The following is a 72089-nucleotide window of genomic DNA, read 5'->3' as shown; positions in this document are numbered from 1 at the left end:
TATTTTGCATTTTGGGTTCTGAGTGAATAAACTACAACCCTGCAAAAAATATTCAATGTAGGTCCACGTTTAGGTATAGCCGCCATATAAATGTACCCTCAGATTTTCGGTATTTTGACAATTTTAGCGAAATTTTCCAACTGATTTGGCTGTAATTTGGCATTTTGACCTATAAGTGAACCAAATACCTCTATGCAAAAAATGGTCAATATCGGTCTACGTTTAGGTATAGCCCCCATATAAACGTACCTCCCGATTTTCGGAATTTTGACGATTTTACCCACATTTTCCAACCGATTTGGCTGTAATTTTGCATTTTGAGTTCTGAGTGAACAAAATACCTCCTTGCCAAAAATGTTCAGTATAGGTCCAAGTTTAAGAATAGCTCCCATATAAACTTACCTCCCGATTTTCGGAATTTTGACGATTTTACGGGCGTGGTATAAGAGGTTTAACATAGCGGGTGGCAGATGGGGGCAGCTGGACTTTTTTTAGTCGTAAACTAGAGACTTTTCCCTGCATTCTAAAAAAAAGTTCGAAACTCACAAATGCTCACAACATTAGTAAAACTCAACCTAAATTAATAGTAATTATATTAAAAATAGCAGAAAAAGTCATTTATTAAGAATTTGTTTTTAATGAAGTTAGAAAACGAATTATGAATTTGTTTTTTCGCAAAAATATTGCCAATGCCTTCGCCTATAAGTTTAATTTTGAAAATTGCACATTTACCTCTCCAATTTTTTATAATTTTACTCATAATCTACGAATGCTTTGCGGATGTATTTTTCGTTTTTAAGGGCTCACATACAAATCACAACTTCTTCGACTTAAGTTGGCGTATAACCGCTGTTAATTTACAAAAATAAGGCTAGATGTTAAAAATTTGATATGTTTAGAGAATATTTATTTCAATCGCAATAAAATTTGTCGCCATCACTTTTTCGATTTTTGTCCACGGGCGGAACCACTGTGCGTTGGTGGTATAAAACATGCTTGCCGAGAATTGTCGTTATAGTCCATGTTTTCATATAGCTCTCATAAAGAGATATAACTTGTCCTCAGTCTTTGGGTATTTTGCAGGTTTTAGATACATTATTCAACAAAAATGACGGAATTTTTGTTTTTGTTCTTCGCTATGAGCGCAAAACATTTCTTCCGATCATTTTCGGTGTTTTCGGCCACCGTTGTAATATAGCCTCTGTAGAACGATACCAACCGATTTAAGGCATTTGAAAAGATTTTTTATCACATATCGAACCGAAATGGCTAAAATTTGGTATATAGCCTTCCCTAGGGAGAATTCGATACAGAGAACAGTACCGTTCGCTTCATGTAATGAAATTTGGAATATGTGACGGAATTTCGTATAGAAATTAGTTTGCCAAATTAAAATGAGCTTCCATAGCTTCCATATATAAATTTTCGGCCGAAGTCTAGAAATGAATTTTCCAAATTATATCAAAATCGGTTCAGATGTGATTATAGCTCCGGAACATATTTTCGGCCGATTTCATGTATTTGATACATTAATAGCCTCTGTTAATACATTAAGAGCCTCTGTAAATACATTAAAAACCTCTGTTAATACATTAACTGCCGCTGTAATTACATAAACAGCCTCTGTAATTACATTAACAGCCTTTGCTAATACATTAGCGGCGTTTTCTGTTAATATATTAATAGCTTAAGTTAAACAACCACTTTTAACAGTATTTGTTGATACATTGATAGTATCTGTTAATACAATAACAGTACCAATTAATACAATATTGTATAATAATATATATTAGCCTCCGTTAGTACTGTAACAGTCTCTGTTAATACATCAACATTTCAGCCTCTGATAACAGTCACTGTTAATGCATTCACAGCTTCTGTAAAGTATTCATAGCTTCTGTTCATATATTATCAGACTCTTTAACATTTTCCGTTAGAAACTTAATAGTAGATATTAAAATTTTTAAAATACCTTAACATACATCATAAAATATAATTAAGATTATCTATTAATTACATTTTATATTTTTTCAACCTTAATTAGTTATATTGCAGCCGATAGCCTGTGTTGCTAGTTCTTTATTACTATAATTTTATTATAATTTGTTATTATAATAAATATTTTAAATAAATAAATAAATAAAAATAGATATTAAATATCAAAACATCCTCTGTTAATACATCGCATAATAGAAGAGTCTTCCCTGTAAATACGTTCATCTTTAATCTACCTTCCATTTTAGTTGAAAATGTCAGTATTCGTCTCCATATTTAGAAAAAATGTCATTCAACGCCCATTCACACATTCACTGAAACGTTTATTTTTCATAAAAAAAAAAAACAAAAACAGCAAAAACATTCCAAAATAAAGAAAATATTATTTCTTTTCTATTCAAATCTTCCAATTTGTAATTAGAATAATAAAAGTCATTAGCATCTCCACATCATCATCGTCTCCATGCCATGTCATTATTTATTTAGATTGGAAGTCAATGCGCTTATGAAGACGTTCATGTATTTGATGCATCAAACACGCTATGTACATATGTCCAATTTCAGTGAAATTTAGAATGTGTGACGGAATTTGGTTTAGAAATAATTATGCCAAATTACATTGAAATCGGTTAAGATTTGGATATAGCTCCCAAATATTTTCGGCCGATTTTATGTATTTGATGCACCAAACACGCTATTTATCTCCAATTTCATTGAAAGTGTGTATGTGTGAGAATCTGCAAAATGTTAGATTCTTGCAGTTGTGGAACAGACCATATTTTTCGCATCTCTTGTTTTGTGCCGACCAGTACAAAGAAGTTTAACGCCACTGTAACACAATCTACCTCAGAGAGATAATGCTGTGCAAATACGATTTTCGAGTCGAAATTATCGACAAGACATAACACAGAAGGGAAAATTGCCAACAATCAATGGCTGCTAGTCGAGTGTTGTGAAGGGGAAACTCTGTCTCGTTCCTCTAATAGGGAAGGAAAAATTTCCAACAATCAATGGCTGCTAGTCGAGTGTAGTGAAGGGAAACTCTGTCTCGTTCCTCTAAAAGAGCGTCTGGCGTTTTAACTGTCATAACCACATCATTACGGGGAAAAGGTCATAGAGGCACAAAACGTGACCGGCCAAACTTTACTGCCGTTCTGGCAGATATTTATAAAAATAAGGTGATTTAAAAATTTCGTGTATTACTAGCTTTGTTCCTTTACTTTTTTAATGGTAAGGGTGGTATAAGAGAAAAGTGTCAAAATTGCTCAAAATTGCTCTCTCATCAACATTTTTACCAGAAAAGTAAAGGAACGGAAAAATGGTAGATCTGGCAGCGATGTCAAAAAGAAACATAAAAAATCAATTTTCGTCTTTTATTTCACAGTTTTTAGTTTAGTTTTGTCAGCGTTCGACTTTTTCTTTTGTTTTACGTCCATTTTAGTTTTCATTGTGAAATAATCGTCAAACAAAAGTCGAAAAATCAATTCTGCCATTTTTTACCTGCAGAAATTTTGCTGGTAGCCTGTGGTAGAAGAGAAAGCCATTTTAGCTCTCTCTCTCCACTCTCACTCTCTTAAAAATTGCTTCCAGTTTTGCCACTTTTCGGGGTTAAGCAACGCTTTGCAAGTTAAAAATAGTAACAAATGATAAAAATGGTAACCTCAGGTAAGTAAATTAACACAGCTTTTATTGTGAAATATTAACAAACTTCTTTAAAATAATATAATTTTAATACATTTTAAAGATCAATTATTTAAAATTTTATTTGGGCATTATATTTCTTTATGTACATTTATTAAGGTTAGGAATAATAAGTTATGGAATTTAGTTTGTTAAAATATAATAATTCACGCAATTAAAATAGATATGAAGAAAAAATATAGATTTTATAAGTCATTTCTTATTTCAACATAAGCTTTAACATTTGCTTTCCAATCATTGTATGCACCAACATTTAAATCAAATAGATATTCTCCTCTCGGCAAGGGTAACAATTTAAAGTTGTTTTCATTTACAGTTAAATCTTTTATAATTATATCATGCTAATAATATAATGAAATTATTAGCTAATGTTAGAATTATAAGTGCTTTGAAATATTTCGAGTAATACTTACATCATAGGGACACGTATGATTAAGATTCGAGTTATTTGCTATAATGTTATAGAAAATATTCACAAAAGGATACTTCTTGCGATTAGCCATGAAATTGCAAAAATTAAAGCTGACATTGTAAAGAAATGGTTTATAGCCATTGGCCTTTTTGAATAAACCTAAATTTACCTAAAAAAATGGGTATGACACAAAAACATTTTGAAATAAAATTTCAGATTGGAAAACTTACCGATACATTATTAACCGGTACTTGATACAGTTTTACATGAACAGTTAATGCAATTATACCCCGACGTATTACTCGAAGGTTACACTTTTCGAATGTTGAAAATTTAGGGCGAAATGTTTGACATTTTAAATTTGTAAAACGTAATCCGCTAATTACACAAATAGAAATTGCAAGCAAAAACATATGTTGCCAAGGTAATTTCATTTTTGCTTCTGAGCGCAAGGAGTGACAGTATTTGTATGAAATTGATATTTTTAATTATTGCTTTGCAAAATGGTATGAACATTTTGTATTAATGGAACACAATAAAATTTCACACGTTTTAAATTGATATTTGCAAAATTTAAAAATTAATTTTTATCTAAGATATTTCAAATTGTTTGAGTGCTGTGTTGTTTTTTTAATATTTTTTAATATGTCGAATTTGTTTATCCGCACACACCGAAAGTGTTTAGTTTTGTTAGATTTTAAGATTGCCAAAGTTTGAGCACAATCGGAATATGTTAACACGTGCCACTGGGGCTTGCAAGTTTCCATAGTAATGTGTATGGGACGAAAGGTGAATTTTCACGGAATTCCTCTAAAGGTCTTAATTATGGTCCAATCGATGAAAAGACAATATCCACAAAAATTGATGACGATCGGGTAACGAAAAACCGTGCCCCTGACCGATCTTTATTTCCATAGTACTTTGTCTTTGGGCCAAAGTCGAATTTTCAGTCCAAAATTATCTTCCAATCGACGAAAGAAATTTACCAGTTTATTGTTGTGGGTAAAACAACGAATTTTACAGAAATTCGTCAAAAATCGTCAATATAGCCCAAAACTAGGCTTGGTTACCGCTTAATGTGAATTTTTCGCTTATTGTTATAACAATGAGACTAACTATATAAGATATACAACCTACAGCAGTAAAGCTAACTTAATCTCACTTAAATACCGCCCATGGCACAATTACCCAGGTAGTGGAATCGTAAAATTTTGAATACGTTATGTCAAAACTTTCTTTATGTTGTTGGGGAAATTACAACAAAAATAATTTTTTTATAAAGGGATTTGACTTTTCATATCCGATCAGCTTGTGTGATACCACTACCTGGTAGTTCTGCCATGATACCGCCATAAAAAGCTTTCACCAGATGAGAGTTTCCCCTATGGCTATCGAATTTGCAACAATGCAGCAAGGTAAATACACTGCCAGTTTTGTAGAGTTGTCTAATCTAGTTCCTGAGCTGATCGATCTTTCTAGTTCCTTTTCCCAAACGAAACTAGTTCCTTAATATAGTTCCAAATAGTTCCGGGATCGACGTAGTTCAATAAATCTTTCTCTTTCGTCGTTCTTTTATTTCCTTCGTTCTAAATAGTTCCGAAACCGCAATAGTTCAGAGAATCTTTCTCTTCCATCGTTCTTTTTGTTTTCATCATTTGGTGGAATAATCGACACAAACAAATTGACATAAAAATAAATAAATTGCAACGATTGTGATTTATAGTTATTCTGTTTTATGTCATGCAATTTTGGCTAACGTAAAAAATCGTCATTTCAGCGCATAAAATCGTCAAATCGTCATTTTCCAATCTTGGGCCAAAAAATCGTCAAAATGACGATAAATCATCAAATTCGCCAACACTGGGCTAAAACCTTATAATTCAGATCTTCTCTTGTCCCATTTCGATAAAACACCGTTTTCAAGCAAATCGTGAAAACAACAAAAGAGCTAAAAATGTGACATGAAGATGTTCATATGTTCATATATCTCAAAAATGGTAAAACCTAGGAACACATCATAACAGTCAATCCTCCAGAGAATTTTCACAGCTACAATATTTTACTTAGCCCCTTTTCAATAGGACTTGCGGTTCCAAAGCAAAATCGCGAAAATCTAAAATAAACCTAAAAATGTGAATTGTGACCGAGATTTATTTAAAAATCCCTCCATCGATTTTATCTTGTATTTGGATTTTTCTCGCATATAAACATTGCTGTTTCAAAATCCGCCAAAAACTTCCCAGGTGTATGCAGTTTTCACTTAAATTTAGTTAAGGCGCACCATGTATGGCATTGTTTTGTAAGATAGCGATACAGTAACTGCATTGTCCCAATTTGAAATTGTATATCTCAACAAAGGTAAAACCTACGAAATTATCATAAAGGCCAATCTTGTAGAGAATTTTCATAGCTACAACATTTTCTTCAGTCCCATTTCGATAGGACTTGCAGTTTCCAAGCAAAATCGTGAAAACATAAAAATGTGAACTTGAATCGCGATTTATTTAAAAAGCGCTCCGGCGATTTCTTTTTTTTTTTTATTCTTCTCATCTATGAACATTGTAGTTTCAGAATCTGCAACAACTTCCCAGGTGTAAGCACCATCCATTTAAAGTTGCTTCAAGAGCACCGTGGTACATAAATTACTATTCTTAAAAAACATATGCTACTTCTTTGTAAGTTTTGACACTTGCTTTCCAATCACTGTATGTGACAAATTTTATGTCAATTAGATATTCTCCTCTTGGCAAGGGTAAATATTTCATTTTGTTTTAATTTTAAACTAAATTTTTTTTCAATTATATCGTGCTGAAAAAGAATAGAATTAGTAGCAAAATGTAGACCCAGCAAAAGTACTCATTACAAAAACACCTACTAACCCATTATTTTTACAAAGGCATGTCGCGCGAAATAAGTAGTTATTCTTTGACCACTTAAATCAGTAGTTAAATAAATGGTTACTAAAATTCTTGACTACTTATTTAACTACTTTTTTAAGTGGTCAAAAAATAACTACTTATTTCGGGCGACATGCCATGTAAAAATAATGGTTTAGTAGGAGGTTTTATAATGGGTACTTTTGCTGGGGAGTTATAGATGTTTAGAAATCTTTCGACAAAATACTTACATTATAGGGACACGTATGATTAATGTTCGAGTCATTTAAGATAATGTACGTAAGTATTCCTACCATTTATATTTGGTGGGAATATGCAAAGGCGCACAATTTGTGAGAAAATTAACTCAAAGGGAACGTCATTATGTGTAAGTATTAAGGATTATTATATGTTCCAAAAGGGAAATGGTCCTAAAAGTATGGGTTTCATTCAAGAAATTCCCGTTTTTATACCCTCAGCCTTTAGGCTAAAGAGGGTTTATGGCGAAAACCAAAAATGTTTTACAATCGATGAATCCGAGTTTTACCCATACAGAATTCGCGAACTGTGAACATATTCTATATAGTATGATTGAAATTCTTTAAAATGAAGTGTTTCAGGAGGAATCCGATAAGGTCGACCATTAAAATTAATTTACATGGAAGCTGTTTTTGCATCAATGTAGAAAAATAAGTAAAAATGGGTTGAAGCCAACAAGTTTTTTTTATGCTCCGTTCCGATTTCTGGTTTAACCTTACATTTTATAGACATATGCCCAAAGAAAGAACCAAAGAATACATCATAGGCAATATGATACTAGTGTATCATTTTTCGATATATATACTGCATCCATCTAAAATTGATTCTGACATTTTGAAGCTGGAATTTCGGAGTTTTTTGAATTTATTTATACCCTCCACCATAGTATAGAGGGTATATTAAGTTTGTTTTTCCGTTTGTAACGCATTGAAATACTCATTTGCGACCCTATAAAGTATATATATTCTTGATCAGGATAGAACGCTGAAATTTTGGGAAAAGGCTTCTTTTGTTTGCAGGCAGGTCAAGTTCGATGATGGGCTATATCGGTCCAAGTTTTGGTATAGCCCCCATATAACGATATCCCCCGATTTACGGTATTTTGACGTTTTTAGCTACATTTTCAGACCGATTTAGCTATAATTTGACATTTAGGATTCTTAAGTGTCAATAAACTTATATAACAAAACTTGTGGACATAGGTCCAAGTTTTGGTATAGCCCCCATATAACGGTACCCCCCGATTTACGGTATTTTGACGTTTTAACTACATTTTCAGACTGATTTAGCTATAAATTGGCATTTAGGGTTCTTAAGTGTCAATAAACTTATATAACAAAACTAGTGGACATAGGTCCAATTTTTTGTAATAGCCCCCATATAACGTTAACGCCCGATTTCAGGTATTTTGACGTTTTAAGTCACATTTCTAGACCGAATTAGCTATAATTTGATATTTAGGGTTCTTAGTGACCAAAAAACTTATATTCGAAAAAATTATGAACATAGGTCCATGTTTTGGTATAGCCTCATATAACGGTACCTTCCCGATTTTCGGTATTTTGAGAATTGTTCCTACAAGTTTTAACCGAATTAGCAGTAATTTGAAGATTTGACATTTGAAGTTCTTAGTGGTCACCACACCTCTCCACCAAAAATTGTCAAGAAAGGTCCATGTTTGGATATAGCTCCCATACCTCCCGATTTTCAGTAATTTGGCAATTTTAGCTACAAGTTTTAACCGAACTAACTGTAATTTGACATTCGAAGGTTGTAGTGGTCACCACACATCTGCATCAACAATTTTCAACATAGCCCCAATATAACGATACCTCCCGATTTTCGGCAGTTTGAGGATTTTACTTAAAATGTTTAACCGAACGTAGATCCAAGTTTTGGTATATCCCCAAAACAAACCTCCCGATTTTCCGTACCTTAGCTTTATTTTTTGGATGAACTTTCTGTAATTTGAAATTTAAGAGCCAACAAAAATTCTGCAACAAAAATTGTTCATTTAAGTTCATATTTTCGTATAGCCCACATACAGGGGTACCTCCGAACTAGCTGTTAATGACATTTGAAGTTCCCACGTTATGTACCGATTTTAGGTATTTTGAGGATTTTAGCTACAATTTTTAACCGAATTAGGAGTTATTTGACATTAAAGACTCCCATCAAAAACTGTCAACATAGGTCCATGTTTTATTAGAACCCCTATATAACGGTACCTCCCAATTTCTAGCCCACCAAAAATTGTCAACATACATAGTTAGATATAGGCACCATAAAAAAGGGCCTCCCGAATGAAGAATTTTATGTACCTTATCTGACATTTTAACGTACCCACGTAAAGTTGGGGACTGGAATGAAAACTACTTATTCCATTTTAGTTCAGAATATTTTATGGTGGAGGGTATGAAAAGTTCGGCCCGGCCGAACTTAACGCTTTTTTACTTGTTAATAATTCGGAAGCGCAACAAGATAATATTCAAAACTCATATAGACCTTCCGCGATCGAATCCATCCACTAAAACCGCGGATATAGATACCTTGGAAATACGAAAATCGACAAAAATGTATTTTGACAAATCGGCGTATTAAACCGCGATTTTCTTAAACATTTTTTACATAAATGGAATCCTTTACACGCGATTATAATATATGCGAAAACGCGTGTCATAAATTAGAGAGATTTGCGAGTAATATAGGTTTTTACCAAAAATAGAATGTGGAGGCACATCCGCGGTTCTTGATGAATCTATTCGAAATATGTGTATATAGACGTATTTTTGATGGGTGCTACCGAAACCGGATGCGCATCAAAATCGTATGCAAATTGCGAGATTTTTACCCACATTAAGGTTTTTTGCATTGTGTGATGCAACTGGCGGCACACGTTGACCACTGAGTGAAACATCGAAATATGCATAAATATTGAAAGATATTGATTCGCTGTATCCAAAAAACGGATGCGCATTAACTAATTCGCGAATAATAGGCTTTTTAATTTCCAATTTTTTTTAATGATTGTAATTTCAATATTACTCTTAATTTTCTATCCTTATAAGTTATCACAGTAAGCAAATAAGCTTTCACGGTGGTAAACCATATCTCTTGATGAAGTTTTAGCAGAATACATTCATTATTGTATTGGATTTTAGCAAAATAGTTCGAGAACTCCCAAATATTTTTTTCTAATTTTTCTAAACAATCCAACAAATTTATTTGTAACAATATTTTTTAACAATAAGGTTTTTTCTTTTGGTTTTGCTATAATATGTATACTATTTACATATGTATCCAATCTCTATAAATTTGTTTTCATATGTATTTTTCTACGCATTGTCTAGATTCCGCATATATTTTTTAATTTATTTTTTGAGAGTTTGTACGGACTCTGGGACAGGATAATTTGGATTTACTTCAAAATTTTTTTGTTATTTGTTGATTTTCCACGAAAATAGTAATAAATTTAATAACTATTTAAACATCTACGAATTGATATGGAATGCTGTTAACGATTTATGCATACCTTTTCTCATAACAACAAATAAGACATTTTTAAATATTTTTTCTTTATATGAGAATAAAAACCGCTATAACTTTTACGCGCATCGTCCAATTTTGTGAACGCGAACAGATTTGAAACCAGAATTTTTTTCTTAACCTCTAAGCCAAAAATTGTAGATGTGCTCGCAAAAAAATTTTTTAATATTTTTCAAATTCCAAAGGATTTTTGTTTTTTGCCATATACACTTTGATACGACTAAAAATGTGCCTCATCGAAATAATGGTTTTAGACCCGAAGTATGTTTGTACGATATCCGTTTCAGAAAATTGTGAGTCGATCTAGCAATGTCCGTCCGTCTGTCTGTCTGTCTGGCTGGCTGGTGCGCACGATAACTCTCGAACGGATCAATCGATTCGGTTCAAATTTTGGGTATCGAAATATTTTGTCCAGGTTTGATTTAAGTTCGAAGATGGGCCATATCGGTCCACTCCTTCAGGTATCTCCCCCACAAAAGTTCGAAAATGTTCGGAAAAATTGTCCGCACTATAACTCTTGAAGGGAGTATCCGAATTAGTCCATACTTTGCACATCGTGACATTTCTACCAGACATAGATGAGGTTCCAATATGGACACTATTTGTCCACTCTTTCGGGTAGCTCCCACACAAAATTTTGCTTAAGTGCAGTTTAAGGCCTGCTCTCGAATCGCTTTGATTTTTGTTGCAGCCACTTGTATTCACTACCCCCATTACGACGATATAATTTTTTTCAGGAGCAAGTCCATACCTCCTCAGAAATCAGTACGAAAACTGCAAACAACCCATGCGTCGTAGTTGGAGCGCACGATAACGCTCGAACGGATCAACATATTTGGTTCAAATTTTTGGTCTTTCAATATTTTGTCCAAACTTAGTTCAAGTTCGAAGATAGACCATATCGGTTCACTCCTTCCGGTACCTCCCCCACAAAAGTTCAACATTTTTCGCCAAGATTGTGGGCATGAGGAGGGAGTAACCGAATTGTGGCGAACCTTGCTATTGGTAATATTACTTTCAGGCATAGATCGGGTTCTAATATGGACTATATCGGTCCACTCATTTGGGTACCCACACAAAATTTGGAAAAAGTATAGTTTAACAACTCCTCTCTGATCTTATTAATTTATGATGCAGCAGGTTGCACTTGCGGCCCCTGTTACGACGTTGTAATTTTTTATTCGTGGGCAAGTCCATACTTCCTGAGATAATGACCCAAAAATGTCCAGAAAATCCTACCGGCACCACCTAAACTGGTTATTGTGTAAAAAAATCGATTTAGCTCAAACTTTGTAAATTGAAAAGTAAAATTGTAATATATTTTAATTCAGAAAATTAAGTACAACATTTTTAATTATATTGTCTGTAAGGAAAATATCCATAGACTAATAAAGAAAAAAATTATTTCCTACAGATTTGTATTAGGTCCGAATATGTTCTACAGCGGATCACTCCTACGGGTACACCCTACCCAAAGTTTGGAAAAAAATGCACTCGTCTTGGATCATTCTGAATTTTGTTGCAACATGTAGTTTTTTGCTGCCCTTTCCATCCTGGAAAATTTTCCCAACAGCTGAAAAACCTACAGAAGTATTGTGTTAACTTTTTTCTTCGGCTACGTGGCTGAGGGTATATCTCTGTCGGCTCAGCTGACTGATACTTTCTTATTTGTTTTTAAACAGGACAACTTGAAACTCGACCAAGATCACCGCATATTGACACTTTAGAGCTTTTCTGAGCATTTCATGCCTTTAGAAGTCATAAACAGGACATTACATTCGGAATTTTGTAGCTACGGTAGTTGTATTTATAGATGACCAATTATTCTGGATTTTACCATCCAGTGTACGGTGGATTTGTCACAATATGTACTATAACTGCCATTAAATAAATGGGCACATAAGACCGGTAACAAGTTTTGAAAATAAAAACAACAACACAAAAAAAATAAAAATAAATAAAATAATTAATATCGACGTAAGAATCTTCAATACAAATTAAGTTTTATTTTGTTCAAAAATATCAAGAATTTATTACACAGTTCCACTTTTGCGATATTTTCTAATGTATGCAAATATTGCCCACTTTTCATTGTTATCACTGAAGACTACCTTCCTGTTTATCAAATAAAACTAATTGTTTGTTGTTTTCAATGATCTATAGTACTTTTTATCCCCAATAAATTTTGATTTCAATGTTGCATACTAACTTTTGCGACAGACTGTATATTTGTAAAACGTAACCCGCTGATTACACAAATATAAGTAACAACCAACAAGTAAGAACGGCGTTAAGCTCGACCGGGCCGAACTTGTTATACCCTCCACCACGAGTTATATTGAAGAAAATTAAACAATTAGTTTCCTTTCGTTTATGACGAAGGCTAATTACCAAATTTCAGCAAATTTCGTCCATCTATACCAGCCAAGATCACTCATATACGTTAATGTGACTGCAACAACAACATATGTTCTCTTTATTCACATCAGTCGTGGTTTAGCAAAGGAAAGGCTCGCTCAGAGAGACTAATGCACAAAATATTTTGACCACCATCGATCTATACCGGAACGTTTTTAGACTCAAAGAAGACTAGTTACCAAATTTTCCGATATTTCGGTAAGATAATGTGGCTAAAACCAAAAAAAAAATAACAAGCATTAAGAGGTATGCTTCTATGCGGGATATTAGGAATATGGGGGATTTAGGAATAGTTTATAACCCCCTGGAAGGCTAAACAACAAAATTCAGTCATTTCTGTGGAATATTGACGTCACAACCATTAAATTACGAAAATCGGGAGGTACCGTTCTATGGGGCTATATAAAGGCGTGGACAAATTTCATATGGAAAGTTTTATACCCCAAATGAAGACTAAAAACAATTCAGCAATTCGCAGGAATATTGAGGGCACACCCTTCTATGGGGGCTATATGAAAGCGTGGACCTATACCAACAAAATTCTGGGGGAAAGTTTAATACTCCAAATGAAGAACTAGTACCAAATTTGGGTCACAACCTTCAAAACACCGAAAACCTTCTATGGGGGCTATATGAAGGCGTGGACCTATACCAACAAAAGTTGTATACCCCCCGAGAAGACTAAATACCAAACTTTAGTTATTTCGGAGGAATGTTGAGGCCACAACCTTCAAAATACCGAAAATCGGGAGTTACCGTTCTATGGAGGCTATATGAAGGCGTTGACCTTTACCGACAAAACTCTTTGGGAAAGTTGTATGCCCTTAACGAAGACTAAGTACCAACTTTCAGTCATTTCAGTGTGATAATAAAGCTAAAACCTTAAAAATACCGAAAATCGGGTGGTACCGTTATATGGGTGCTATATCAAAATATGGACCGATATAGCCCATTTGCAATACCAAACATCCTAGGAGTAATAGAAACTTCTGTACCAAATTACAAAGCTCTATCTTAAAAATTGCGAGCTGAATCTTGATTTTAACAGACGTACGGACAGACGGACTTGGTTATATCGACTTAGAATTTTACCCTGATCAAGAATATATATACTTTATAGGGTCTCCGATGAATATTTCGATGTTTTACAAACGGAATGACTAATTTAATTATACCCTCCATATTATGGTGTAAAAATAGATGTAGCCAAGTTAATTTCATGTTTCCTTCTCAGCGCAATGAGCTACTGCATTTGTCTAAAATTCATATTAATTTTTAATAATTTTAAACTATTTTTGTGCTAAAACTTTTTGTTTTAATGCAATACGGTCACAGTTCATACAATTCACATTAAATTCATATTAAGTTAAATTGAAAATCAATTTAGATCAAAGATATTTCAACGTACCTGAGTTAATGTTACTGGAAGTACATTATATGCCAGGGGGTAAGATAGGGGTTATAGTTTCGGTACTCGCCACACGTCGTAATTAGTTCCCTTTTTTCATGCAGTGATCTGATTGAATCACTTTATAATTAAGATTTTATGCAATCTTAGGTAAAAACTCATCAAAATATGATAAAGGGACACGAGCTTGTAAAAAATCATAACCCTAATGCACATATCACCGCGCCACATCTGAGGTAGTTTACATGGCGCGATGATTTTTACACTTATTTCGAAAACGGTTGATTCAATACAAAAGTGACTAAAGTAAAAGTTATAGGCTTTAGGATTCTTCACAGGAGTTATCATTACGATTTCCTGAAATAAGAATCGGACAATACATGATATCTACTTAACTCATTCTTTAAGCTGGGTACACATTGTCAGTTTTGAATGGCAGCTTTGTTGTTGATTGCTAGTGTGGCCGTTCATTTTTGTCATTCATCATGCAACCACAAAATATTTTGTGGTTGCTGGACGGTTGGACAGTAATCGATAATTGCAAAAAATTGTCATTTAAAATTGACAATGTGTACTGTACTTTACATAAATGTAGATAACAATCAAACATATATATATGGCGAATAACAAAATTGCTTTACAATTCCATTTGAAAAAAATTAAAAATTTTTTTTACGAGCACATCTACGATTTTTGGTACAGAGGTAAAGGAAAAAAATCCGGTTTCAAATCTGCTCGCGTTCACGAAATTGGCCAATGCGCGCAAAAGTTATAGCGGTTTTTATTCTCATATAAAGAAAAAATATTTAAAAATATCTTTTTTGTTGTTATGAGAAAATGTATGCATAAATCCTTAACAGCAGTCCATATCTATTCGTAGATGTTTAAATAGTTATTAAATTTATTATTATTTTCGCGGAAAGTCAACAAATAATAAAAAAATTTTGAAGTAAATCCAAATTATCCTGTCCCAGAATCCGTACAAACCCTCAAAAACAAATTAAAGAATATATGCGGAATCTAGACAATGCGTAGAAAAATATGATACCAAATTTATAGAGATTGGGTACATAAATTGCATATTATAGCAACAACAAAAGAGAAAAACTTATTGTTGGAAAATATTGTTGCAAATATTTTTTTGGTTTGATTCTAAAAATTAGAAAAAAATATTTGGGAGTTCTCCAAATATTTTGCTAAAATCCCATAGAATAATGAATGTATACAGTTAAAACTTCATCAAAACATATGGTTTACCATCGCGAGAGTTTAACTGATTACTGTGATAACTTATAAGGGTAGGAAATTAAGAGTAATATTGAAATTACAATCATTCAATTAATATTATAATTAAAAAGCCTGTTATTCGCGAATTAGTTAAAGTCGGTTGATGCGCATCCGTTTTTGGATACAGCGAATCAATTTCTGTCAAAATTTATGCATATTTCGATGTTTCACTCAGGGGCCATTGTGTGCCACCAGTTGCATCATACACTGCAAAAAACCTTAAAGTTGGTGAAAGTCGCGCAATGTGCATACGATTTTGATGCGCATCCGGTTTCGTCAGCGCCTATCAAAAATACGTCCAAATATACCAATTTTAATTAGATTCTTCAAGAACCGCGGATATGTCTCCACATTCTATTTTTGGTGAAAAACCCATATTACACGCGAATCTCAGTAATTTATGACACGCGTTTTCGCAAATATTATAATCGCGTATAAAGGATTCCATTTACGTAAAAAAATTTCAAGAAAATCGCGGTTTAGTACGCGGATTTTTCGAAATAATTTTTTGCTGCTTTTCCTATTTTCAGGGTATTTATATCCGCGGTTTTAGTGGATGGATTCGCTCGCGGAAGGTCTCATTAGATCCGTCGCGTAAAAAAACTAAATTCACGCGGGGTACAAAGGAAATTGAATGGCACTTGTAAATTTTAAACGCAAAAAATAGGTTTTTTAAAAAAAATCACACATCAAATATTGGCCTTTAGACTCCAATTACTAGGATGCTGTAAGGAGCACACTCATGAGATCTGCATTAAACGACGTAGAATCAAGAGTTTTATAATCCTAATGTGAGTTTTGAATATTATCTTGTTGCGCGTCCGAATTATTAAAACAATTCAAAAAACCCCGAAATTCCGGCTTCAAAATGTTAGCATCAATTTTAGGTGGATGCAGTGGATATATCGAAAAATGATACACTAGTATCATATTGCCCATGAAGTATTCTTTGAGTCTTTCTTTGGGCATATGTCTATAAAATGTAAGGTTAAGCCTAAAATCGGAAGGGAGCATAAAAAAACTTGTTGGCTTCAACCCATTTTTACCTATTTTTCTACATTGATGCCAACACAGCTTCCACGTAAATTAATTTTAATGGTCGACCTTATGGGATTCCTCCTAAAACACTTCAGTTTAAAGAATGTATATCATACTATATAGAATATGTTAACAGTTCGCGAATTCTGAAAGGGTGAAACTCGGATTCATCGATTGTAAAAAATTTTTGTTTTTCGCCATATGCAGGTAGCCAGGTTAATTTCAGTTTTGCTTCTAAGCACAACGATCGGCAGTATTAGGTTTTTATTGATTGATATTCATTGTTTAATTATTTTAAACTGTTGTTTTGCTTAAAAATTAAATTAAAATAAACTAAATTAAATACATCCACAGTTCAGGGGATACCAATTAAATTCGTATTTAGAAAATTTGCCACAACAGCAAATTAATCCATTTTATTTGCTATACACTTTATGAAAGGCTATTTGGCGACAACGATGTAGAAACTGTTTCATATAAGGGTGCAAAAAACATGATTTCCACGAAGTACATTCAAATTTAATGTGCATCCGAATTCAATGATTTTACGCAGGTTTCCACGGATATTGAAAGTTGTAAATTTTGAGTCCAAAAACAGTTTTTTTTAGAAAAAATTATGCACAAAAATGTTGATTTTGAACGAAGACTGCTGCGATCTTATAAAGACTATATGCTCGACTTATACATTAAAAAATTCAGTAAACAGTTCATTTTATCGAAATGCGTTTAGTTAACTGTTGTTTTTCAACCAACAGTTCCCGCGTTATAACACGAGCTTCAGGATATGTTAAATTCCTAGGTAATTGTTCATATGTCAATGATTTGGTATAGCGCCACATTACGGTATTAACATTTTACATTATTGAAACATGATCACAGTTCAGATAATTCAAATTAAAAACGAATTAAGAAAATTTGAATATTAATTGAGATCTAAGATATGTATTTCAAATTACATTAGTTAATACCAGTGTTGAGGTTTTAATAGTTTATTGACTTTAGTACACTAACTGCTGGAAAGGGAACAAAGTGAGGGAAAGCGTGCTAAGCACATAACCAAAAGCTTTTAATAACTGCTGACTGAGTTACTATGACTGTGGTCATGTTATAAATCGACTTCACATGTAGTGTTCGCTACGTCTGGTTCTTGATAACTTCGGTGACGAAGTCTGAAATGTCCACACGCAGAAAAATATACCCTGCAAAATTTTATGGAAGTGATTCCATGAGATGCCATGATTTCACTGGATGTTTTGCGTTGGTTTAAATTAAGTCGTGAAAGATCCGATCTTTTCATCAGCATTTGATCCCATTCAAATGAAGTCGTGAAAGATCCGATATTTTCATCAGCATTTAAACCCATTTTATCGATCCAATAGAGTTGCAGTTTGTGTTTTTTTGTAAAGACATGTAAATTTTCTTTTATTTATCTAAATAAGTTTAAAGCTATGTATATAAGATTAATTATGCTAGGAAATTCCAATCATTGAACTAAAAATATAGTCGGACTGAACTCTTTGGTATTATAAAAGTTTCCTTACCTGGTCTAGAGAACCCTGCTCTAAAAAACCTTATAAGCAAATCGATTTGTAGATCCCTACAAAACAAAAAAGAGTATTCATTTACAAGTGTTGTAAAATAAAATTCACGAAATAGTAATTTGCACTTGGAGTCCATGTCGAAATCTGCACTGGTGATGGAAAGTAAAAAACCTTTTGTAAGATGAATCAAAATCAGTTGCGGATGAGGTTAACTCTGTTGCGAGCAGTGGCGGTGCTAAAACTCCAACAGCTGGACGACCGGAAGTCGAGTATCTCACTAAAGATCTCAACATGTCGCTAGCAACCACATCGTTCCCGAAGTCTGCAAATTTCCCAGCTAATGAACCCTGGCAAGGATGCCAGCAAATGTGAATTGTACTGACCGATTTCGCTTTTGTCGCCCGCAGCAAAGACTTTTGGGGCTTTAATCCTCTCCAGCATCAGAAATAACTGTCCAGTTGCCGATCAATAGCATGGGATCCGTAAGCAGCACAACAACTGCGCTGTACGCCATCTCCACACATATTAGTCGAGGACTTAATCAGAGCCAGCCGTGCGATAGAACTGTGATGATGGCGCTTTTCTTATCAAAACCCTTTGATACTGTCAAGCACTCCACGCTGTTTGAGGTCATCGAGCAGACTACGCCGCTCCGGCAAAGTTTGAAACGTTGGATTATATTATAAAATTATGTGTGTGTTATATGTGTGGATGCCAGTCGTACGTAGAATTTAGGATCAAGAAGTCCAAGATCCATAGAGTGAAACAGGGAGTTGTACAAGGTGGGGGTGATATTTCCGGAACTGTCTAACCTATACCTCTCCTGAATTCCAACCGCTGCAGTTGGCATTGAGATCGTAAATTCCTATAGGGCAAGGATTGATGACACCGTGCATAACATCTGCCTATCATGCAGCACAGACACGCTGCACCTTTTCAACTTCTCTAACAAACCTACTAACAAATTTAAGTATGTAGCTTTGTGGTTACAAACCATCGAAATTCTTACAACTGACATACAAACATTACAACAACAAACTGCAAATATGGATGTAATCTTTTTGATGATAGTTAAATAATAGTTATTTCACAAATTCCTATGAATTAATAAAAAATCATGAAAATCATATTTCAATACAGCATTTTCCATTTTCCGAACAAGACGTGAAAATTTCATGACAAAGGGTTGGTCAAAATGACATGCTAAACATTAGTGAAAATGCTATTCTAGACAATCGGTTAAGATGACATGCCAATGGATTGGTATAGATAGATGCCATGCCAAAGAATTGTTGATGATGTCATTCCACCGAGTGAGCAAAGATGACATGCTTAGGATCTAAAAATGAATTGCATCTTTTGGGGGTCACGCTCTTGTAAAAAGAATGAGTGAATATGCTAAAAAAAATGGCATTCCATTTCACTTGCACCCATTCTTGAATAGCATATTTGGCATCGAACATTTTGCTGGGTAGGTTAGAAATATGTTTGGATCCAAACAAATATTTCGCTACGATGTCGGTACGATTGGTTTGCTGGGCTGTTATTCCCTATATTTTCATCGGACTCATCGTCTCACCATCACATCGACAATTTATTAACAAACCACAACACAACCCCCGCCATCGTCTCACGATACATATGTCTCAATATTGAGACTTTATCAACAAACCAAACTGACAAACCGACAAACCAAACAACTACAATGCGTTTGGTGTCGAAAAAACAAAGTTCGTATAGTCAAATACTTCGCAACTACAAATTTGTAAATTCGTTAATATAAAGGCGACATCTAATATCTCAACCTAGCGCTGATAGACTCAACATGTATGTACATATGATTCATATTGTTCTGCTATGCTTACAAGACGATAACAACTACAGTGAAAATCTTTAGAAGAAACGGTACCCAGCAAAATTTGGTAAGCACATGTTATTACTTCTTGCATTACAGGGTAATGAGTGCTCATTACACACCGCATTACATGGCAGTATCTATATATATAAAAAAGGAAGATGTTAGTTACTACGCTTATAACTCAAGAACGGCTGAACAGATTTTGACAATTCGTACCAATTCGGAATCGACTCATGACAGAAAAGGATAAAACCTAAAAAAAACCGCGAAAATCTGCGAAAAATGTGCAAAAATATTTTTTGAAAAAAGTCAAATTTTCTACACATTTTTATCGAACTTTTGCGTTTGGAGCATACCGTGACACATTTTTGGACATATTTTGGCGAAAATTTTACATGCACCAACAGCGAATGACATTTTTGTGTTTCTATTATGTCAATTTTTGAAAGTTCTGGATATACTTTTATTTACAATCTTTTTGAATACAATCTTTTTGAATAAATTAAATAAAAAAAAATAATTTAAAAAAATTAAGTTTCAGTGTTTTATTTAGAAATGCACTTAAAACTAAAAAATAATTTGTCGCTTAGCCTCAATAAATATATTCTTTCTCATGCTAGAATCTCTCAAATAAAACGCTTGCCGTTTAATTTTGCCACCATTCATAATTTAAATGCAAGCGTTTTATTTGAGAGATTCTAGCATGAGAAAGAATATATTTATTGAGGCTAAGCGACAAATTATTTTTTAGTTTTAAGTGCATTTCTAAATAAAACACTGAAACTTAATTTTTTTAAATTATTTTTTTATTTTTAACTTTTTAGTAAATACATTTTTTGTCCACTGAAAACCCCAAATGCCGAATTACAGTCCATTTGAAAATGTAGATTAAAATGCTTGAAATTGGGTGGTACCGTTATATGGAGGCTATATTAAACCTTGACCTACGTCCACAATTTTTAGTGGGGAAGTTCCTGGACTATTGAGAACTCCAAATGCCAAGTTACAGCAAATTCGGGCTAAAAATTAAGACAAATCCTCAAAATACCAGAAGTCGGGTGGTACCGTTATATGGGGGCTAGAGGAAAAAATGGACCCATATTGGTTTTGGTTTCATATTCACGTATTGTCATCTAAATCTGAAAAACGTGCAAGGTTTAAGTTTGACTGGTCAACTGCAACCGTGCTAAAAATCACTTACCAGATTTTAAAAGGGGGTCAAGTTAGACACCGTAAAAACACAGTAAGAATGGACCAATATTAGTTTTGATTTCATATTCATGTATTGTCATCCAAATCTGAAAAGTGTGTAAAGTTTAAGTATGATTGGTCAACTGCAACTGCGTGAAAAATGAGTTACCAGATTTGAAAAGCAAAATACCGGAAATCTGGTGGTACCGTTATATGGTGGCTATAGGAAACAATGGACCCATATTGGTTTTGGTTTCATATTCATGTATTGTCATCTAAATCTGAAAAGTGTGCAAAGTTTTAGTGCGATTGGTCAACTGCAACCGTGTTAAAAATCAGTTACCAAATTTGAAAAGGGGGTCAAGTTAGACACCGTAAAAACACTGTAAGAATGGACCAATATTAGTGTTGATTTCATTTTCATGTATTGTCATCCAAATCTAAAAAGTGTGCAAATTTTAAGTTCGAAATGAGTTACCAGATTTGAAAACCAAATTAGATAAAACGCTGTTAAACAGTGTAAAAATGGACCAATATTGGTTTTAATTTCATATTCATGTATTGTCATTCACATCTGAAAAGTGTGCAAAGTTTTAGTTCGATTGGTCAACTGCAACCGTGTTAAAAATGAGTTACCAGATTTGAACTAAACACACACCAAAGCAAGTTAAATAAAACACTGTAAAAAACAATTTGCTTTCCGCTGTATCCAAACTATTCTTTATGCAAGTTAACAGCGAAAATAAAAGGTGACTTTAGTCCAAAAAGGATATTAGTTGTTTCAGCGGTGTAAAGATTATCTAATCGATTCCAAAAAGCAAAGAGATTTCTCTGCTTATTGTTTTGTCGTGAAATAGTTTTTATCCGTACGCAATGAAAATTAGGCAGGATCTCATGTGTTTGTAAAATGAATGTCTTGGCAGAACGCAGAGCGGGAAGGCCGAGACTCCATTGGAATGAGTAAGTTATCAACGATATCGAAAAGCGTAATTTTTAAAATTGGAATGAATGAAATCAAGAAACAGAAGGGGTTGGAATTCTATTCTTAGTGCAGCTTATGCGAAATGTTTTGTACCACAAGTAAGTAACCACGAAGATTTTTATTCACATAAATATTTAACTATAATTTACTTATGTATGTCGTTAACTTTCCTGTCGCAATCACAATGCCGGGAGTCAGAACTTCAACGTTCAAATCTACACCAATGCTCTGGAAGAAATGCTCCAAATGGCGGTTTGAATGGAGATTTATTACGTTTGCATAACTGACTACTTACTGCTCACACTCTTCTGTTTGAATTCTGCCAGTTTATTGGGACAACTACTGGATTATACTGCTTCAGTGGACAATTTAATTATGACATTTGCCTATACCAATAAAAAATAAGAGTCATAACATTCCCTATCATAGACATAAACAGGCATAAGTTTGACTTTAAATTCTCATGTTCCATTATACAAAATCTTTGATTCTAAACGGCACTTGGTGACATACGTCCAAAATAGAAATGACCGTAGAAGTTGCTTCATCTAAAATAGCGACCACCCATCTTGAATATTACCAATTCACTCACGCGTTATTAAAATTAAAACACATGTTCGATATAAAATTAAACCATACAAAATCTCAGTGTTTATTTATTTCGATATTGCAAATGGATTCACTAAGTTTCCGAAAAATATTCATAATTTAATCTTAACGAAAAGGGACCATCCTTTTATGAAATCCCGGACCCAATAGCTACCCATATTAGCAACAACTGCTTGAGTTTGCTTTAAGCGGATAAATGAACTCTATCGAACGGGAATATTAATTTGCATCAACTGTGCAACTATTTTTAACAAATTTAAATCGTACATGCAAATAAATAGCAAGGCTGTCCGTATAAATATGAGTTTCCGAATGTAGAAAATTGTCTAACCACATCTATGATGAGATAAACCTAACCAGTTACCAAAACGATCGTCTCTTAGAGACTGATGTGTGATACACATCTCTTAGCTAGATACCATTTTTTTAATAAAAACTATTTAGTTCATATGGCTCAATTAAGTACATTAATTAAAATCTGATGAATAATAACTTCGCATAATTGGGCAAAAATTAAATACAAGTTCAACGTAAAAGATTCTAAATCGTCTTTCAACCCAGCGTGATAGTAATCTTAATAATGTTTGATTTTACATCACCAATTGCATGTAGAATTCGGCAGATCGCATATAACAGGGAATTTGTACACCACAAAGTCAGGAAGAAATTTAGACGAATAATGAATGTGGTCGCCACAAAACGATCGGACTTATCTCTTCAAATCGGACTTACTTTTCTGAAAAAATTTCCAAACTGAGCACTTGAATCACGTCATTACCTGCATTTAATAATCGCTCATATTCAATAATCGCTCATACCGCGTTGAAATTCAGTTAATTATTATATTATAGCATTGAAAACGCTAAAAGTTGTCACAATTTTATCTCAACGAAAAAGGATCCCATCTTCCGAACCTTTCTGAAAACCATCGATTGTGAAACGAACATGCCCGTGATGATATAACTTTGCTTCAACATTTTTAATTTACACCTGGAAATGCATTATTTACTCAAAAAATGAATCTTAACCTTAATTTACATTAGGCACCTTCCGTAGAGGTAATTGTAAGTTTACAAGAGAGAGTGGAGGAAAACGGAAACACTTTACCTCTTAATACCCTTTCTCTCACAAGTAAAATTGCTCAGTGTAAAGATTCTAAATCAACCTAAATTGTTCAAAGCAAAAAATTATTTGCACTTGGTCTCGGATACCCTACAACGGGATAGCAATAACTGTATGTCTGAACAAAAGTCATCAAGTTCAATACCTAACAGACTGCGAGACGAAGTTCGCCGGGTTCTCTAGTATATATATACATATATATAACAGTTTACACAAAAGTAGTTATTTCCTTACTTACTAAGTAATGAGTATGGTGGCACAGAGCTAGTGTGTCCGACTACAAACTCTAGAATCTAGAGATGTGTGTTCAAAGGTCAGCGTCGGCATTGGTGTTTTTTGTTTACAAATTAACAAAAACATGTTGATGTACATGGATGAGTTAAACCAACCCGTGTTGTTCGTCCGAGTGGCCTAGTATGTTTGGCTACAAATCAGAAGTTCGTGTGTTCAAAACTAGCAGGTATCGAATGAAACAGAAAAAAAAACAAAAAATGTGTAGCGTTGAATTTGAATATCAAACGTAAATTTTTTCTAAAAATAGAACTATGCTTTTTAGCTTCTTTTCGACTGCCGGTATGTGGTTAAGTATGTTCTTAAAAAAACATATTTAAGGAAGTACTTCCTTCCTATGACATCCCCATGTAAAAATACTACTGCCAAATTTTGCTGAATAAAGTCATTACTTAATAATGACTTTTTTTGCTAGGTAAGTTACAATATTACAAAATAAAAGAATTAATAAATAAAAAGCAGCAAAATGTATCTCTGCTTTGTTTGGTGGTGTGCGGTGGTTTGTTAGCCAATAAAAACAAAAACTCGCCAAAATTGTTTTTTGTTATCTCCCAGAAAAACCAGTATTTTGTTTTTGCGTTATGAAAGGCGTTGTTATGTTTGGGACTGCTTGCAAACAAATATATGTTTGGGACATACAGTTAGGCAAGAAATGTATTGCAAAAACCAAAATTGTAGAAAATTTCATATTACTTGTTCGTGTATGGCAACAAGTTATGTAAAAACTATACGGTTTTTTGAGCAAATTTCTTGCTATAGGTCCTTACAACAATATTCCGTCAAAACATGCAAAGGTTATTTGCGATTTATAACAAATACGGTCAAAAATAAGAATTAACTACTATTTGGGGGTGACAATAAAAGTATTGCAAAAATTACCAAATCGATGGTTTCTTCGAGAATTACCAAAGATGTGTTCTTTAATGAGTTGCATATCCACTTTGGACATTCATTTGAGCATTAATGAGCTTAGTTAAACCAAAAAATAAGGCTCGGTATGTTCCACTCTAAGGATACTGGTTCCCAATTTTTAGTAAATCTTGATCCTTCGTTGCAGGATGTTTTTGGAGCTTTTTGTTAAATTTGGACCCAAACATTTTATGAGGGTTGATATCAGGATGTTGGTCCGATGCATTTAAGAGTTTTGTGTTGTTATATTACATCGGCAATTTACACAAATAAGATTAACATGTAATTATCTGGTCTTTGGAATGGTGGTAGTTGACTTTGTTTGAGCATTCGGGATCGATTTTTCTGACTTTCAGACTAATGACTATTAAATATTTCTTAATAATGTCAGTAGGAATGCCTTCCCAATCATTATTATATCCGTGAACACAATTTTGCATACTATTTTCCATGTTAAAGAATATAGTACGCAAATATTCGGTATTCCAGCTTCTCCAGTAGCGGTTTAATTTCCATATTTGATGGGTTTTATTGGATTTGGCGCAATTTTTTGGATTTATTATGATAGCAGAGGATAATATCTATCCACTTAGCAAAAATTAAATCATATCAATACCATTGGGAGACGAAATAGTGCTCTGTCGTAGGTCGTTCCAAAATACTACACTGGTGTAAATTTTTTCCATATACTTTCCAGAGGTATTTCGATTTTCTCAAAGCCAAAATAGGACTGTTTTGCATTGTTCCATTATCCTACAATACATATTGAGTCAAATATTCATTCTTTGCCTACTTGCCTGTGGCCTATTCGTCATGGTTTATTGTTAATATGGTCCCATGCGTTTTTTACCTGTCTGAAGACCCTCCAGGACGGCATTTTTATCACTGAACTTTATTACATTCAATACTGTTATTCTATTATTAGCCGCAAAAGTCATAAAAATGCATAATGACCGCAAAAATTTGCAAAAATTTTATAGTTTTATAGTACTGATTTTCCCTTTGCAATACTTTTATTGTCACCCCCAAGTAGTAGTTAATTCTTATTTTTGACCGTATTTGTTATAAGTCGCAAATAACCTTTGCATATTTTGACGGAATATTGTTGTAAGGACCTATAGCAAGATATTTGCACAAAAAACCGTATAGTTTTTACATAATTTGTTGCCATAAACGAACAATTAATATGAAATTTTCTACAATTTTGGTTTTTGCAATACTTTTCTTGCCTAACTGTATGTTAGAGACGCCATTTTTTCTGTGTGTGTGAATGCTACTTAAACCTGCTTAATAGGTTTGTTGATCTACAATTCCGGAGATATTACTCCACCTTGGGGGACTCCCTGTTTCACTCTACGGGCCTTGGACTTCTTCTTTCTGAATTCGACGTACAACTGGCGTTCACACATATAATTTATTATCCAATTATAATTGATTATCCAACGTTTCAAACTTGACCGGAGGGTTGCCTGCCCGATGACCTCAAAAGCGTAGAGTGCCAAAGCCTTTTTATAAGTCAAATGACACCATCACCATTCTGTCACACGGCTTGCTAGGGTTGAGACCTCAACTAATATGTGTGGATATGGCGTGTAGCGCTGTTGTCGTTCTGTGTTGCTTACGGAATCCATGCTGATGATCGGCAACTGGGTGGCAGTTTCGGGCGCTGGAGAGGACTAAAGCTTCAACGGTCTTTGCTACGGGCGACAAAAGCGAAATGGCTCTGTGCGATTAACATTTGCTACCATCCTTACCAGGCTTCAGTTGCTGGGCTATTTTCCAGACTTAGGGAACGACAGGTTGAGATCTTTAGTGAGATACTAGACTTCCGGCCAACTATTCGTGAATTTTAGTATGTAATTTTATTTAAAACATTTTGGAAATGTATTTATACCCATTTGTGTTGTAGGGATCTATCTATCGACTTACTTTTATGGTTCTATAAAGCAGGCTTCTCTAGAACAGGCAAGGAAATTTTCATAATATCAAAGAGTGCAGTCCGACTCTATTTTTAGATCAATGCTTGGGACTTCCTAGCATAATAAATCTTATATAGCTTATATAGCTTAAAACATGTTTAGATAAATTAAAGAAAATATACATATGTATGAAGAAATGCATATCAATTGGATCGATGGAATGGGTTCAAATGCTGATGAAAAGATCGGATCTTTCGCGACTTCATTTAAACCAATGCAAAAGATGCCATGAAATCACGTAATCCAATGGAACCCCTTTCAAATTTTGCTGGGATATTTATTAGTTTTTATTTGTTTTGATTTAAATGAAGAACAACTTTTTCATTTCTTTGGAGTTAGTTTTCCTTTCATACATTGGCGCCAATGTTTTTGTTTTGGTAATCAACTGTTACCTTGCTAAAGTTTACTAAATGCTGTCTTTTTACTTTTTTCTCTAATTCGGTGCGAACAAGAAAAAATCTTTCTCACTAAAAAGTAAAAAGACAAAGCTATTGTTGTAATGGGCTGTATCTGGAGGAGATACATTGAATTCGCATACGTTAGCAACCTCATGCAAATGTATTTTTGAGCCAGAACAAGTTTTTGGAAATTAGAAAATGCATTCAAATCTCATTTGGACTTATCGACCTCATTTTTGAGTAGCATTTTCCGCAGAATACCCTTAGGTTGCTGTCTGTTGAATATTCTGTGGGTCGTCCAAAACGAATAGAAAATCTTGATTTTTTTTGCACAGTGTAGTGTAGAATAGAAATAAGAATGTGTTATAAATTTCTTACTTTCCAAAAAAACAAAGAAATAATTAAAACAATAGAAAAAAATTAAATGAAACCAAATAAATTGTTAGTAAACTTTAATTCAATACACATTTTCGACACCAATTCTCTTGTGGTAGTATATAAATGATTCATCATTTGTGCCTTACAAATCAGCGTCTATGCTTATATAGACCTTAACCAAGGCCTTCCAATCATTATAGGCGGCTACTTTTAACATAAACATATAATCACCGCGAGGAAGTGGCAAAAAAGCAAATTTACGCTCATCCAAAATTAAATTGTCCACAATAAGATTATGCTGCAATAAAGTGAAAGACATTTCTTTTTAGAGCGTGTATTGTAGGAGTGTAAATTATTTTAAATACTTACATCAAACGGACACGTATGGTTGAGATTCGATTCCTCCATTAAAATATCTTGGAATATCTTAGCAAACTTGAACTTGTTACGATTTGTCATAAACATACAAAAATCAATGGTTGTATTATAGAGGAATGGTTTATAACCATTGACTTTCTTGAAAAGGGCTAAATTAACCTAGAACAATAGATAGAAAACAATAAAAAATCATAATTATTCGGTCGTACCATATATTTTCAAATTTTTATACCCTATACCACAATGGGGAAAGGGAATTATAAGTTTGTTTTTCGAAAAATTTATGTAACAGCGCGAAATGTTCTTCGTCCGTACATTCTAAATTGTATTCGAACTACTGACCACAATTATTATAATAATAATATTTAGCGGGCTAAATGGAATAAATCCTTAGTGTGAAAATTGGTAAAATGTTTAGTATAAGGACTATTTCTCTATTACTGGAAGATATGCTAAATTATTTTGTTGGTAGTGCAGTTGCAGTAGATTCAAGCAATGTGAATGGTAAATATTCATTTTCATTTAATTGTGTTTATGAGGTTGATGTTTTTCAAGCCTTGTCGCGAATAAAATCTGAATCCTTAAGTGTAGACGACATACCTATAAAATTTATTAAACTGATTTTTCCATATATTTCTAGACATATCACTTATTTCTTCAATACTATATTGACAACTTCAGCATGGAAAATTGTACGCGTAGTGCCAATACCCAAAGATAGGGAGTTAAATGGTGTTGAAAACATGAGGCCTATTAGTATCTTCCCAGCCTAATGTAAAATCGCTGAGCATCTAATTAAGGAGCAAACTGAGCATTTTATTGATAACTATCGTCTTCTTAAATCATGCCATTATGGTTTCAGACGAGGGCTTAGTACTACCTCGCTTCTGATTGATTTAACTGATGTCATTAGAGAGACAGTTGAAAGAGGTGAAAATGGAGTTCTCGTTGCACTGGATTTATCCAAAGCATTTGATCGAGTGGATATTTCGAAGTTGATAAGTAAACTTCGATGCAATTATTTGTTTGATTCATCTGCTTGTGCATTAATTTCATCTTTTTTATTGGGTCGCTCCCAATTCATTACATTCAATGGTAGTGTTTCCGATATTCGTAATATATACAGTGGTGTTCCCCAGGGTTCCATCCTGGGTCCCCTTCTGTTTATTTTATACATCAATGATATTGCCAACAGTGTACACAGACGTGGGTGTACTCCGTTTTAGTATGCTGATGACATTGATCTATTTTTTAATGGCAACACTGCTGCCGAATTGCAGTCTAATATTAATTCTACATTATGCGACATATCACGTTGGTTAGTTAGCAAAAATTTGGTGATTAATGTTTCTAAATCTAAGTCGATGATATTTGGTCCCACTAGTCGTCTAGGTGGTAGTGTAAATATAATTATTGATGGTTCCCCTATACATTTCGTGGACAAGATGAAGTGTCTAGGTGTCATTATCGATTCTAAACTTGATTTTTCCGCACATATTGATGCTTTGTTTCCTAAGATCATAAATCTTCTTCGTAAATTATATAGCACTGAGTTCTACCTGCCCCTCTTTGTTAAAAGGAATCTAGCTCACGCACTGCTAATGTCAGTTATTTCTTATGGCATTGAGGTTATATCAGGTACAACTGATAAACAGTTGAAGAGAGTAAAAAAACGTTTTAATATGGTTGTCAGATTTGTTTACAGTTTGCGCAGAAGGGACCACATTTCTGCTCATGCGCACAATTTCTTAGGAGTACCTTTTAAAGTTTTTATCCAACAAAGTGTTGTGTCTTTTCTTTATAAATCGATATACTTGGATCTGACAGTATAACTTCGGGAACGATTTTCGTTTTCAAGATATACTCGTAACATACAGATAATTCTGCCCACATCTTGGTTAGAAAATTCTTTTGTTGTTCGTGCTGCACGGCTGTGGAATCACCTACCCAATGAGCTACGTAACTTCTCTTTCCCATGTTTTGAATTTCAGCGTATGTTTGAAGCCTTTACTATTAATAGTGACTGATGGCTTAATATATGGCATTTTAATGAGTAGTATGTTGTTCTGAATACATGCTTTTTCGATCATGTTGAATTACCAGCAATATTTTTTTCTCTCAGTTCCACTTTTGATTCTTTTATAAAAAAATAATGGCTTCTTCTGAGAGATTGAAAAAAATAGACAATTTGGTAAGTTGTTTTGATTTTATTGACTAACAACCAACACAGTCAGGTTGTTATGTTGTGGTTTGTTGATCCAGTGTCAATGTGTTGGTGAGACGATGATACCATTCAAAAGCAAAAAGAACAAAATTGAGAGAATTTACCAAACAAGAGAGGAAATATGGGTGCAAATAATGGAAATGTAGGGAAAAATAGGAAAGTGATTTTGCATCTCCTGAAAATCTTACATATTTTTGAAAAAATAGTGGCTTTCGGATCGATATCAGAAACTGTACAGCAGTGGTGCACACGAAGAACATGCTATTTTGGGTGATTGTATGGGAAAGATAAATCAATTTTTCTAAGAGTAATTTAAACATTTTAAGTTATGGTTTTTATTAGTTTATAAGTCGAAGAAGGTTATTCAAATTAAGAACATTGAGCTAATATGAATCGGGGTGTACTCATTGATATGAGAGAAATCTCTCTTGTCCCGTCTGGGACATTTGTGGAACAATAATTATTATTATGTGTTAAAAGTTATAATTTTAAATAAAAACAACAATTTTAATAAATATCAAAGCAAATAATGTGTACATCCATGGGCATGTTAATCAGTTGCCTTCTCAATAACGACTAGCAACTGAGCGTAAGTGTTCGTATGTGTTGTATTTTACTTTTTCGTAAAGACGCGTGCATGTTTGCTGTACAGCAGAGTAAGGCAATGTGACTCACGTGAGCGTAAGTTTACTCTCGCTCACCACCAGTTAGAGTCAGTGTGACCAGATCTAAAAAAGTGTTGCAGCTAAATCTGCTTTGAAATAATGCCAGAAAATGCTAAAATAAATATTAAAATGTCAAAAAATAATGCTAAATTTAAAAACGTCGTTTTAATAATATATACCCTCCGCCATAATATGGAAGGTATACCAAGTTTGTTTTTCCGTTTAAAGCGCTTTAAAATAATCATTTGCGATCCAATAAAGTATATATATTTTTGATCAGGGTCGAATTCTTAGTTGATTTATGCATGTTCATCTGTGGTAATTACAAAAATTGGGATAGGACACTGAAATTTTGGAATGATGCATTTTTTCTTTGCAGGCAGGTTAAGTTCAAAGATAGACTAAATTGGTCCATGTTTTCGTATAGCCCCCATATAACGGTTCCGGCCGAATTTAAGTATGTAGCTGTTTTTTGGCAACGTTTTCAGGCCGAATTAGGTATGATTTGGTATTTAGTATTCCAAAAAACTTTTCCACCAAAAATTGTGGACATAGGGTCCAACTTTTGAAATATCACCCATATAACGTTGCCACCCGATTTCTGTTATTTTGACGTTTTTAGCTACATGTTCAAGCCGAATTACCCATAGTTTAGCATTCAAAAAACGTATCTACCAAAAATTTCGGACATTGGTTCATTTTTTGGAATAGCCTCATATAACGAGTATTTTTATGTTTTTATACCCTCAGCTTTTAGGCTTGAAATGGTATATCAGCAATATTTTTGAAATTTTAACATAGCTGAAGCCAAGGTTTACCCTTGTAGAGCACGCGACTTGTGATTGTATATTATGCACATTAAATATTTTTGGATTAAATGAAATGTTTTTGGAAGTGACAAACAATATTGGCCTTAAAAGATAATTTGCGTGGAAGCTGTGGCTATGTTTATGTTAAAAAATGGGTAAAAATGGGTTGAAGCCAACATGTCTTTTTTGTTTTCTCTCGATTTGTGAGTAAACCACACTTCTCTCGATTTTGTTGTCAAAGTAAAAGTAGAAGAAAACTAAATAAGGAGCATCTCACTAATGTATTACTTTTTAAAACTTCATCCGCTTCTACCATTAAATGATGCTCACGTTTTGAAGCCAGATTTACAGTGTTTTTTGAAATTTTCTCCTAATTCCATTCCGCAAACAGGTTTTTCAAAAAATGATATATAGGATTGTAATACTTGCGATTCTGAGTTATTACTCTCTCGAAAGTAGCAATCGATTTGGTCCAAACTTTGCACATCGTATAATTCCTTCCAGATAAAGATCGGGTTCGAATATGGGCTATATTGGTCTACTCCTTCGGGTACCTCCCACACAAAATTCTATCCTATCCTTTATAATAGTTTTAGGATTAGGTCATTAGGTTGTACTTGCGGCTCTCTTTACGACGGTACAATTTTTTTCCTGCGCAAGTCCATACTTCCTGAGATATTGGCCTAAAAGTTGCATGAAACCCTGACGACACCAACCAAAATGGCAAATCCTTAAGATAATTGTCGCATGGAGTTTCTGATTGGTGCAAACTTTGCACATCGTATTATTTCATCCAGTCATGTGTCAGGTTGGAACATGGATTGTATCGGTCCACTCCTTCGGGTAGCTCCCACACAAAATTCGGATAAAGTGAAGGCCTCATTTACAACGGAACAATTTTTTTGTTGGGTAAGTCAATACTTCCTAAGATAATGGCCCAAAAGCTCCAAAACCCAGCCGGCCCATACTAAAATGGATAACTAGGAGGGTTGGCGTTTTTTATTTGGGATGACGACTTCTATTTTGTTTTCCAAAATAGTCCCAATAGTCCCTTTATCCCATAGTCGTTGTTTTAATATTTTATTAAAACAACTTTAATTTATTAGTGGAAAAAAAATTGGCGATGTTTACCAAGGGGTAAGGCAGGGAAGACTGTAGTTTCAGATCTCGCCACAGATCTTCATCAGTTCCCTTGTTTCTTGTTTTTCAACAATTTCTTTGGCACTACCTAAACTCGAGCAGCTTCACTTGCAAACAAATCCAAATCTTTCCCACTGCTATGCTTTCGTCGATTCTCGACGAAAAAACACATAACTAATTTGTTGGTATTGCATACTGCAGCAATAAACAACATTTCGACGGTGCCCGGTCTCAGAATTAGGAGGGTTGGCGTTTTTTATTTGGGATGACGACTTCTATTTTGTTTTTCAAAATAGTCAGGCTTAATCCCAAGTGCCAAAGAAATTCTCGATCAGAGTGTTTCTTTGCACACGTATCTATTTGAGCGGTTTATCCTTTCACTTTTGGAAAATGCAACTAAACGATATTTCCGAAATCTTTTTAAAAAATCTTGAATGTCCCCGAAGACCGCACGTTTCCGCAGCTGTTTTATAGCTATGCAAATAGAGGAGGATCCAATCTTTCCAATTATATATATCTCAACACGGGAATATACGGGAATCACTTTCTAAATGTCCACGGAAAATAAAACAAGTAAAAAGTATCAGTCGGGTTTGCCGACAGAGATATGTATACCCTCAGCCTATGTGAATTGATATATTCATCTACAGACAAAAATGTGGATTAGGATTAACGATCAAAAGTGTTGCGGAGAAAGTACTTGAAGGAACGGACCGACAATAAAACACAAATGTTAACACAAATGTCCATCTTGGAACTAAAACTAAGTTTGGACAAAATATGTCGAAGGGCAAATTTCGGACCAAATCGGTTGACCAGTGCGAGTGATATATTCCGCTTCAGCCATTACACATTGTCTCATAGGGATTTTTACAACTTTCGGGCTATTTTCTCAGGAAGTACTTACTTGCCCTTGAAAAAACTTGTACCATCGTAGAGGGGGTCAGAAAATGCAAGTTGCTTCGAGAGCAGGTCTTAAAGTGAATTTATCTGAAATTTTATGTGGTAGGTACCCGAATTAGTGGACAAATATAGTCCATATACGAACCTGATCTATACCTGGTAGATATATTAGGATGCGTAAAATATGGACCAAATCGGTCCGTCCCTTCAAGAGCTATCGTGTGCACAATTTTTTCGAACATTTTTGAACTTTTGTGCGGGAGGAACCTGAAGGAGTGGACCGATATGTTTGGACAAAATATTACTAAGGCCAAATTTTGGACCGAATCGGCAGATCCGTTCTAAAGTTATCTTGCGCTCCAACAACTACACATGGTATCATAGGGGTTTTTTGTAACTTTCAGGCTATTTTGTCAAGAAGTATGGGTTTGCCCCTGATGAAACTTGTACCGCCGTATGGGGGGCAGTGATGGACATGGCCAAATCGACACCAAATTGTCTGAAACGGATTTCGTCCAAACACACTTGGTTCTAAAACCATTATGAGGCACGTATTGCACGTATGAAAGTATGTATATACCCTCCTTACCATAAATGCTGAGAGTTTAAAAATATATTTTGAAAACTTCAAAATATCACTTATTTCCGATTAAAATTGCACGATAACAACAAGAGCTTTTTCCATTTTTTAAGAGTAAAATATCATAATTGTTTTGTAAAATATAAAAATAAAAGAAATCATGTCATACTGTCTTACCGTTTGTCCGCGCCACTCCCCTATCTTTAATGAATAGAAAATCAATTTCTTGAAAAAAAAATTATGAAACAAAAGTGCAACTTTTATGTGCATTTTTTAAGTCGTTTCGCGGAGTAAATGGCCAACCTAAGTATGGGTTATTTGCAGCAGACTTCTTAGGTAACGATTTCTATATAAATTTAATCAATTTTATGCACTTTTAAAATTTCTTTAAAGTTACACTAAACTTACTATTTCGCATTGTGCGCCGTTCGCACTGGGTGATAAAAATTAGGTCCCATACCATTTAGCCGATATGAATCGGCGTATACTCATTGATATGAGAAAAGTCTTGTCCTTTATCCCTTCAGGGATGTTGTGGGAACATATCGTCGGTGTCATGCTTAAGTGTTCCATATGCCATTTTCCCGTTTTGAGATAATCGCACTTTAATGTTTGCGTCAGAACTGCTTGGAGCTGACAAGATTTTTGACAAGATTTATTAGCAATACTACATAGAACATCTTTCCGAGGGTGTTTGGTAGTTGTCCTATCGGGCGCGTCCCCACCGGCGGATAGGGGGAGGCGGATGACCGTACTAATTTGTTCTAGATCTAGGGAATTCATTTGTGACCAAACTTGTTCCGGATCGGATTAGTACGATCACCTGCCTCAGGGAAATTTGTTTTCTCCGCGGACAAAAAACTGACTATGGGGGTGTTCCCCTAAAACAAAAAACACAAATATGAAGAAAGTTGAACAATGCGGAAAAGTTACGGTGCAGGGCCTAATAAACCCAGTACCGGCAGGTGATGTTGATCTGCCTACGAGTCACACCCCGTCGTCATCATGCGATCGTGAGCAAATCTCTCCCACAGGTGTGGGTGCCTTGGCACCTGTGGTCGAAGGTAATGCGACAAGCACGCAGCCTAAGGGCAGATACAGGGAGAAAGAGACTGAGAAGCTAAGGGGAAGTTCATGCTCGACCCAGCTTTCAGATACAGGTAGCGACTCAGACTCCAAATCCGATAGCGAAAGCAAAAATAATATAACCGTCATGGAAATCCCAGAAGTGAGCGACAGCATTGCAAAGCTCACAACACACAACGACGCAAGTTCAGGAAGCTGCGGGCATGCAAAAAGGCTATATCGCAGGATGCTCCCACAGGGATCATGAACACTCCATTCACTTCTTCGGAAGCGGCGAAGAGGATCAGATCCCCCGAATAGCAGAACACTGTAAAGCCGACGAAGAAGAAAAAGAGCTCCACATCCCCAAACGTTTCGAGTACACCGCGTTAAGTACCACGCAAAGGAGGCTGTTCCGAGAATCCTTTGGCAGAGGGTGACAAAGTCAGCTCGAACGTGAAGAGGGTGTGCCCAGCCGCGGAATCGACTGCAGTACCTGGAGATTCGGCGAAGAGATCCCGGACCGGGCAGAAGAGGAAGAGGGCTGCGGAGACTGATAGAGAGCCGCCATCTTACGCCAAGGTAACCAAGAAACGCTACAGGGACGAACTCTGCTATGCAATGATCGATACCAATAGAGGTTCCGGAAAGCTACCCAAAGACCATCTTCCAGCAATTGAGGAAATGGTCAACAATAAAATATTGGATCACATAATGAATGGAGGTGATCCAATTCAAATTATCAGCAGCGGGGTCAAAGGGGACGTGATGGTGTTCGAATTTGCCCAGCATGCAAACGTTGCCGACCTCAAGGATATTATCAGCAGCATAATACCTCCATGGGAAAGCGGCAAACTAAAGTTGGTGAGGAAAGACCAAATTCCTCAACTAACAAAAACTTCGGTATTCGTCAGAGGATGGGGCAGCAAGTTCGAGGTGCTCGAAGTGTTTGGTCGCCAAAACAAGGACTTGGACGTGAAGAGATGGGAGGTCTTCCACAGGGAGAAGCAGGAGGACGGAACTCTCCTTGTGGTCGGAATTGACCATCTCTCCATGGCTAGTCTGACAAAGACTAAGGGCAGGGCTTTCTACATCTCCAACACGGAAAGCAAAACAAAGGCGGAAAGCAAAACAAACAGGTAACGAAGTACTAGTACTAATACCAACAAAAGGGGCCAAGCCCTTTTAGATTTCTTGAATACTAACGACCTAATAACCCTTAACATAGGAAAAAAGGCCCCTTTGTTAACAAGATTAGGGAAGAGGTATTAGATATAACAATATGTTCCGAAAATCTTATAAACGAGGTGCAGAATTGGAGGGTACTTAAGAGCATTCCTTCTCGGATCATCGGTATATAAGATTTGAACTAACACGGCCACCGTCGAAACCTATAAGTTTCCGAAATAAATCCAAAACCAATTGGATAAAATTTGGAAAACTAATAAAAGATAGCTAGGGCACGATAGATATGAATGCCTAAGCACGGAAGATATAGACAGAAATGTCAATATTATAACGAAGGTCTTAGTAAATTCATTGGAAGAAAGTTGTCCCCTTCGAGAGAGGAAATCTGCCTACGAAAAACCCTGGATGACAGGAGAAATTCGTAACAAAGGCAAAGAGGTCCGAAAGCTTTACAACAGAGCTCGACGTAAGAATTTAGCTGTATTCTGGGACAACTATCGAACAAAACTTAAAGAATACAACAAAATGACTAGAACAGCAAAGGGCAATTCCTGGAAACTTTTCTGTGAACAGGTAGACAGCGTAAATGATGTATCCAAAATAAAAAAGTTTCTATCGAAACCCGATACACAAACCGAGATCATGGTGAATGATATGGGAAATAAGACGGAAACAATCGAGGACACGCTGGGGCTTTTGATGAATACACGTTTCCCGCCGAACACTGCGACGCACGCACGGGTGCCGGTAGTTAGGGAATGTGTTACAGAGGAAGCACCAACAATTGATGAAGCGATGGTAAAGGATGCCATCAAGAGCTTCAAACCCTTCAAAGCAGCGGGCCGGATGAGATACTTCCGGCCTTACTCCAGAAAGAGATGTACTACATTGCGCCCAAAATATCTGGAATTTTTAACGCATGCTTAAAACTTGCGTATACCCCTAAAGCTTGGCAGGAGGCGAGGGTAGTATTTATCCCCAAACCTTGGAAGGCAAGTTACGCAATTCCTAAGTCTTATAGTCCGATAAGCCTAACATCCTTCCTGCTTAAAACCATGGAACGAATAGTCGACACCATGAGTAAGAGCAAGATTCCAAGGCAGCGGCATGCATTGATATCGAGGGTGCTTTCACGACGTCAGCACCGAAACCCTTATCCAATCCTTAGATAAGTTTCAGGTGAACCGGGCCCTTAGGGACTGGATAAGCCACATGCTAAGGAATAGATGGATAAGCTGCGGGCTACTTGACGTAAAAATAAAGGACAAAGTTGGTCAGGGTACGCGACAGGGGGGGATTTCATCCCAACTCCTATGGGTCACTACCATAACCTATGGATCACTACCAAATAACGGTGCAGAAGAGCTGAATCAGCCCTAAACCTAGTGTACAACTGGCCTAGACCAAGAGGTGTTAATGTAAACCCGGAAATATGTCCGTTTACTAGGAAAACAAAACTGGGACACTTTGAAGAACCAGTTTTCCTAAACAGTTTCAATATTTCCAACAAAGTCAAATATCTGGGAGTAATTCTGGATAGGAAACTTAAATGGAAAGACCATATTCAAGAGAGAGCCAATAAAGCTCATAGATGTAGGTCAACCTGTAGAAGGGCTATAGGCGCCAAGTGGGGTCTTATTCCTAAGATGACACACATGAATGTGCTGTTGAAGTGTAAGCGGCGCAATGAGGACAACATCAACGAGGGCATTAGAAACTATTGTATATATACACCCAATAGAAATCCAGATAAGGTATGAAGCTGCTGTCGCAGCTATTCGACTTAATGCGATGGACGAGTGGATCAGTAAGGACCACGTAACATACCATCAAAACATTCTACAGATAACAACGGGAGAGTCAATGGATAATATTGTATCGGACCGTATACCTGAAACAATTGTAGCTGCCTCATGCGAGGCATTAATTTCAGACAGAGACTCGTGGATCGGCGGAAATCTAGTACAAATGCCGACTGGAAACTGTTGTTATACAGACGGCTCCATGCTAGGTGGGAGAACGGGACTGGATTTCTTTATTGAAGAACCAGAGACCGAAATATCTCTTCGTTTGCCGGATCAAAATACGGTCCATCAAGCGGAGATCCGAGCGATCAGAGAGTGTCTGAACTGGCTTAATGCCAACACGAGACCAACTACTGTAAACGTCTTTACGAAAGTAAAACTGCGATCAAAGCAATAACATCCAAGACAGTAAAATCACAAACAGTCTTGGATTGTATAAATTCGATCAACAGCTATACTCAGCATGGCACGGTGCATATAATATGGGTACCGGGACATGCGGGGAATAGAGATAATGAGATAGCAAATTCTCTGGCAAAAAGGGAAGGGAATTAGCAACCGTAAACTTAGCGAACGCAAAGTCACTAAACGCGTCTCGGCTAGAGTTAAAAACTTGGGCAAAAATGCCCACTTATCCCTATGGAATAGAGAGAAATTAGGGAAAACCACAAAAATCCCCATAGGATGAGGAAAAAACTAAAAAACTTTTACTGCTAGGTAAAGCAGAGTTGAGTAGACTTACAGGTAACCTGGATTTACAAGCTCATCTGCAAAAAATTAATTGTGCAGACAACAGCGTATGCAGAACATGCGGAGAGGATGATGAAACATTGAAGCATTTTCTCTGCCAATGCCCCGCTTTCGCAAACATCAGATCCCAGTTTTTAGGGAACGACACAATACCAGATCTTAATCATGTAATTGTAGACGACCTAAAACAATTACGGGATTTTGTTAAGGGAACAGAGTTCCTTAAATAAACTATAGTAGAGTCCCCTTCTTCAAAAAACTTAGACAAGAGCGCACAACAGGCCTACTTCATGGCTTATGTGTATGTCCCCCGGACATGTAGAGATTATACGCCCCTCCTTTCAACTTAACCTAACCTAGCATAGAACATCTTTGCCAAAATTTAGACAACTATCTGTTGGAATAAAATAGTTATAAAGGTTTCTTTTTTTTGCCAAATAGTTCCATATCCACACTTATGACACAAATGCAACATATTGTTAATCACATGGACCAAAGTAACAAATACATTTTCCCTTCTTTGCCTCAATAAATTCAAACCTTCTAAATCGAAAAATTAAAGTTCTGATTTTTGGAATGTATTTTTATTTTAAATTAGTATGTCATAAAAATTTTAATTGTATTCCTAAAAACAACTTAAGCTTTCATCCTGAAAGGTTGATATCTCGAAAACTAGAGAAGATAGGAAAAATCCAACCAAAAAATCAGAAAGAACATACGCGAAAACCCTGGAAACCACCTACATATATCTCAAAAAGTCGAAAATGGCGTGTGGAACACTTGAACATGACACCGACGATATGTATTTATGTAATGCTTAGAAATATTGAAACTTTTTTTATTGGTCGATTCGGTAAAACTCACTGAATGCTACTTTTGAATATCTTTAGTATTTTTATACCCTCAGCATTTATGCTAACGAGGGTATATGCACTTTCAAACGGGCAAAATGTGCCTCATCGAAATAATGGTTTTAGACCCCAAGTATGTTTGGACGAAATGTGTTTCAGACAGTTTGCAGTCGATTGAGCAATGTCCGTCCATCTGTATGTCTGTCTGGCTGGCTGGAGCGCACGATAACTGTCGAAGGGATGAACCGATCCGGTTCAAATTTTGGCTTTCGTAATACTTTGCCCAAACTTAGTTTAAGTTCAAAGATGGGCTATATCGGTCCACTACTTCCGGTACCTCCCCCACAAAAGTTCGAAAATGTTCGGAAAATTTGTGCGCACGATAACTCTTGAAGGGGGTAACTGATTTGGTCCATACTTTGCCCACCGTAAAATGTGTACCAGACTTATATAATGTTTCAATTTAGACTCAATCGGTCCACTTCTTCGGGTACCTTCCACACAAAGTTTTGGAAAAGTTCAGTTTAGGACCATCTCTCGAATCGCTCTGATTTTTGTGTTAGCAACTTGCATTCACCGCCATCCATACGACGGTACGAGTTTCATCAGGGGCACGTCCATACTTCCTGAAAAAATAGCCTGAAAGTTGCAAAAAAAAAAAACCCTATGACACCGTGTGAAGTGGTTGGAGTGCAATATAACTCTCGAACGGATCTGCCGATTCGGTCCAAAATTTGGCCTTAGTAATTGTTGTTGTTGTTCAAACATAGTTTAAGCTGGAAAATAAGCCATACCGGTCCACTCCTTCAGGTACCTCCCCCACAAAAGTTAAAAAATGTTCGGAAAATTTGTTCATACGGTAACTCTTGAAGGGAGTGGCCGAATTGGTCCATACTTTACACATCCTAATATACCTACTAGATATAGATTGGGTCCAAATATGGACTATATTTGTCCACTCCATCCGGTACCTTCCACACAAAATTTCGGATAACTTCACTTTAAGACCTGCTCCCGAATCAATTTAATTTTTTTTGAAGCAACTTGCATTCGCTGCCTCAATTACTATGGCAAACGTTTCTTTCAGGGGCAAGTCCATACTTCTTGAGCAAACATCCCGAAGGGTGTAAAAACCCCCTATGGCACCATATGTAGTGGCTGGAGATCCACTTCCATAATGGTCAATGTAGATCCATTCCTTTTAGTATCTCCTCCGCAAAACTTTTGCTCTAATCCTAATGATTATGCCCAAAATTGTAAAACCCCCTAAATACGTTTTTTGGGGAAAAAAATTGTTTCAATATATGCAGGCTGAGGGTATATCTCTGTCTACAAAGCCGACTGATACTTTTTTACTTGTTTTAATATAAATATTAATTTTTTAATGAAATATGTATGTACTTGTTGTCTGTCCAATATGAAAGAAAGAATATAAAACATAACGTATCATATGAAATAAATTCCATGGAAAACTAATGCCAAGATTAATTGTTGTTGAGTATTGGTGTAAATCTAAATTGTCCAAGTGGTAACTAACACACTATGAATTCACCCTATGTAACGCTGGCAAATACACCTAAGTAATGTTGGCGACATTTCCTGTGTATTTCAGCCATCGGAAACTTCTCTACAAGTTGTGTCTTAAGACACGCCGCTCGGACTCGGCGATAAACTGTAGGTCCCATATCATTGAGCCAATATGAATCGAAGTGCACGCATTGATATGTCCCATTCAAAACGCTTACACATATCGTCTATTTGACTTCTTTCACAACCCGAAAGAAGATTTCTTTTACTAATTATTTTTTGCTGTTCTTAGTCCATATTTACATTAGGCGATTTTCCTTGCGGTAATTGTCAGTTTGTAAATGACAGAGGGTGTTGAGAGGCAAAGGGTTACCATATGCCTCACCTCTCTCTCCTTCAAACTGACAATTGCCGCAAGGAAAATGGCCTAATATAAATATGGACTTAATTTGACTAATTGTCTTTCCACAATAAAGAAAGTTTTCGACTCCAATGATAATGTAAATAGTCAAAAATAAATCTTTATAAACTTACCGTTATATTATTAATCGGCACCTGTAATAACTTTACATGCACATTAAGAGCACTTATACCGCGTTTTACAACTACAAGCCGACATGTTTGGAATAATGAAAAGTCAGGACGAAGATCTTCACATTTCAAATTGGTAAAACCTATTCTAATAGCAACAACGTTTAAAAACGCAAATGCGAATAGAACTAGCAATAATGACTTCATGATGCTGAATAAATTCAGATAAAGTTCACTAAAAGTTTTTGACTAAAATCAAATTTATTTGGTAATCGTATTTTAATAGTTTTGCCAAATCAAATTATAATGTAAAATTTGCGAAAAATAAAATCAACATAGTTGAATCAGGAAATCAAATGAGACGATTTCAAATTGTCAATATAATTATGAAACAAATAAAAAAGCGATAAATTTGCACAGGTTGACCATGGGAAATGTAAAGAGGCACTTTTAAATACAACAAGTAAGAACGGCGTTAAGTTCGGCCGGGTCGAACTTGTATACCCTCCACCACGAACTGTATTGCAGTGAATAGAAACAATTAGTTTAATTTTGTTTATGAAAGCACTAAACCCATCCCTATATTCCAGGAGTAGTACATACACTCCCGCTCATCTGAATAAATTTCAACATTTTTCTTTGTACATATGTATATGTTAAGGTCTTTTCAGCTGTGTTTGCATTACAGATCCATACTATATAGTTTTTAAGAGCCCTATATTATGCCAACATTTAATTTTCGCATATTTATGATACATTTGGTCAACTGTGGTGGAGTTCTGGGCATGATAATGCTCAAATTTATTCCGCCGGGATAGTTAAATAATGAAACTTGAGCAAATCTACAAAAAGTGTCAATGGCCTTTGTAGTTTATCGATCCTAATATTATGGCACTTGTATTTTCTTCTATTGTATAACTCTACCACTCCAATCAAACTTAAAATCTTAACTCGAAGTCTAAGCCCTGGTTTAATTCGAATATTAAGCCTTTAATTAATGAGAGAAATTCTGCGTATTCTCGGTGGAAACGTTTTAAAACGATAGAACTTTACGAGGAATTCCGTTCCTCGCGAAAAATAGTAAACAGTTGTATTAACACCGCTTAAATGGAACACTACCCAGCAAAATGTTTGGCTCCAAAGATTCAGTTTAATCATATCGCTCATTTACTCAAAGTATGACACATCTCAAAAAATCCAGTTTCGAGAAAAACGCATATTAAGTTGGCGATTGAAATTTGACTTCCCAATTTAAAAAGATTATTACACAAAAACTAAAATCACTACTTGGACCATATTTTGCAGACAGCTAGCTAGATATCAATGCTAAATTACGGTGCCAGATCAATCATGATTTAAAGTGTTTTAATGCTTCATAACCTCGAAAAACTTGTGTGTTGAATTATTGGCAACTCGTAGTAAATGTGCTGTAACTCGTCGAGTTTTAGAGATATCAATATGCAAATTTGACACAAGATAAAGTAGAAGTCGTAAAAAATTGATATTGCTAACTCAGAAAACGCATTTTTTGTGTTATGCCACTCTTTGAGTAAATGAGCGATATGTACAAGTGATCTCGAAGTGCATCAAATTTTGCATTTTCACTCATGATGTTTCCTCCTCTCTCCATTTAATCCAAGCTGAAAGGTTTTTGCTTCATCTTCTAAAGGGGTTCTTTTATTGTCTTCCCATCACCAGTTGAGATTTCGACAAGTACTCCAACAGCACTTCTTTAGGAAATTTTCTTCTCGCGAGTTACCGTAAAAATGTTCCCAACTTTTGGTTGTATTTTTATACGCTATACCACAATGTGTGTTTTGGTAAAAATTCATTTAACACCGCAAAATATTCGTCGGAGACCCACAAGACAAGATAAAGCGATTTTGAGATGTGTGTCCGTCCGACCGTCTGTCCATTATAAATTGTAAACACGCTCCAGGCCGCAATTATGGACCGACCGTCACGAAATTTTGTATGGAGGTCGGGTTCAGATCAGAATAGATCCCTATTCTTATTGGTGATGATCGTGAAATATTTAGCGGGTGAAATGGACCAAAAACATAATATTTATTCAATTTTCTAGCGGCTCTGTAGGTCTCAATAATAGTCCGATCAACGCGTAATTTGAAATAAGGTAAGAGTGTATCACAAAGGAGAAACTTGCAATTTGAGATGGCGATCGGATAATATTTAGAGGGTTAAGTGGACCAAAACTTTTGTGTGAAAATTGTGAAAAATTTAAATATACAGCTTATATCTTAATTCCTGGAAGTGACATACCGGACAAGTGAGATATACTTGAAAGTGGAACGCTTGACCTTTCAATTGATGCCAATTATGTTGGTGTGCATGATCAGATAACAGAGTTACAGCCTAATATATCCCGTTATTTGTTTGTAGTGTAATAATAAACTCGCTAGAAGTCGCAATTATACATCAATAGTCACGAAATTTTGCACCAGGTAAGAGTATAGGTCGAAAAAGTTGCCTACAATTTTGAATGATGATCTCATATTCTTTAGCGGGTGAAATGGACCATTACTTTTGTATGAAAACTATACAAATTTTATTTTTGGTCGATATTTTAATTCCTTGAGGACATATATATTTCCCAATGTAGCCTACATATGGAAAAAAACTACTGACCTTTCCTCTGATGTAAATTGCAATAAAGTGTTTGATAGATAACGGGCCTACTGCCTAATATATAATGGGTTCTGTGTAGAGAACCACATTTTTATCCCGTGCTACATATTGCCTCTCCAAGTTTATGTAACACCACGAAATATTCGTCCTAGACCCCTTATTTGGTATGCCAAAATTCATACCTCGACGAGATAAAGCGATAAAGAATAGAAATGATTAGTTTTTGGTGATGATCGTGAAATGTTCAGGGGATGAAATGGACCAAAAACAAAATTTTAACCAATTGTGTAGCGGCTCTGCAGGTCAAAATAATAAACCGCAAAATTTTAAACAAAGTTTGAGTTTATGATGAAGAAGAAGCGAACAAACCAACGTGAACTAAATTTTCCTTTCCTGCTACAAAAATGTCGTTGTCATCCAAGATAACTTTTTGGTTCTGGTCATAAGTGTTATACATTACATCTCTGATATTTGATAATTAAATTTTCACAATTATTGAAAAGAAGTTCCGTGGAGAGTGATTGTCCGGGGATAGTGGTATAGGGTATCCCATGGTCGGCTTCGTCCGACTATAGCCTTTTCCTACTTGTTTTATTTTATATTAGAATTTTAGAAATTGATGTACACTTTTTGTGTCTTTGAAAAAATTCGTAGTTGTAGGTATCTTCAAATTGTCTTGTTTGCTAGGGATTCCTAAGCAACTGCTTGTAAAATGTATCGAACGGAGTGCCTTTTTCACGACTCCCATGAACTGCATCTGGATGCAATTTAAATGTGAGAAATGGATGTCAATCGTTGGATCGCATCCAAATGCTGTTAAAATGTAAGGAATTGGACTGCCTTTTTCACGACTCTGATTGAACTGCATCCAGATGCTGTTAAAATGTGAGAAAAGGATGTCATTCATTGGATCGCATCCGAATGCGGTTAAAATGTAAGGAATGGAGTGCCTCTTTCACGACTCAGTTTGAACTGCATCAAAACATGCCATGAAAGAACTAGTCTGCATTGCACTATTTCCAATTTATTTTGATGGGTACGTATGCCGATTTAGTTCTGCGATCGATTCCAAAAGCAAGTGGAGGGTCATTAAAGACATAGGTATAGGAAAATCAAAAGCTCCTTCTATGTTTCAAGGTGATGTGGATGAGATGAATCAAACCTTTATCAATATACCGTCTCTTCACGTTGACTCCTCATTCTATAACAACAATATTCCTTCATTCAATGAAGGAATTTTTGAGTTCAGAAATGCTACTTCTCATGAAGTTCTACAATTTTTTGCTAAAGTCAAATCGAATGCAATCGGTCGGAATGAAATTGATCCGAAGTTCGTAGGGATTTTTCTCCCTTCATTACTGCCGTTTCTTACCCATCATTTTAATACTATTCTTACGACTAGCACCTATCCTCTCCAATAGAAACATGCAAAGATCATACCTGTCTAAAGTTTTCTAGAAAATTTTACACAATAAAATTTCAGAGTTTCTCCACCGTTATTCTTTGGTAACCAATGTTCAGTCAGGATTCTGGGCTGATCACAGCTATAAAAGCGCTTTAGTGGATGTTGCTGAATCAATTAGATGTGAAATAGATGAAAGTAATATATGCTTCCTTGTTCTACTCGACCATTCCAAAGCGTTTGATACAGTCGATCACAACAACCTGTGCTTCAAACTTGGAAGATTTTTTAATTTCTCAAATGTGTCGACAAAACTTATTAAGTCGTACCTTTCCGATCGATCACACTCTGTTTACTCAGGATGTAATAAATCTCACCCTTTGAGTGTTAATATGGGAGTACCACAAGGGTCCATATTAGGTTCACTTATATTTACCCTGTATGCCAACGACCTTCCCCGCCAATTAGTACACAGCAATATTCACATGTACGCAGATTATGTACATATCTACATCATTAGCTCTTTGAATGATGTTGGTCAGTGTATTCGCAAATTAAATGAAAACCTTCATAATATCTGTAAGTGGGCCAAAACTAATGGTCTCCTCTTAAATCCTAAAAAGTCCAAATGTCTTGTTATACACACAAATTAAAAAGTGTCAAATGAAAATGTAGAAATAATACTAAATCAAGAGAAAATTGATGTGGTTTCAAATGCCAAAAATTTATGAGTAATTTTTAATTCCTCCCGTAGTTGGGATAATCATGTAAATGTCGCGGTTGGACAAACATATGCCAAGTTACGTGCCTTGTGGTAAACTCACTCATACACTCCACAGCACATACGAGCAATTTTGGTGAAAACATTTTTGGTACCCGGACTGACATATGGCTAACTCTGACGCTAGAAGCAAACGAAAACTAAAGAAGGCATATACCCAGCAAAAATTTGGATCCGGTAGTCATTACGTAACCCTTTACAAAGTAATGTAAACAAGCTTCTTTTCGCATTAGAAGTAATCTGAAAAGTAATGGGTTACGTCTTAAAAAATTTACAACTACTTACTTTACTCCTAACTAAGTAATGACGACGGTGGCACAGTGAGTGTGTGTCCGACCATAAATCCTAGGGTTGTGTGTTCAACGCTCACCGTCGGCACGCGAGTTTTTTAATTAAAAAATAACAGTTCGTGGTGCACATGTGCACTGCACATTTATGTTCTGTCTTTGGCTAGAATTCAGAGGGTTCGTGGGTTCAATTCGGGCAGACCGCGAAATAAAATAAAGTAAAATAAAAGTAAGATGTGTGATGAATAGACATCGGATTTTTGCATGTTTTTTATTTCTCATCCGATTGGACTCAAATTTTGGATCTAGGCGTTTTAAGGGTCAATTTTTCGATATTTGGGGTCATATCAAAAACATGCAAAAAATATGCAAAAAATATGCCAAAAAATATGCAAAATATGCAAAAAATATGCAAAATATGCAAAAAATATGCAAAATATGCAAAAAAATATGCAAAAAATATGCAAAATATGCAAAAAATATGCAAAAAAATATGCAAACAGTTTTTGGCCGAAAATCGTCATAAAAGTCGTAAAATTGTCAATTAATGTTAGAAAAATCGTCAAAAATCTTCAAAGTGTTCTAAATTAAGATAGTTGGCCGTTTAACGTCGATTTTTTAGCAGATTATTGTGTTATCGAGACCTCTTACTACAGTGTGGTGTAGGGTATAAAAGTATGGTATTGTAATACAATTGTTTTATTATTAAACTATGCAAAAATATAAAATTTGATAAAATATCAAACGTTCTATGTAAAATTCAATATTTTCTTTGTTATAATTTGAAGCGTTGCACAGAGGGGAAACATAGGCCTAAAGTTGCTCAAAACTCAAAATATGAAAATCGTTTTTTTATGAAAAAATTTTGATAAACGGCAACTAGAATCTTTTCTACATTTGCTATAACCGTCCTCGACTTTGTAAGATTAACCAATCCAATGCAGCAGTCGATTGAACTCTGCCATACTGAAAACAAAAAGTAAATTTTCGAAAACTAAGAAATTAGGTGAACATTAAAATGACATTATTTTCGCGAAAATTTATATTTTTCAAGATTTATTGTTTTTGTACAGTCTCCGAACAAGATTAGCATTTCTTTGCTCTTTAATAATGGTGATACATATCCTCTTTATGAAACATTTTTTATGCTAATTTTTAAGATTACTACAATTTCAATAGAGAAAAAGTCTATTTCCCCGTCGTTTCCCGACCATAGTTTCTTCTAATGTTTTATGCGCTTGAGTCTCAAATATCAGATTCAGTCATAAAAAATTGCGCATATTTGCGCCATTCCGAAAAAATCTAATTTTTCTCAACTAAAATATGAAATATTTTTATATGGAATTGCAAGGTTTACCCACACTAAATTTTGTTCCGCCTTATAACCGGGACTCTTATTTATCAGACTAAACCAACACCTATCAAATATGTTTGCATTATTCAGAAACATTCACGGCTTTTCTCATGTGAATTGAGAAAAAAATAATTTAAGTAAGTTTCAAAAAATAAAATTTGGAATGAAATATATGTATGGGATTATATACACTAGCGGTCATCTGAATAGGTTTGAATTTTTTTCTTTTTATATATTAAGGTATCGTATGATGTGTTCGTATAACAGATCCATACTATTTACTTTTTGAGAGTCCTATACTATGCCAACATTCCCAAGAAAAAAACTTGACGGTTTGCCATATTTTCGGAAAACATCCCAATTATAATAAAAAATGTACAAAAAAGTGTCCAATTTTTGCGATCATCAGAATAGGTTTGAATCAAATAAAATTGAAAAATTGTATTACCCATGCAAATATTGAGCAGTTTTTTGGCTTAGTTTAGTAAAATGGAACATTCTGATAAATCCTACAACAAATTTGACTCGGTTAATTAGGAGCGTGGGTTCAAATCTCAGCCCGGAAAAGTTACAAAGAACTTTCAGATAAATTAAAAAAAAAATATTCCAACAAAAACGTGTTAAAAACCTGCTTTACATGACTTTTTGATTTCGTTAGATCTTTTCTGAGCTTCGAAAATTGTCTGAAAGCAAATACCAAGTGTAAGCTATATTATTGCGATCGATGAATTAGAAATGTCATTGAAATAGTTGGTATTTTAGTTCAAGTTTCATTTTTTAACTATACTTGCAGCACAAATTTAAGTATTATCATGCTCACAAATCCACGATAGTTGACCACATGTATCATAAATGTTCGAAAATCGGTCTGGAAGAGTGTTTCTTCGACGACAATAAAGTAGAAAATAGTAATTCAAATTTAACTCAAAGGGGCATGATATCGCCGACTTTTATAGTGCTGTATAACCTCAGTAGTCCATTCTTTTGTACTTATTCGTGTTTGTTTTATGACTTGTGAGCAGAAAAAAACTTTTTGACCTGACTGTATAGGTATTACAGCACTATAAAAGTCGGCGATATCATGCCCCTTTGAGTTAAATTTGAATTACAATTTTCTACTTTATTGTCGTCGAAGAAACATTCTTCCAGACCAATTTTCGAACATTTATGTTACATGTGATCAACTATCGTGGATTTGTGAGCATGATAATACTTAAATTTGTACTGCGAGGATAGTTAAAAAATGAAACTTGAGCTAAAATACCAACTATTTTCAATAACCTATCTAATTTATCCGTCCTAATAATATGGCTACACTTGGTATTTGCTTTCAGACAATTTTCGAAGCTCAGAAGAGATCTAACGAAATCATAAAGTCATTTAAAGCAAGTTTATAAAACGTTTTTGTTTGAATATTTTTCGATTTTATCTGAAAGTTCTTGTTAACTTTTCCATGTTGAGAATTGAACCCACGTTCCAAATAAAGCGGGTCAAATTTGTTGTAGGATTTATCAGAATGTTCTATTTTACTAAACTAAACCAAAAAACTGCGCAATATTTGCATGGGTAGTAAAATTTTTCAATTTTATTTGATTCAAACCTATTCTGATGATCGCAAAAATTGGACGCTTTTTTGTACATTTTTTATTATAATTGGGATATTTTCCGAAAATATGGCAACACCTTCAATTTTTTTCTTGGGAATATTGGCATAGTATAGGACTCTCAAAAAGTAAATAGTATAGATCTGTTATACGAACACATCAGAAGATACCTTAACATATAAAAAGAAAAAAATTCAAACCTATTCAGATGACCGCTAGTGTATACATCTGTACCGATTTGTTTGAAAATTGGCTCAATGTTTTTTAGGCTAGTTCAGGTTGCATGTGTCATATTTCAGTGATTTTGGTGCATTTTTATCTCATATCAGATGCGAATATATATGGAAGCTGCATCCAAATCTGGACCGATTTTCATTATTTTCTATAGGATTAATCCTTGTACAGAAGATATGCTTTGTGCAAAATTTTATATCAATCCGACTATAAATGAGCTTTCTAGGGCTTTTGATCAACTTTTAATACAAATTTCCCCTCTGTGCGTTGGGCTGGTTATGGTTCAAAGGGAACAAGTCGATATCGGATTTTTTATGGCGGCAAACGCATCAAGTTTTTAGTTTGGTCAGATTTTAAGACTGTCAAAGGTTGAGCACAATTGGAATATGTTAGCATGTGCCACTGGGGCCTCGACGTTATGAAAATCGAGATAATAAGGCCATTGTCCCGAAAAACGTGACTACGTAAGCCTTTGTGCGAAAATGGAGACTATTAAAAAAAATTTCTTCATTTTTATCAATTTTGGAATGAAAACAAATGTGTTTTACATTTTGTTCTAAATTAAATTTATTCGAGAGTCAGACATCATGTGGTTTTGGAGCTTTCTGGGTACAGCTGACTACTTGAAGAACGCTCTGCTATGTAGTTTGCAACTTTCAAGTTGTTTACCATCCTTTGCGCCTCATGGAAATTCGGAGTTAATGTTTAATCTCTTGAACAATAAGAATTATGCCAAACCTTTTTCTAGGATTTTCGGCAGTTGCTCTTTTGGAAGTTTGGATCGAATATTTCTGAAGAAATTTGAATCTTTGCGTTTTGCACCGTTGGATCAAACAATGCCAGGTCAGCAAGTTCAGGACTAAGATACCACAGATTATTAATTATGTTGTTATTTCCTTTTTCTGAAATTTGGGTGTCAATGTTTTCATATTTCAATACATTTTCAATGAGGTCTAGGTCTTGCTTTGATGCTAAACGTATCGTAGAATTCAAGAAAATCGTAACTATGCAATTGTCATTGGTGCTGGACCCCTGTAAGGTGTATAGGAACGTTTCTAGTATCATTATGGCTACAGTAGAAGCTATCACAGAGGATCCCTAGAAATATAAGATCTCTAGCAGCTTTATCCGTGAACAGCGGAGAATAAACCGTGAAAAATAAACTCAACAGCTTCAAGGAACGAGGCTATTTGTGTGCACTGGCATGGAAAACTATTACCAAATATTCTCAAAACAGAGAAGAAAAAATGGGTTGCTGTTCTGGTATCACATGGGGGTGAAAAACAACGCCTAGGTGTTCCGGAAACTGACAGTAGCTCATGGGAGAAATAAGAACTAGCAGTGTACAAATGCCTAGAAAAATGGGGTCTCACCAGCTCGAGCAGATATTAGGTCGAGAGCTTCTGTACCACCGTACAAACTTGTTAGAAAATTGTTGAGAGGGATTTTTGACTGCAAGTTGGAAAGCACATCCGGACATCAAACAAACATATTCAAGCGATTTTTATAAGAATAGTCTGCGATTGACAAATCAAAATTCCAAGTAGGCGAGAGTGTTTTAAAACTACTGCCCAGCCCGCTTCCCAAGAACAAGAGGCCGTAGAAGCACCTTGCGTTTAAATCGTTCAAGACTGGACGCCCCCAGAATGTTTTTTAAATTTTATTTATTTGGTATCCCACACTACAACAACTGAGTGTTATAAGTGAGAGTTTGGGTTATTGATTTTACAAAACGTATAATGAACAAGATAATGTTTATATACATAGATATAATATAGGATATATTGGGTAAACATTATCAATAGGTTAAAAAGAAATAGAGACAAGAGATTGAGTTTAATACAAAAAATAGTGAAAACGATATTCAGAAATATTTTTAGGTCCAAAATAAGACCTAAACCGCATTGAAGATTTACTTAATACGAAAGGCATTCACAAACAAATATCAGATAAAGGAAATAACAAAATGATAAATCATATATGGTACCTTAGTCCTGAACTTATTGGTCTGGCATTGTTTGATCTGATAGTGCAAAACACCGTAAAGATCCAAACGGCGACAAAAATCTTAACAAAGCAAAGATAGAAATTTCTCCAGAAATAATCGATCCAAACTTACAAAAATCAACTGTCGAAATTCCTAGAAAAAGGTTTACCAGGCATAATTCCAAGTGAGACTTAATTGTTGTTCAAGAGATTAAACTTTAACTCCGAATTTCTTGAAAAAGATCCTGCAATTTGACCACAGAACATCAATTACCAGGAGGGGTAAAAGATGGTAAAAAACTTGAAAATTGTGAGCGACATAGCAAGGAGTCGAGTTCATCACCAAGTTGTCATCTGTACCCAGATGGCTCCAAAACCACATTATGTCAGTCCCTTAATGCCCGTAATTTCAACGCGTAGTTATCTATGAGTTCACAGATACATATCTCCCGTGTAAGCAACATTTTATAATTTCAACGCATAGGTAACGTTACCGAGTCAAAAACGGCCGTGTTACTTACACCAAGGATTTTACCTGGTTAATCGTTGCCAATGTGTTAAAAAATGTAAAACACTTCTAAGTGGCAATAATTTTGCGAAATCATGAATGAAAAATCACCAATATTACCACATGATTTCAAAATTTACACGCCTCCGTAAATGGCATGTAGAAATTACCAAACGCGACGTTGAAATTACGGGCATAAGTAAATTAAAATATGTATGAACAAAATGTAAGCGTTTGTCATTGAAGCCATACAATGAATGTACAAATGTCCATCTTTGTAAAAACAAAATTGAATTTGAAAACGGAAATGCTTGATGGATAGCGATGCCATTCCACGGATGAGTCTCTACAAAAGGCGAAACATGTCACATAATGGTGGTTGGGTGGTTCGAATCTTCGGCTTTCCTTTTTCACTTGCAAACATCATCGGTCATTAAGCTCGACTCCAACGAGAAATTAATTTAAATTAATATTAAAATAGATCTTCGCCCTAATTGGCAACATTTTCAAATAAAGTAAAATATATTCGTTTTCATTCGCAAAAATTTGATAATATAGGAAGAAAAAAGTTGTTTTTTTAATAGACTCCATTTTTGCCCTAAGGCCTTTTTCCGGACATTGGGTTTATTGTCTCGAATTCAGTAACACTTACGTACTTTGTTGTTCAGTAAGAAATGTCAAGAACAGAATAGCTTTTTATTAAATGCGTAATACGGGCAAGTAGCTTTAACCGTTCCACATATATGGACCGTCGAAGTCGCCAAATAGCAAAAAAAAAAATAGATTTTCATAACTTTGAGGCCCCAGTACCACGTGTTAACATATTTGAATTGTGTTCAAACTTTGGCAATCTTAAAATGTAACAATACTAAAAGGTTTAGGCGGCTCCCTGGCTAAAAACTCCGAGATCGATTTGGTCCTTAGAGTTAAAACCAGCCCAATAATACAAATTAAATTAAGATGCTACAAAAAAGAAAATATTGAATTTTACATAAAACGTTTGATATTTTATCAAATTTTATATTTTTAAATAGTTTAATAATAAAAACATGGTATTACGATACCATATTTTTATACCCTACACCAGACTGTCGTAAATGGTCTCAATAACAAATTAATCTGCTGAAAAAATCGACGTTATACGGTCAACAGTCTTAGTTTAGAACACTGTTATGTACTTTTTGACGGTTTTTCCAACTTTAAATGACAATTTTACGAATTTTATGACGATTTTCGGCCAAAATATGTTTGCATATTTTTTGCATATTCTGCATATTTTTTGCATATTTTGCATATTTTTTGCATATTTTGCATATTTTTTGCATATTTTGCATATTTTGCATATTTTTTGCATATTTTGTGCATATGCAAAATATGCAAATATGCAAAATAAATACGAAATATGACCCTGCCATTGAATTTAGATTTCTTTGAAACGAATTTTGGTCCAATCAGAATCTTCGTATCTTCAAAATTAAAAAATATGCAAATATGCAAAATCCGATGTCTAGTGATGAAATTAAAAACAAATTCTCTACATCAACTGTCTAAAAATAGAATTTTTTCACCTTACTTTTCAACTTCTAGTGACCACAGAATAACTAGTTATTCTAGTGGTCATAAAATAACTACAAACTGAGTTCGACGTGCCCTTGTAAAAATAATGGGGAAGAAAGGGGGTTTGAGAGTAGTTACGGCTGCCAAAAATCCCTTACGAAACCCATGATTTTGGGAAGACTTTTTTTGCTGGGTAATAGCATCATGCGTAATATTTACGGTATCGGCAGATTCGAACACGTGTCTTCATATTTGGGATTTTAATACATTGTTGATATATTTATCAAATTGTCTTTGAAAAATTAGCTAGAAAGAGCATGATAGAGGCATTTTACAAAAATGGAATGTTCTGAAGTCTTGTGAATTACATTCCAACGGATAATTTTTTTACAGATATGGTGCGAAATATAAAAAATAATGGAAGTATTAGATGTATGTATTATGCATTTTGAGGCAATAAATGTAGTTCTTCGAGTTGACTATTTCTTCACACTTTTGTCTACAAGTTTGCTTCAGAGGTTTAAAAAGGATTCGAATTGGTTGCAGAGATATTGCCTCGATTTGAGGCCATAAAATGTTAACCCGATCTAACAACACAAAGCACAAATATGATATTTGTCGATTGAATCTGTACTTTCATAAAATCCGCAGTAGATGTTGTGTGCACACAGTTACATTGAAAATGTTGCAAATTGTATTATTATAGTGGAAATACATTTAACAAGCGAGCCAAGGCTATAGTCGGGTCGGGGCCGACTATGTCATAACCTACACCACTACCCCTGTGCATAAGCTTTTGACTGGTAAAATTCAAAATATTAAAATTGAGATAGCTTTGCGCCTTTGCTCTGAATGTCTTCATTAATACAGGTCAACTTTGTTCAAAATGGAAATGTGGGATGTACACCAACCATCATCAGGCTTCTTTCTTTGTGAGACCCCCATCAATCCCCCAACATTTCGTGGAGATCTGATCAAAATTCCGACCTGTAGTGTGATTGCACAAAAAATGGAAAAAGGCATGCGTTACCGACTATTGCGATATCTCCGTTGTTTGACCACCTATAACAACCTACTTCACATCGTTGTAAAGGTGTAATTTTCTCCTTTCCTTGCCAGGTTTTGCTTTCGATATACGACTCACAGAAGAGAGATATTAGCTTTGAAATAAAACGTTGGCCTTTTCTCCAAATAAGTTTTTTCACATTCCGACCCCTGGATAATATCCGACCATTACCAAAATCAATAGGTTTTTTCTCTGTGGGACCCACATTAACACCCAAAATTTCAAATTTTCAAACAAAAACAAGTAAAAAGTCGTTAAGTTCGGCCGGGCCGAACTTTTTATACCCTCCACCATAAAATAGTATTAATTAAAATGGAATAATTAGGGTCCTTTCACAATTTTAGATGGAACAACTTTTAGACAATGAATAGACTCCTACTGCCTCAAACTATTGCTTAAATTACACTGTGAACACAAATGTTGGGGCAGAGATAATTCCTTTTGGAGATGAAAGCCCTTGGTGTGTGTATATTAAAAACCCCGAAGGACAGATGCGCCGTGAGTCGAACTTCCGCGTTATGGCGTGAAGAAATTTCGTGACCACTGAAAATTCTCGAAAATCGGAAGGTACAGTTATATGGAGGGATATACCAAAACATGGTCCTATATTGACGATTATTTTTGAATAGACAAAATTGTAGCTAAAATTTTCAAAATACCGATCATTACAGCTAGTTCGGTTAAAAATTGCAGCTAAAATTCTTAAAATACCGAAAATCGGGAGATACCGTTATATGGGGGCTATGTTGACGATGTTTCGTTGGAGATGTTTTATGACCACTGAGAACTTCAAATGTCAAATTACAGCTATTTCGGTTAAAAACTGTAGCTAAAATTCTCAAAATACCGAAAATCGGGGGGTACCGTTATATGGTGGTTATACCAAAACATGGACCTATGTTGACGATGTTTGGTGGAGATGTTTCATGACCACTGAGGACCTCAAAAGGCAAATTACAGCTAGTGCGGTTAAAAATTGTAGCTAAAATGGTCAAAATACCGAAAATCGGGGGTACCGATATATGGGGGCTATACCAAAACATGGACCTTTGTTGACGATGTTTGGTGGAGATATTGCATGACCACTGAGAACCTCAAATGGCAAATTACAGGTAGTTCGGTTACAAATTGTTTCTAAAATTCTCAAAATACCGAAAATCGGGAGGTACCGATATATGGGGGCTATACCAAAACATGGACCTATGTTGACGATGTTTCGTTGGAGGTGTTTAATGACCACTGATAACTTCAATTGTCAAATTACAGCTATTTCGGTAAAAAACTGTCGCTAAAATTCTCAAAATACCGAAAATTGGGAGGTACCGTTATATGGGGGCTATACCAAAACATGGACCTATGTTGACTATGTTTGGTGGAGATGTTTCATGACCACTGAGAGCCTCAAATGTCAAATTGCAGATAGTTCGGTTAAAAATTGTAACTGAAATGCTCATAATACCGAAAAGCGGGAGGTACGGTTATAAGGGGGCCATACCAAAACATGGACCTATGTTGACGATGTTTGGTGTGGATATTTCATGACAACTGAGAACCTTAAATGGCCAATTACAGCTAGTTCGGTTAAAAATTGGAACTAAAATTCTCAAAATACCGAAAATCGGGAGGTACCGTTATATGGGGGCTATACCAAAACATGGACCTATGTCGACGATTTTTGGTGGAAATGTGTCATGACCACTGAGAACCTCAAATGTCAAATTGCAGATAGTTCGGTTACAAATTGTGGCTAAAATTCTCAAAATACCGAAAATCGGGAGGTACCGTTATATGGGGGCTATACCAAAACATGGACCTATGTTGACGATGTTTGGTGGAGATGTTTCGTGACCACTGAGAACCTCAAATGTCAAATTGCAGATAGTTCGGTTAAAAATTGTGGCTAAAATTCTCAAAATACCGAAAATCGGGAGGTACCATTATATGGGGACTATACCAAAACATGGACCTATGCCCATATCCTTCGGGATATAAGTTTGTTGATCACTAGGAACCCTAAGTGCCAAATTATAGGTAATTCGGTCTGCAAATGTGGCGAAGAACGTCAAAATACCTCAAATCCGGAGGTACCGTTATATGGGGGCTATACCAAAGAGTGGACCGATATAGCCCATCTTCGAACTTGACCTGCCTATGGAAAAAAGACCATCGCGTGCAAAATTTCAGCACTCTATCTCAATTATTGCGGACGCTAGAGTGATTACAACAGACGGACAGACGGACATGGCTAGATCGTCTTAGAATTTTATCCTGATCAAGAATATATATACTTTATAGGGTCGCAAATGTTTAGTTTGATGTGTTACAAACAGAATGACAAACTTAATATACCCTCCATACTATGGTGGAGGGTATAAAAACATTATATTGAAACCAAGTGTAAGAAAGGATAATAAAATTACTTAAATATATTTCAAAAATATAAATTCAGGAACTAAAAAAGGGAGTTAAACTTTTGGTCATAACTGTCAAAACCGCAAATTTCTGCAAAAAGTCTATACAGTTTTGAAATCTACAGGTGCTAGGCTTCAATTTAGTACTACTGGCCATTCTTTCGAATTTTTGGAAAGAAACGTAAACTTTAAGTAAATCCATACATCTATATTAAATATATTAATTTTGACCGATATTATAACCAAAATATATGGCAACCTTGCAATTTAGAGGAATTTTTAAAACTAGAAAAATGAAGCTAAGGCAATTTACTAAATGATTCAACTTATGTTAAAGCGTTAATAATAGTCCTTTGTTTCATAAATTGGCTTAGAATGTAACCAATTTTTTTCTCATTTTTAAATACAATTCTTTTCTTGAAAATTAGTCATGTTTTTGAGGCTTTTTATCCTTAAGAACCGCGAAAAATGGAAAAAATTAGTTGAGTTTCGAATAATTTAGAATGTTTGTCGCTGGGCGCATCCACTGTGCATAGTGGTGTAGGGTATAATAATTTGAATTAATTGAGCTATCATGACCTAAGGAGTTTTTTTTATTGAAAAAGTGATTTCTAGCGAAGTCCCACAAATCCAACCGTTTTTGTGTTTGGTAAACTCTATTTTTACAAACATTATTGCAAATTTCATTAATGAAGTATATTACAAGTATATATTTTAAATTATAATAAAATATTGCATAACGGTAATTACTATTACAAACTATAAAAAGTCCAGTGTATAGTTGGGATTGGTGTTTTGGCAGTGCTAATCATAGTTTTCTGTATAAACATTACAAGTCTCCCAATATACTACAATAGATTTTAACGTCAGCTTTCCAGTCGTTATTGGCTGCCACTTTTAACTGAAACATATAATCTCCACGTGGTATAGGAAAATATTTGAACTTACTTTCGTCTAGTATTAAATTGTCTACGATTATATTGTGCTGAAAAAAAAACAGAAAAAATAAAAATAATTACAAATTGATTATTAAATTTATCAAAAAGTTATGAAGGATAAAATCATTATCTATTTTCCAGGTATTAAACAAATAAATATACGCTTTGAATCTCACGGTGTATACTTCTTGACAATAATTAAAATTCTCGTGATCTTTTTAATTAAATATACACAGTCTTACATAAGTATACGTACGCCCCATAAATCTCGGGTTTTAGAAAAAGTAATGATATTTATGAAATTCCAAGTACACAGGTTTATTTCTTCTCACTAATAAACAATATTTAATACAACAAAAGTATATTCCATAATATAAATAACGGTAAATTTTACAAAAACCAAAAAATGACACGTACAAAAGTATACATACGCCCCAAGGAAATATGAGTATTTTCGTAAAATTTATGGAATTAGCAGCAAAATTTATACATTTTATTGTTTTGGCGAATGTGTCTGGGTGTCCGAGATATATTTTAGAGAAAAAAAATAATTTTTGGGTGTTAAATGCCGTTATTTAATGCCAAACTTCTTGTATAGCTCGTTAAAGCGGACCCTTGACGATTTCTTTCCGTTTTAGGTATTTGAGTATACAAAAGCCACAATATTAGTGTCAGATTATAGATTTTGATATCCTAGAAAGCTTTTTAGTTGACCTTGTGCATAACACACCTTCCTGGGTGTCGATAAATTCACATTTTTCCTGGGATATCTCAGGAAGTTAATAGATTCCTCGGAATTCTTGGCTCAAATTACATACAGAAGACCTTGAATTGTGTTTTAATGTGGTGTTATATAATCCTTGGACACCAATTGAATCAGAAATGTGAAATATTCTGTTAAAAACCTGGTCCCAAAGCATCAAAATATAATCACTACCAAAAAGCATGAAATTTACACTGTGAACAGCGTAGTTTTCGTATTATGACCATTACCGTCAATATAAGGTCGGAAAGTATCGGATAATTGTACATTTCTGATTCAATTGGTGTCCAAGGATTATATAACACCATATTAAAACACAATTCAAGGTCTTCTGTATGGAATTTGAGCCAAGAATTCCGAGGAATCTATTAACTTCCTGAGATATCCCAGGAAAAATGTGAATTTATCGACACCCAGGAAGGTGTGTTATGCACAAGGTCAACTAAAAAGCTTTCTAGGATATCAAAATCTATAATCTGACACTAATATTGTGGCTTTTGTATACTCAAATACCTAAAACGGAAAGAAATCGGCAAGGGTCCGCTTTAACGAGCTATACAAGAAGTTTGGCATTAAATAACGGCATTTAACACCCAAAAATTATTTTTTTGCTCTAAAATATATCTCGGACACCCAGACACATTCGCCAAAACAATAAAATGTATAAATTTTGCTGCTAATTCCATAAATTTTACGAAAATACTCATATTTCCTTGGGGCGTATGTATACTTTTGTAAGTGTCATTTTTTGGTTTTTGTAAAATTTACCGTTATTTATATTATGGAATATACTTTTGTTGTATTAAATATTGTTTATTAGTGAGACGAAATAAACCTGTGTACTTGGAATTTCATAAATATCATTACTTTTTCTAAAACCCGAGATTTATGGGGCGTACGTATACTTATGTAAGACTGTGTATTTTAAGCAGCGCAATAACGTCTCCCAAGAGAGGTTTGTTTTGAATATCAATAAGCATCTATGAATTTTGGTAATAATAATCAGAAGAAAAACCAATCAAAGCATCATTACTTACCTCATAGGGACAAGTATGATTAACATTAGACTCCTTGAGCATAGCATCCAGAAATAATTTGGCAATCTTGTATCGGTTACGATTTTGCATGAATTTACAAAAATCATATGTTGTATTAATAAGATACGGTTTATAACCATTCAGCTTTTTGTAAATCGACAAATTAATCTAGATTAAAGCGAGACATAAAGCCACAGTAGTACAGCATATTTTTATATTTATACTTTTAAGCGATCCAACTCACGGTTGCATTATTCACTGGTCCCTTGAGTAATTTTACATTAATATTCAATGAAATAATGTCACGTTTTATCACAGTGAGGCGACAAACTTCAAAGATGGAAAAGTCAGGACGAAGATCTTTACATACAAGATTTGTAAATCTCATTTTAACGGCAAACACATTTAACACTAATAGCACACTTAATATAGCAAATAAAATGAACTTCATTGTGGTAACTGTTTGACTAACATTTGAATTGCGTAAAACTTGTTCTAATTTCAAATATGTATTATTTTATATTAATGTTATTTTAATAACATTATTATAAAAGTTAAATTCAAATTTGCACAGCATTGATGTATTCATTTTCAACATTAAATTATGATATTTAAATGTTTTCGTTTAAGATTTCAAAAAGTGGAACAAGGCCATAATACGATTTAGATAATACCCTACAAATCGACTGTTGTCATAAGTCGATCCGGAAGGTGGTTGATATAGGATATAAGCTATACAAGTAACGTTGTAACGTGAACGTCACATATTATCCTACCCACTTTACCACAACCTACATATGGAATTCAATTTTGTACCACTCAGTCCAATTCGCTAAATAATTATTGATTCGCCTACTGATTGCATTAAAATATTCGCACAAATATGTACAAATCATTTGAAAATGTTTAGTATGGTGCATTTTAATTGAATTTGCCTCTTAAAGTAATTCTCATACACATCGTAAAGCCAGATAGATAAGTAGGAGAGCTACACGCCTTCATGTAGTTCTACCTATATTTTTGGTGATCACGGAAAATGTGGGCTTAACCCGTAAAATCGAATTCTGATTAATTGTGCGGCGATAAGCTTACACGTTGCCAGGATTACTAAGGACTCACAAGCCATAAACAGCATCATGAGTTTTGTAGTTTTATTCTTTATATGAAAACTCTGGCTAGTGGGAAATTCAGATAGTTGACATAAATGGAAGAAATGTATTAAGTACCTATGGGAATCTATGGTCGACTTTATAGTGCACTTAGTAGGTATACTTGTTCGGTGATGGGGACATATGGCAGATACAGCAGAGGAAATTACCCGATGTAGAAGTCTTTTAAAAATTTCCTGCCTACAAAAAGACATTTAAAGATCTTCGGCCTATAAACGAAGCCCTTTAAAAGGAAAAAAAAACTTTACAAATATTGAGTAAACAGAAGTAGAGAAGATATCCTTCACTACAACAGAGCTTCTGAGATCGTTTCTGGTCTTCTGCTCCCGAAGACATTTAAACGGTATACTTGTTGCAGCAAAGTTGCGCACTTGAAGAAACGTGGGAAATAAATAAAAAACGGACACAACGCGAAAGTTGTACATCGGAAAGCTGCAATATGAACATACAACCTTAAGCTTTCACTCAGCTCAGCAGAATGGCAAAGTTCTGCGAAATGTATACAAACGGCCGCAAAATCGTACTTCGATAAAAGAGGCCTTCACACACGGAGCCAACCATACGACCGGGAATGTCGTGCTGCTTTAGAAGAAAAGAATGGGGTATATTGGGCTAACCTGCAACAAACATGTATCACACGAGAAAGGATTCGGAAAAAAGGAGGGAGAGAGAGAGGAGAAGGGGACCAAAGAAGTAATCCAGAATTGTTTTGAATATATATCACCCATATGGGTCTTTTACGCAAAATAGAATGTGGTGGCACATCTGCGGTTCTTGAAGAGTCTATTGGAAATAGGTATTTTTGATGGTCGCTAATAAAACCGGATGCGCATCAAAATCGTATGCACATTGCGCGACTTTTACCCACATTATGGGTTTTGACATTGCGGCACACAATGTGAAACATCGAAATATGCATAGATATTGAAGGATATTGATTCGCTGTATTCAAACGACCGAAATTCGGGCAGTTTTTTTTTTAATCTGTCTCGCTTAAAGGCAAGCCTTTTATGTATATAATAAGCTCACCAAACCATATGAAGATCGGTCGATTCGTTCTAGAGCTATCGTTGGCACCGTCTTCAAAAATTCCATTTCGAAAAACATGCGTTTAAAGTTTCCACGCTACATACAAATCACAATAAATTGTTCCCTTCCAATGCTCATATCTCAGACAATTTTGCTCCCATCGAGATAAAATTTTTTGCGGCATACTCTATACTACATGTACTTCAAAATAAGCCAATAATATTTTTTTCCAATTTTTTGAAAGTGACAAGTAGAGGTAACCCCTTAAACATCTATGAGACCTCGATTTGAATTTGAAATAACGAATTACAATCACTCCAGTGTGAAATCCCAAAATACGTTAAATCGTTTTCTGAGTGGAGTTATCTATCCATTGACATTGCCTTCGTTAACTGGCGCCTAACGGAAAATAGTGTAAATCGTTTACTAAACGAAAAATAAGATTTTATAGAAATCGCTTCAAAATGTAAAACACAAAAGCAATAGGATTTTGTAAAATATCAAGACCAAAGGGTAAAGTCGTTTCGTGGAGTATTTAATACATTGAGAATCTGAAATGCCACATAACATAATACTTTAACCACTCTTCAGTAGAAAAATGTATGAAGTCACTTTAAACTTGCTCACATCGGGCGGAATTGTTATACGGCTTCCCTACCCAAACATTGTCCTGTATTAAAAATGTTTCTTACCAAATTTTCGTATCCACATTTCGGTCCGAAAAAAAAAATCCGAAATGCAAAAATAGATCGTGGATCCACACCCTCAGTATAAATGTTTTACACTCCTAAAGAACACTAAATGCCAGATGTCAACTATTTCGGTGTGATAATGAGGCTAAAACCTTAGAAATATTCAACATCGGGTGGTAACCATCTATAAAGGCTATATAACAATGTGGACCTGGAGGTAATTTTAATATTCCCAGCAAAGACTCAATTTCTGCCATTTTTATGTGATAATGTGCCTAAAACTTTGAATACAACAAAATTTGTACCGTTCTATGAGGGCAACCTCAAAATGTTGACCTATAGCGACAAATTTCTAGGGAAAAGTTTTGTACTCTCAACATACAAATAACAAATTTTAGCTATTTCTGTGTGATAATGAGGCTGATACTTTAAAAATTCCGAGAATCGGGAGGTGCAGCTCTATTGGAGCTTGATTACAACGTGGACTTATAGTGAAAAATATTTGGCGGAATGTCGAATGCTCCCAACGAAAACTAAATACTAAATCTCAGCTATTTTGGTGTGATAATGAGACTAAAACCTTTAAATACAGTAAATCGGGAGGTATAATTCTATGGGAGCTACACCAAAGCGTCGACCTATAGCGCCAAATTTCTAGAGGATACTTTTATACTCCCAGCGAAGACCAATTCTTAGAATTTTCCTACAAGATCAATATACAGGAGTACCCAAAATAATATCACAAGACTATTGGAAGCTTGGACTTTATAAATGAAAAGCCGAAGTATTGGCAGCGGATTTAAAAATGAATAACCTTCTCTAAAGAGGAGTTAATGTCTCCTGTTTTCGTAAACGGCATGAACATTTTCTTCCACATTTTTCGGTTAACGAAACTAATACTTTTGTAAACTGCACCGATATTTCCGGTCTTATGGCCGAAATGAATATTGATTGCAATCCTGAGGACTGTCGTTTATTCATAGTCTCTTTCAAAAAAAGTTTCAAAGCAGTACTGCTTTATTTTGATAATTCAAAGATTCCAATTATTGCTTATGGAATCAATATGAAATAATCGTATGATACAATTAAATTTATTTTGGATGCAGTGTATTATGATATTCACAAATGGAAGGTCTGTTGTGACATAAAAGTAGTTGGCTTCCTATCGGGTATGCAAGCCGGAAATTTTAAGTATGGATGATTCTTATGTAAATGGGACAGCAGATGGAAAGGGAACCAATACTAAAAAAATTTGTAGTTTTATAATGAAGAATCTCTAGGCGAATTTATATTTTTAAAGTCACTGTTTCCAAAACAAAGCGAATCACAGATAAGACAAGGTATAAACAACTAAGATATTTTAGATATTATTGTATACAAATTCTTGTTTACCTTACTCCTAATAGGTGTTTTTGTAGGGCCAGGTATACGAAAGCTGATGCAAAACGCGGAATTCTAACAAATCCTCACCCAAGAACAGCTAGGAGCATGGAAAAGCATAACAGACGTTGTTTACAATTTCCTGGGGAAGCACCGATCTTCAACACCTCAAATATATGTCGATACTATGTTCACGGTGCCACTGTGGTGCAACGGTATGCACACCCGCCTTGCACACATAAGGTCGTGGGTTCGATTCCCCGGCCAGGCAACATCAAATTTTCAACGGTGGCAAAATACCCCTCAGTAATGTAGGCGAAACTTCCTGAGTATTTAAGCCATGTAAAACCTCTCTACAAAAGTGGTGTCTTAGACACGCCGTTCGGACTTGGCGATAAACTGCAGGTCGCATATCATTGAGCTAATATGAATCGGGGTGCACTCATTGATATGAGAGAAGTCTCCCTTCTCCCTTATGGGATGTTTGTGGAACAATTATTACTATGCTCAACAATTTTGAAAAGCTTGGAGTTCACATGTCAACGAAAATATTTTTTTTTTTTTGAATTCTCATATGGACTATTTCCAACAACAATTATCCACAGAATCCGATGAACAGGGTGAACAGTTCAAATATGTGCGCCTATAGAATAACGATACAGCGGTAAAAGTTTATATTCTCTCATGGCTGATCTATGTTGGACATTGTTTGACAATGGTGTAGAATTGCCAAGATCCACAAAAACAATTCAATAAATTCAATGTTATTTTAATATATTTAAAATTTTTATGGTTTTTATCCATATATGTAATACTTTGAGGTGTATTTTATTCAAAAACTCATGGTGAAATTTGATGTAGAACATTTCTTTCATTGACAACATGCTCCTAAAGTACATAATTTTAAGACAGTATGCAGCGAAATAAGGAAAAGGTGCCAAATTCGCCGAAAATAAAAAAAAACATTTTTATATACTAAAATTGGTGCTGAATTTGTATGGTTCTATATTATTGTTACAGGTTTCTTTTGTTCACAGTTTCATAATAAAATGTGATGATAAACATTACTTCTGTTGACACGGTCTCCAAAAAGAGAGGTGTTTGGATTATTTTGAATCAGTTTGAAATATGTAAAATTAACAGACTGACATTTAAACAAAAAATGTATACCTATAATACATAATATTGTAATGCTATTTTTTAAAAAAGTATTATACATAGAAACTTTGTGTAGAATATTTCTTTTTTGACACTTATTGTCTAAAACTACATTTCATATTACTTTCATGCATTAACTCGAAAAAAGTCCAAGACAAAATTCATCAAGAAAATTAGGGGCTATTTTCGTGTTTTTTTGGCAAAATTGGTGTTGATATTTTAATTATATATAATGTAAATGCAATTTTTATTTCTTTGGAGACATACAGTAAAATTTGACGGAGAATATTTTTGTCTTTGACGCCATATCTCTAAAATTATATTTTGTGGGAGGATTATACATAAACTCAGATGAAGTGCGACTTTAACCCTAAAAGTGCTGTTATTTTTTGCATGTTCCTGGCATTTAGGCAAATTTTTGGGGTTTTGATGTATTCTACTACCTATAGTAAAATTTGATGACGAACAATTTAGTAAAACATTTGAATTTGATATGATCACATTTTAAGGGAGTTTTTGCACGATTTTTGAAAAAAAAAAATTAACACTAATATTCCTCATATCCTCCTCAGTAATGTTGTCAAAGACACTATATACCTAAAATGCAAGAATTCCAAGATATTTTAACTCGAATATTTCAAAAAAATAGAAATGGGCGGAACTTGACCCGCCTACTTCGGTTACTTTTCGCTGTAAACTTTAAAAATTTCTCATATTTGTAGCTCTACTTTCATAACCTTCTCAGTTTTCGTTGCCATTTTTTTCTTGTTGCACAGTGTTATCAGTATCCCAAAACCAATTTGTACCAAATTTATTACCATTTAGTAAAATTCGTACACATAAGGAGGAGTTTCCAAAAATATCTCCATGTCTCAGTCCAACACTCCAATAGTAATCTTTATTTCAAATTTCAGGATTCCAGCTCTTTCCACTCAACCAAATCCAAATTGTACAAAATTTAGTACCATTTACAGTCGAAATCGCTTATAACGTCGGTCAAGGGACCGACCAAAATCGGACGCTATAAGCGATAGTCGTTATAAACGATACTTATAAAAAGGATGAAATTATATTATGTATAGTAACTTTTGGATATAAATACGTTGTTTTATTACTTTTTCATCCATATACATCAAACCCGTTCGTTAATATTGTTATGGTTACGAAGTTTTTCGGCAAATCACACACACGCGACCCGAACGCAAACTAAGAGAGCAAATGTTTTGATTTTTTTACTTCAGTCTTGTACTGAATGTCATGCAAGCAGGTTGGTGCCGCTTTATTTGGTTTTTTTTTTTGGGTACACTGAAAAGATTTTGCAGTTGTACAGCAAATATGTGCACTATAGGTAATTTGCCCTGTTTTTGAGGCAAAAAGTCGATTTTGCAACTTGTAATAATAATAATTTTTTAGTTGGCATTGAAAAAAGAACATGTCAAAATTTATTAATATGAATGACATTTTTCAAAATAGCGTCATTATCGCGGTTTAAATTGCATTCAAAGTGAGAATTTCGAAGAAGAACTAAAAAAATATATATTGTAAGGCATATTTCAATGTACTTAAAACCGCGGAAAAATAAACCAAATATAAATATATGTAAAATGGAATAGATTGGCAATTGCGAGAGGAATTTATTTCATATATAATATAGCTTAAACATTTTGCGTAGCGACCAAAAAACACAAAAAGTCAGAAATAAATATTTTATTTGTCTTAAACTCACTTCATATAGACTTATACTAAATTGGCCGTGTTTGGCCGTGATTTTGCCACCTAGAACACATTACTGAAAGTCTTGTGCATTGGTATTACTAGGTTTCAAAACCCGATTTTGCCCGTTTTTTGATATTTATGAGATTTTATTAGGTTACTTCTCAATAAAAAGTCTTAAAATTGTGGAAGTTTGGTTTGAGGAAATAAATAATAAATGTAAAAAATATTGTTGTTTACAATTGCATTGCAAGTAAAATAAGTAATGGCGACAAATTGTTCGGTATATCCGGGTTTTCTATAAACGGTGTGGCAGTAGTAAGCTTTATTTTATCTCTCTATTACATATTAATCATTGATACGGTTTAAAGGAGTACTAAACTCGTCTTTATTAGCGTATATTCAAAAAATATACAAAGCTGTAGTAACAATTCGTTGGAAAATCTACTCGCGGGGACAAAATTTGTGTTACTTACTACCGTGATCGTTTTCATCAGTTTGTTGTGTATAAGAAAACTAATGAAAATGGCATTGGAAAAAATAGCTTCGTTCGTTATATACGTAGTTGCTTATAACCGTTGTTCCTTATATCCGAATTTATCTGTAAAAATCTTTGTTTTATCTCACTTTTACACATAAATAATTTAAAAAGTTAAAAAATAATTTAATTCCGCTGTTATTAATTTTTGTCTCAAAAACAGGACAAATTACCTATAGTGATGTGGAGGGAAAAATTTGAAAATGATTTTTTGTTTTGTATTAATATTTTTAATGACGCAGGATGCCTCGTCTGCAATGCAACAATAAAATATGTATATCCATCTTACCTTAGGCGTCATTATAATACGCATACAAAATATCATTTAATGACGGGAAATGAGCGAAAAAAATAATATGACAGCTAAAAGATAATTTAACAAATAATAATATGAGTCTTAATATTATAAAAGACAAAGGTAATTATGATAATGCCAAGGCCTCATATAAGATTGCTTTGGAATTGGCCAAGAAATGTAGACCTTTTGAAGATGGGGGTTTTTAAAGAAGTTTTTATGTCAGTATTACCTTTTTTGGAGATACTGGTAGAAAAATGGAAGACATTTTCAAAGAGGTGGCTTTATCTCGGTCCACAATAGTCCGCCGCACCGAGTCAATAGGGAAATTCATAGAAAAAATGGTTTTTTATGCTTAGAAAGTCTTAAAAATCATTTTCATATTCAATTTGTTTTTTCTCTCAAAAAAAAAAAAAATTAACATATGAAGAAAAATACTCTTCAAATTATGAAGTTATTTATATTATTTTTAATTTAAGTCATACAATGCGAACACGCCAACAATATATTTTTTTCATTTCACACTCAATATGAAAATCCTCACCCTGTTCTGTCAGTGTAATTTTACCCGCACATAAACAATTTAAGCGCTCGCTCTTCTTGGTCGGCTATGTATATTATATATATATGTATATTATACATACGTATGAATGACGTAAAAACAAAATAATAAAAATAACGGTATTAAATACATTCTTCTGCATATATATTACGTAAATAGGATATGGTAGTCTGTTCTATTAGATAAAATAGTCTGTTCTTTTAGTTTGGGCTTTTGAATTCCTAAATAAGCTTTAAATTTAACTGAGATATGAGATACTTTTTCATCAATATCATCTACGTGCTGGGAACTGAGAATGAGGATAAATGTCTTCAGAATCGTTTAAAGGACAATCGCGCATGATGAAAGCAATTAGCAAATGTGACAAAAATTCAAGCTTACTTGACTTGAGAGCGCCTGCCTGCATGTGAGTCGTAATACAGTTGTCCAAACCCATTTTCGAACATGTTGGCCATATGTTTGGTATTTTGTTGTTGTTTGAGGTAGAAAAAATATACACACAACAAAATATTGAGAGAAAATTTTCTTCTTCGTGTAGTTCGACGTTATAACCGATAGCAAAAGTCAAATAGTTCACAAAAAACCGAAGTTACAACCGATATGACGTTATAAGCGACGACGTTTTAAGCAATATTTATTTCTGTGAAATAAAAAGGGCAGAAATTCGGGACTTTTGGATTTCGTCGTTATAAGCGATATGACGTTATAAACGACGACGTTATAAGCGATTTCGACTGTAGTACTCTTTGTACACATAAGTACGAATATCCAAAAACTACTTCAATTCTATACTCCAACACTACTCTTAATTTCAAATGTCAGAGTTCCAGCTGCATTCGTTCTCAAAAATCCAAATTTTACTAAATATTACTACAGGTCGCGTTATTGATAGCATTTGTTGTATTGATGGATGTCCCAGTGGGGAAGAGTCGGTTGATTTTGATGACGGATAATATTCAGGGGTCATAATAGGCAGAAAACTGATGTGGGGAAAATATGAGATTTTTTCTCATGTGAAGGTCTCCACTTATAGTAAGGATATTCCAAAAGCAAAGCCAATGGAAGAAGAAAATATCACATTCAAATAGGTTGCCGTAGGTGTCCAAACAACGGAGATATCGGTAATGCAACCCATTGGATCCGATCAGAGAGGAAAAAGGTTATTGATTTTGTTGATGGACAAGGGTTGGAATGGACAAAAAACTAATGTGGAGAAAAGTTGAAAGTGATATTCTTATGGAAATATCTCCGCTTCTAATAGGGGTATTCCGAAAGCAAACCCTATCGATAGAAGTAGAAAAGCCCACCTTTGCAATGATGTACCATTTTTTACTTTAATTATTATGAGAATATCCCAGCATTGGTTGGGCGCATTTCACGAAAAGTGACCTATAATAATCAAGACATTCTGAGCTTTAAATTTATCCCAATTGCGTTACAGCAAGTGGCCAAATACTTGAGAAATAGAAAAAATCTCTCAGAAATCCCAATTTTCAATTTGTTGAATTTCATTTCCAATGCTGGGGAGAGGTTAATAGTGAAACTAGACCATCCGAGCTTTAGTAGTCGACAATCTACATGGTAATTAATTGTTTTGGTTCAGCTAGCCCTAAGTCATTTGGTATAAAAGAAAGAAAAGAAATTCTTAAGCAAAATGGTAGTGGTGTAGGGTTTCACATAGTCGGTCCGTCCCGACTATAGCCTTTGCTCACGGTTTTTTTATTTTTGTTCCTGTACTTTTTAAATATACATAGTTTTGTGTGTATCTCATTTTTCACAGCTAGTTCTCTTACTATTTTTACCATTAAAAAAGTACGAGATAATTTATTAAGATTAAGATATCTTAAATATTGCGAGTTTTAACTTGATTTCAACAAATGGATGTACTGAAGCAATATGTATGCTCATTTACTCAAAGACAGGAAAACTCAAATATATCTTGTGCCAATTTTTCATATTGATACGAGGGAAACTAGAAAAGTTTGCGGCCTAGGCAACACGTAGTGTTACCGGACGCAATTTGACATTTTTTGGAAAGTTTGACAGTTTTTAGCCTAAACGTACTCAGGACAGTTTGACATGCGATCATGTGTTGCGTTGTTTACAGTGACTTGAAAAAATCACTTTGAGAAAAAAATGGAATTTACTTGTGAACAGTTTCGTCCGATAATTTTTCACAATTTTCGACGTGTATAATCACGGCAAGAGTGCATCGATCAAATTAAATCTTTGTATATCGGTAATGGACCATCCTATATCACTGTGAAAAACTGATTTAATAAATTCAATCGTGGCCGACACTCGCTAAAAAAACTAACGTCGTGAGGGTGGTCCAAAAACGGCCGTTGAGCCAGAAAAAAAAAATAAGCCGAGCGTGAACGGATAATGCAAGATCGCCATGTTACGTACCGAAAGATAGAGACACCCTTGGATATTCTTCCACCAACTAACATTTGAATACCTGGCCGCAAAAATGAGTTTATCTCGTTAGATACAGTGCAATTTGACAATCGCTCAAAAAAGGCTCTTGTGAATTAATACGTGTGAATTAATACGATCGCGGTGCTTCAAACGACCTTTATAAG

General features: G+C 34.7%; 2 protein-coding genes across 2 annotated transcripts; both read right to left on the bottom strand.

Moving 5' to 3' along the window:
- Window positions 1-3881: 3881 nt before the first annotated feature.
- On the bottom strand, window positions 3882-7301 carry LOC141392263 (uncharacterized). The gene is made up of 4 exons (XM_073965215.1): window positions 7236-7301; window positions 4339-4422; window positions 4110-4277; window positions 3882-4037 (listed from the first exon to the last, which is right to left on the bottom strand). The coding sequence occupies exons 1-4, from the start codon at window positions 7299-7301 to the stop codon at window positions 3882-3884; spliced, it is 474 nt and encodes a 157-aa protein (XP_073821316.1).
- Window positions 7302-28120: 20819 nt separating this feature from the next.
- On the bottom strand, window positions 28121-61356 carry LOC141392262 (uncharacterized). Its single transcript, XM_073965214.1, has 4 exons — window positions 61213-61356; window positions 60969-61112; window positions 28348-28515; window positions 28121-28276 (listed from the first exon to the last, which is right to left on the bottom strand). Exons 1-4 carry the CDS (start codon window positions 61354-61356, stop codon window positions 28121-28123), a joined length of 612 nt encoding a protein of 203 aa, XP_073821315.1.
- Between the last annotated feature and the right edge of the window lie 10733 nt (window positions 61357-72089).

The sequence above is a fragment of the Musca autumnalis genome, unplaced genomic scaffold (genome assembly GCF_047663935.1).
Source record: "Musca autumnalis isolate F117 unplaced genomic scaffold, ASM4766393v1 scaffold_2, whole genome shotgun sequence".
Taxonomy (NCBI): Eukaryota; Metazoa; Arthropoda; class Insecta; order Diptera; family Muscidae; genus Musca; species Musca autumnalis.
The sequence above is the reverse complement of the archived record's forward strand: the minus strand, read 5'-3'. Positions and strand labels throughout refer to the sequence as shown.

Excerpts from the sequence above, each read along its gene's own strand:
- LOC141392262 (XM_073965214.1), bottom strand. The coding sequence starts at position 61,356 with ATGAGATTTACAAATCTTGTATGTAAAGATCTTCGTCCTGACTTTTCC. Across the intron at positions 28,516-60,968 it reads ATCATACTTGTCCCTATGAG|GTTAATTTAGCCCTTTTCAA; the intron begins GTAAGTAATGAT and ends CTATTGTTCTAG. Across the intron at positions 28,277-28,347 it reads ACCATACGTGTCCGTTTGAT|CATAATCTTATTGTGGACAA; the intron begins GTAAGTATTTAA and ends ACTTTATTGCAG.
- LOC141392263 (XM_073965215.1), bottom strand. The coding sequence starts at position 7,301 with ATGGTAGGAATACTTACGTACATTATCTTAAATGACTCGAACATTAAT. Across the intron at positions 4,423-7,235 it reads ATCATACGTGTCCCTATAAT|TGTAACCTTCGAGTAATACG; the intron begins GTAAGTATTTTG and ends ACATTCGAAAAG. Across the intron at positions 4,038-4,109 it reads ATCATACGTGTCCCTATGAT|CATGATATAATTATAAAAGA; the intron begins GTAAGTATTACT and ends TTATATTATTAG.